This window comes from Quercus lobata, chromosome 10 (assembly GCF_001633185.2).
Source record: "Quercus lobata isolate SW786 chromosome 10, ValleyOak3.0 Primary Assembly, whole genome shotgun sequence".
NCBI lineage: Eukaryota > Viridiplantae > Streptophyta > Magnoliopsida > Fagales > Fagaceae > Quercus > Quercus lobata.
In genome coordinates this window covers 55,097,347-55,169,435 of record NC_044913.1, presented here as the reverse complement: position 1 = coordinate 55,169,435, position 72,089 = coordinate 55,097,347, and the positions used below count along the sequence as shown (strand labels likewise).

The 72,089-nt window shown below is 37.0% G+C and overlaps 3 protein-coding genes across 3 annotated transcripts; 1 reads left to right on the top strand and 2 right to left on the bottom strand.

The window, feature by feature from the left end:
• Nucleotides 1–26,866: 26,866 nt before the first annotated feature.
• On the top strand, nt 26,867–27,877 carry LOC115962873. The gene is made up of 2 exons (XM_031081752.1): nt 26,867–27,214; nt 27,294–27,877. Exons 1-2 carry the CDS (start codon nt 27,119–27,121, stop codon nt 27,513–27,515), a joined length of 318 nt encoding a protein of 105 aa, XP_030937612.1. The 5' UTR covers nt 26,867–27,118; the 3' UTR covers nt 27,516–27,877.
• Nucleotides 27,878–28,968: 1,091 nt separating this feature from the next.
• On the bottom strand, nt 28,969–29,966 carry LOC115965011. Its single transcript, XM_031084224.1, has 2 exons — nt 29,621–29,966; nt 28,969–29,348 (listed from the first exon to the last, which is right to left on the bottom strand). The coding sequence occupies exons 1-2, from the start codon at nt 29,964–29,966 to the stop codon at nt 28,969–28,971; spliced, it is 726 nt and encodes a 241-aa protein (XP_030940084.1).
• A 35,437-nt stretch (nt 29,967–65,403) lies between these two features.
• LOC115965009 (uncharacterized mitochondrial protein AtMg00810-like) lies at nt 65,404–66,447 on the bottom strand. The gene has a single exon (XM_031084223.1). The coding sequence runs from the start codon at nt 66,445–66,447 to the stop codon at nt 65,404–65,406; it is 1,044 nt and encodes a 347-aa protein (XP_030940083.1).
• Nucleotides 66,448–72,089: the final 5,642 nt, after the last annotated feature.

The following is a 72,089-nucleotide window of genomic DNA, read 5'->3' as shown; positions in this document are numbered from 1 at the left end:
TCGCTGACGGGACCGGTAGAGGTCATCACCCCCTTGCCCGCGCCATGGCTAGGCTTAAGAGGGGACTTCTCCTTCAGTGGTTCGTCCCTAGGAGTGACGGCAACCTTCTTTGTGGGACGGCTGTCACCACCATCAGGCTTCCTCTTCGTCACCTTAGCGACGACCTTTGGAGTTGACGAGGCCTCCCCTGTTGCCTCCTTATTTTTTCTCTCCTCCTTCTGACGGGCTGCGGCAGCCCTTATCCTTTGCTTCGCAGAGTCCATTTCTACAACACAAAGAACACCGTTGGGGCAAGTAACGGAGGAATAAACTGACGGGATAAATAAAAGTTTACTCACGTCGGCGTGCAAATTGCTCCAACCTTCGGGCAACCGCTGACGGTTCTGGACCCCCATAATATAAATGAAGGGTGTCGAGGGTGATCAAATCCCTGCACTTACGATCTTCCAAAGGGATTTCCAGAATCCGTTGGATGAACTCCTCTTGCTCGTCAATTACGTGCGGACGGGTATAAGCTGAAAGAAACAAAGTGTTAATGACGTCACCTCATAAAATAAACGGAAAGAACATAGCTGACGGGGTCAACCTGAGTCCTTGACAAAGGCCCAAGTGTTGTCAAAATAGCCGCGAGGCATCGTCGCCCACTCTTCCTGACGGCAAACCCAATCCGTCCCTTCAACAAAAAAGTACCTACTCTTCCAGTTCCTATTTGAATCCGGCATGTCTGATACAAGCCGTAACCCTTTATCCCTGGCGTTGAAATGATATGTCCCCTTGGACGAGGCGATATGATGGGGCCTATAGCAATAAAAGAATTCGTCTAGCGTAAGCTGACGGTGTCCTCCACTAAGGTTGCCCCATAGGATTTCAGCTCCTATGAATGTCCTCCAGGCGTTAGGGGCAATTTGGGTGACGGATATGCCTAGGAAGTCTGCGAGTTGACGGTGTAGGGCCATCAATGGTAACCTAAGTCCCGCAGCAAACATGGTATCATACATGCCAACGTCAGCTGTCCTCCCAGAGTAACACCTCTCGTCCTCTCTAGGGAGACGGATTGGGATGTGGTCTAGGATTTGATAACGAACACGTAACTCCCTGAAAACTTTACCACTCATCCTAGGCGAAAATTTGTTGACGGCCCAATCCTTAGGAAGAATGAAGGGACGGTTATCTCCAGGACCCTCCGAGGTTCCTTCACAGGATCCCTCATCCCCGTCGCTCTCCTCTCTGTCAACATCCATTCCATCCCCTCTCTCCTCTTCCTTATCTCCCTCAGCCAAACTCTCATCAACGTCAGGAGATTGTGCCGACGTCTCTCTCTCTGACGAAAGGGAAAAGTCTGACTCATCTCCAGAACCATAGGTCTCGTCGTAGCCCGCTCCTTCACGGGCTGACGACTCCTCACAAGACGCGTCACTTGACATCTGACTACCTACAAGTGACGAATCCAAGCTAAGTACCTAGACTGACGTTCTCACTAATGAGACAGAAATAAAAAAGAGAGAGAAAGAAGAAAGAAGTGGAGATGAAAACTTACCGGTATGGAGGCCTTCTGGATGACTCTAAAAGACAACGACGGATAAGCCGACGGAAGTGAAGCTGACGAAAGGAGGGCGACGGTCTTTCTCTCCACAAGATCAACAAGGATGAAATAGTGAAAAATGAGGGGAAGTGCTGTTTATATATGGAAAAAATGGTGCGGAAGACGAAGCGACGTCTCGTCAAAAGCAGAGCTAATAGGAACGAGCCACCTGTCCAAGGCATTAAATGCGCAGATCCACGCGAACGATATCCCTGCCTCTTTAGAAAACAAACTCCACAACCCGTCAGTATAGAGTCTGATGGAGGTATGGAGTAGGGGGCAAGTGATGAGGATAAAATTAGGTAGACAAAAGTGACGGCATACGCTTGACAAGGGTGACGAGGTGTTTTTGCCATCAGCATTCCTTCAAGGCTGACGGGGATATGAAGAAAAAGAACTCCGCATATAAAGCTGGACATCCTGATGCTGACGGGGTAAACATAAACTGACGGCGTCAGTCTATGGAATGATTGATCTGTACGTTTACGTGTATAAGTAAATAACTTGCTCCCCACGTTTCATGAAACCTAAGGACTCCTATATGGAAAGAATCCCGTAAAATACGCCCAAGAAGGCTCCTATAAGGAAAAGACTTCTACTCCAAGAAAAAGAGGTCAACCCTCTACTACTATAAAAACCCAACCACCCTCACAAACCAAAGTACGCATAATTTACCCTCTCTAGCACTCTAGAGCAGTGAGAATAGTTCTAACTTGACCTTCGGAGGGTGTTTGGCCGGTACCACACCGGTACTCTCTGCTAGGTTATTCCTTTTCGTTGTGCAGGTGCCATTTGCGATCGTACGAGAAACGTGTGACTCACTGGTGGTATTATTTCCGGCACCATCATAAATAATTATCATAAAAATAATATCATCATCTGAATTACCCAAAAAAGAAATAATTTGCTGTCACCAAAAGAAAGGGGCGAACAAACAAAACAGATTAAAGAGGAGAAGAAAGGGAAGTTGGTGCGCCACATGGGGCCATGACCAAGCAGGTGATACTGACGGTAGCAAACCGAGCTATCTGCCTCTTTTTTTTTTCTTTTTCTTTTTTTCTTTTTTATCGTTTTTTATATGAGAAATGTTAGTGCAACCAAAAGTTTCACAACTCGCTACTGACATATTGTAATAAAAATTGTGAAACTTTTTGAGTCATTAGTATTTCTCCTTTTATGGTATTTTTTTTCCACCGAAATGTCCAATATTCACTGGTATGTTTGGAGTAAGACAAGTGTTTAGTAAACTTCGAAGGGATTTCGATACTCGTTGACCCATCCCATGAGAAATATGGTTGGTACTTTTATAGCACTCTGTTGACGTCTATTTTTGTTTGCATGCCAAAATATAAATAAATTAAGGAAAAAAAAAAAAGGATGTCCTAAAATAAAGGTCAACCATTTCACATAGGATCCTCTCACTCATTTTGACTATGCTGATTTATTGTAAAAGTAATAATAGTGATATTACAAATTTTATTATATAGCTCTTATAAAATAATTTGCCTTCAATCATGAAAAATATTTTAAATATTTATTTATTATCCTATAATGATAACTTTTGCATTTTTTTTCAAACCAAACTAGATCGGTAGGGTTCAATGATTTTTCATTGGTACAAACATAGATGGAATCCCACCTCTCCTTGCATACTACTTTACAAAGAAAAAAAAAAAAAAAAAAAGACTGAATTAGGAGTATTGGATCTTTTTTATTTGTACTGGATCCATCTCATAAAGTCTATTGTCACAACAATTTTCATAATTTTGGTCACAAGTCACCTACATGATGATTTGTAAATGGTGAAAAAAAAATGGTAGTTTCTTGTAAGTTTACAATTTCACCACTCACAAGTCGTCATATAGACAAAGTGTGACAAAATTATGAAAATAGTTACAATACCTAACTAACTTTTAAATTTGATATTGAAACTCTAAAGGTCAGTGACATTATGTACAGTTAGTCAAAAACAGATCCTCCCAAGAAAAAAGGACCCAAACGAGGAAAGAATATTTTGTATCCAATTATACCACGTCAAAATTCAATAAATAAAAAATATGTGTGCAAAAATAATTACCCATTAATATATATATTTTATTTGTTAGTAGGTAATTATTTTTTATAAACATGTCTTTCACTTACTGAATTTTGACACCATTCATATGATATATTTGATACCAAATACCTTTCCGATATGTTCCATCTGCATCCAGATCCATGTTAGTTTAAATTAATAAGCCGAAGAAACTCCAACACTCAGTGATGGCGGTGCCGGAGATAATACTTCAATTCAGGATGACTTGAGTGATATGACAAAGACGACCAATAACGCAAGACAAGCGACACCGGTGATCCAAAGAAGATAGATGGGAACGATCATAGCCACCATTAATATGAATCCTAGAGTAGCAGCAGCAGATCCTATCTTCCCCAAAAGTTTGGCAGTCTCGAGGTGGGTATCGCTTTGCCAGAGAGCAGCTGTGCAACATACGAACCCGAACAAGTTCGTAATCAATGCACAATAAAGAAGGTCCTTAGTACCAGTAGATATGCCAAGGAAATCGACAGCAATGACAGCAGCAGTTGACTGGGCAATGACTATAATGAAAATCTCTACTATTTTCATTGGTCTCGAGTTCTTTCCTGCCATTGCCTTTTCAATGTCACCAACCATGCTTCTGCTTTCTTCAACATCTATGTCTTTGTTTCCGTCTCGATTTCCACCTCCACCTCCTATGCCTCTCTCTCTTCCTTCATCTTGGTCTCCTCCACCACCAGTTATGCCTCCATCACTTCCTTCATCTTGGTCTCCTCCTCCACCAGTTACGCTTCCATCACTTCCTTCATCTTGATCCCCTCCTCCACCACCTATGCCTTCGTCTTTCCCTTCACCTACACTTGCAGCTCCAGTTCCCTCCTTCTGTCCACCTGAATTTTCTTGTTGGCCTCCAACACTGCCATCGGTTTTTGTGAAGCGGAACCCAAGTGTAGAGCGCCAGGAAAACATTTTAAGTTTTAAAGTGTACTAAGTGTTGCAGATGAATCAAGTCTGTAAATAATTTTATAGTAGAAGACTTGAAACGTAATCTAGTTACATTGTTGTTACCAAGAAGTTGAACAGCAAATTCTAGGAAGTTTCAAGCCCAATAACCCTCAATATATAAATTGAACTGTCCAATGTTTCCATGCCATGTTTGCCAAGTTATCACATACATCAAGTTCTCAACACAGTATAGACATAGATAGGTAAATACCGCGTTATAGACTTGACTCATAATCGTCGCTTACAAATTTCAGGGAAAGTTTAGGTTAGACTATGCTGGCCATTCTGGGGTCCATATATACTTTTTGAAATGGATGGATTGCTTGTTAAGCTTTAATACACTTTCAACTTCGGGAATGCCAACGAAAATTCCTAGAATCATCTTGATATATATATATATATATATATATATATATATTTATATATGTCAGATCTTGTTAAATATATCTCAGTAGTAGTCAAGAGGATGAAGCCCGTACCTTTGGGACTTCGCCCTCCAGAAATCCTTCTTCCCCTCTCAAAGATCTTTGGCCTTTCAAAATCCTTCTACTTTTTCCTTATGAAATCAACTGTTAGAATCTCATCCTCTGCAACTACAATTTTTATTTTTCTTCCACATGAAAACGTAGACGGAAATCCAGTTCCGACTCTCTTCAAAGACCTACCACCGGACTATCATATGTTTCTAATACTCAACCTGTTCGCGTTTTTGGGCGCCTTCAGTTCCAAGATGATCCAACATTGTGACATTTAGGGCTTATTTGAGATCCACTTATTTTTGTGAAATTAAAAATTTTTTGCTAAAAATACTATAAATAAAGATAGTAGGGCTCATAAATAATACCAAAAAATACAATGTGACCCATAAATAGTAGCAAAAATAAACTGAATAGTAGAATAAGTTGACAAAATTAATTATATCAAACGGACACTTATTCGGTATTAAATTCAAAGAAATTGGCTAATTCAAAAAAGAATAATGCAAAAGATACAAACTTTTTTACAAAAAAAAAAAAAAAAATTAATGTTGTTAAATAATGTTAAAGATGGGCCTAGATGAAAACCAATAAGAAGCTGATCATATCAACAGTTTGTAAAAATATTGTAAAATAGTTTGTGACTGTAGCGTTACTTTTTAAAGAAAGTATCATACTATATATTCAGAGTCTGATTTATACCATCACTTACCCTTGGCGTGATGGTTACTTCATAAATATTAGTGCTTGTGGGGTGTAGAGGTAAAGGCTGAAGTTCATATCTCCAATAATAAAATTTATACACATATACACTTAAATTGTTCTGGAGTAGAATTTCTATCTTGTAAAAAATAAAAAAATAAAAAGTAATTTATAGTCAATGTCTAATTATAGAAATTACCTCTTGTTTTCCCTTTTTGTAAAAGTAATTTAGAAGTAGATTTAGATCTTTAAAGAAAAAAAAAAAAAGTAAATGAAGATCAGTTTTCTTTTTTGGTGAATAAGAATAATCAACTAATTTTTTTTTTTTAGAAAAAAAAAAAAAATAACCGCTAATATTTCCTATCTAAATAAAATTTCTGGACCCCTCTCAATAAAATGTTAAAATGTAATTTGCAATTGTCAAAGTGGGTCCCTAATAACTATCAACTAGGTGTCAATATTCTAGCAAGTAAACAAAAATAAGAGTAAGCAAAAAGAAATTGAAGATAGACACCTCACATGCTAGGTGTCATTCAAGGAGTAATTTCCATCGATCAAACTCTAGCAGTAAGTTTCGTAGTACTCTAGCAAACTTAATACATCTATAAATAGATGTTATGTAATGAAAGGAATGAAAGAAATGAATAAAAATTACAATGAAATAGTTGTGCAACAATACCATGTTCTTCTATCAATAAAAATATTTCCTAGAAATTTAGTTCCTAGTATACTAGAGAAAATGGGCTTTTGCCCCTTTTTTTAAAAAAAATCCAACATTTTGTCCCATTTTCTAAACTAATTAGGGAAATACCCCTGTTTTGAAACTCGATTTTTGGACAATCGAGTTATAACAAACTCAAAATTAAATAATAATAATAATAATAATAATAATAATTCTGGAACTCGAGCTCCATGAACTCAAGTTCCATGCAATTTTTTTTTTTTTTTGGGTTTGATCGCCCCATACCTTTAGCTGCGTTCAGGGAGCCCTATAGTGGCATTTTAAATGGAACTCGAGCTCCATGAACTCAAGTTCAATGCAAGTTTTTTTTTTTTTTTTTTTTTTTTTTTTTTTTTTTTTTTTTTTTTTTTTAAGTTTGATCGCCCCTTACCTATAGCTGCGTTCAGGGAGCCCTATAGTGGTGTTTTAAATAAAACTCGAGTTCCATGCAAGTTCTTTTTTATTTTTTATTTTATATATATATATATATATATATTTTTAAGTTTGATCGCCCCATACTCGATTTTCTACAAATCGAGTTTTACATTGAAACTCGATTTTGAGAAAACTGAGTTTCAAAATAAGGGCATTTCTCTAATTAGTTTGAGAAAGGGAGAAAATGCTGGATTTTTTGCGCAAAAAGGGGCAAAGGCCAATTTTCTCCCTAGTATACCTGTAACTTCTCTACAAGAGTAAACACTAAATTCTCCTCCTAGCAATATAAATAAGAACTTGCACCCAACATAAAATACATGGTTATGGCGAGCCAATGTATTCCAATCACCTCTGAAACTACTTGAAAAAAAAAAAAGTCTTGTTGACTACAATCTACAAGTGGCAGAGGTATGTATGATCAAAACAAAGAATTTCTTTGAATTTTCCAGTCTGTTGGCTCTCACCGTATAAAAACAGATCATCAAGAAAAAGGAAATGATTTTAAGGTTAAATATAACTCTTTTCGGGGTGTTTTTTTTTTCCTTAATGTAGACCCTAAAGCTTTAAATGGAAAGGACAATTATCAATGTATTCACATTTGTTTAGCCTATAATCTAGTATAAATTAAACTAATAATTTCCAAAAGGTAAAATAGTAGATTGTCAAAATTTTAAAGTTGATAAAATGATTCAAATTTCATGGCCAATTGGGAAATTTAGACCCTGGTTGATAAAATTACAAGTTTTAAACCCAAGTTGTTAATTAAATTTATTATGAATAAACCTTGATAAATCAAACTAACATCAATATCATGTCAATATCATGCACAACGGAAAATTAAATAAGACAAGATATAATGACCTAGGAAAACTAATGAAACAAACTAATTTCACAGTAAAAAAACCTGGGGGGAAACCTTCCCAAAAAGCAATCCATTATAATAAAGAGAAGCTTTAAATCTAGTACAAAATATTTGTCCCTAGACTCTACAATCTCCGTAGATGAACTTACAGCAGAAACCTTCTACTGCTTCAGAACCTCTAAACTCTTCAATATATGAATGCCACCCTTTTTGTATGGATCCCAGTACGTGACTAACCAATATGCACAGCTTCCAGTACGTGACTAACTCACCAAATTGAAGATGATGTTGGCTGCAAAATTCTTCACTTCATCAACAATGAAGATCAAGAAGCACTTGGTTACAAAACTCTAAGACACAAAGACGCAGTAGCTTCTTTTAGAAAGAATAAGGCATCGGTCACCTTTTGCACGTGTTCTTCTTGTATTCTCCTATGTGACAGCCTTTAAAATAAGTCTTGCATATGTCTAGGGTTGTGAGAAAAGAAACCCTATACAAATACATAAGCATGGGCCGAAAATCAGATTTTAAAAAATGATTTTCGTAATTCTCAATAGATACCTATATGTTTGAGCTATTTGCTGCGAGCTATCGAGAGCTATTGAGAAGCTATCAAGCATCCAGAAGGTTTCTCAATAGATTAAAGTAGCTATCGAGAGCTATCGAAAATGTGATAAAAGGCAACTAAAGGGTCTCGATAGATAGCCTAGTTATCAAGAGGTATCAAGAGTTGTTGAGCTTTAATGAATCAACATTTCTTCACTTGTTTCTTGGACAGATTTGCATAGCTTCAATACTAGACTTGAACTCTTGTTCCTTGAAGTACTAAACCTATCCTAGATCTACCCAATTACAAGTAAAGTACGTTTTATCAAAGGATTAGCCAATTACACAAAATATTGACATATGTTCCTAACATTAAATCACATATGTCCTAACATGGCCGAATTGAAAAAAGTGGGTGGATTGCAAAAATGTAATTTGCTTATTTGAGAGAGTGAAGAATTTAAAATTATGAGCAAAAATGTGATTATAATGCCTTTGAAAAATCAATTTTTAGTCTTTCAAATTTTTAAAGAAAGCAACTTCCTCCACCTATTTCTAATTGTATGGAGCCATCATCGCATATAGGATAGCAATGCATGGTGCTTAGGCTTGATAGGGGGGGATCACTAGTCACCACTCCTTATAGTAATAACCAAACACGATGGTATTTTGTAAATAAGTAATTATCTTAAATATATTAACTATTTCTTTATTTTCTAATCGCTTAGAAAGGACAAATGAAACATCTTGTTCTTTCTTTAAGAATTTTCTGATCTCTAGTGAACCTCTCAGTAGGATTCGAACTCGGATGAAGTTCTGACCATCTGTCAGAGAAAAAAGAATGGGTGGATTTTGTAGGATTCCTAAGAAATTCTTCGATTTTTCCTAGAAGCAAATGATTATTCATCTACTTCTCACGTTCTGTGAATAGCTGAGAAGTACCAAAGTAGTTGTAGGAATGATACGCTTTGGTTACATTACCAGTGAACGCTTCAAAAGGCAACCAGCTTTTAATACTAGTTGAATTATGAAAGAGGGATCTTTCCCTTAGATTTAGCCATGCCATTAGATTGACAATTTCAAAAACTTGTTCATATGTTGGGAAAAGCACCCCAGAGGAAATAGCCCTATATTCTATTTTCTTACAAGATTTTAAGGACAAAGAAGAGCACGCTCCTCTTACCTAGCATAGAATTTGGCTTTCGGGGTCAAAGGAGATTTGAAGGCTTGGTAAGGAAGGTGGCAAGGGCCAACGAAGAGGGAAAACAAAAGACATTCAAAAACTAGTGGAATGCTCTCAAAACCAATTCACTTAAGTGAGACAGAGGAGAGTGGAATTTCATGCGTCCTCAAAGTAGTAAGACCATGTATAAGGGCTAACGCCTGACTAGTGTCGAAAGATCAAGGAAGTTGGTGACCTAATGACAAGGAAACCAACAACCAAAGCCCCGATGAATGACGACTGTATAACGGTCCTAAGGTAGTGAAATTCCTTGCACATACTCAACGAAAAAAAGGTGACTACACGAAAAGAACATGGAAATCAAATTTGTTTGGTATGAGACCCCATTTTCCATCAGAGTGTAAGAAACAGAAGATTCTAATGACCTAGATTTTACTAAAAAATATTGGCATTTGTGAGTCCAATATAAAAATTGTTATTTTACCCACTCCAGCTCCCTTGAATAGTCCTATTTTTCCTCCACGTCAATAAAGGGCTAAAAGATCTACTACTTTAATTCTTGTTTCTAAAATAGATAATTTTGTATCTAACTGTATAAAAGTAGACACAGATCTCTGAATAGGAGATGTTGTGAGAATCTCTATCCCAGTAGGAAGGGTAGAGCAAGCAAAGATAGAAAAGAATGTATTAAATATAGCACTGTTAGCTAGGGGAATGTAGTGAAGATTCATAGGGTCTTTTTGCCCAGGTGCAAGTAGTCTACATCTTCACAAACATGTCTATTTCACCGAGTCTCTCTCTGAGACAATGCCCAGATCGTTACGCCTTTCGTGCGGATCAAAACTTACTCGACAAGGAATTTCACTACCTTAGGACCGTTATGGCAAATCATTTATGATGAAGAGGATGAGCTTCAAGAGAATTATTTGGAGTTCTTGCAAAGTGGAACTGTACAGTACCAAACAAGGGATAGATCTTCCAAAGAACAAGGCTTTTTTTTCTTTCTAATAAGCCAATTCAAGTGATAGACAATAACACCCACCCCCTCACCCCCCCCCCCCCCTTCCCGCGAACACAGCTTGCAACATTCATCGTATTGTGCTCTCCAAAGAGCAACTGTTCTCAAAATCTCAAAAAGGATGCCGAGTTGGTAGGTCTTGGTGGGGAAGTTATAGATACCTTTCCATACTTTGTATCTAGAGTACTTCACTTAATTTCCTCTACAGTATTGGGCTTTGACGGTATCTAATTAATATAAAAAGAAAATGATGGATGTAAGAATCCACAGACGACCATAGTTATTATAACAAACTTATAAAGGTAATGCAAATATACACTAACTAATGTGGAACATTTTTAGGCAAAAAAGTATAAATTTTACACATTTTTGTGTTATACATTCACTAATGTGAGTACTTTTATATAGTCACACATAAATAAATTTTGAGTTTGATTGGCTGAAGTGTGGTGCTTTTTGTGTGAGTGCTCATCACTGATCATCTTATTTTTATTTTTATTTTTTTCTCTTTCGATCCCCTTCTTAATTTCCTTGTGTGCAAACTTATTAATAGTATTGCTTGACGCGTAAAGAACTCCAATGTTTTCACATTTCGTCAAAATAGAAAGTCCTCGAATGTAATTTCTAGCCAATTACCTCGCACTTGATTTTAAATGTGTTGAGAACTCCACACTTGTAAAATGGTGGGACTATTTGCTCAGCCTTTTGCTTAACACGCCGGCGGATGTCAAGAAAATTGCTAGGATAATATATATTGTCAAATATAACAGAGACTAACAAACCTTGTTGCACAGACCATGGCGATCTTTCGGTAAGTCAGCTACTAATTGTTAAGTTAGAAAAGAAGTCTTTATCTTCGGCACCATTGCTTCAAGAAGGACTACTTCCCGGTTAAAAAGGAATTGGGCTTTTAAATTTGATTAACATATATCTCATCAAATCAATCGTTTGCATCTCCTCCAATCTTATTCAGTGACCAACCGTCGCCCTATCAAATATTTTTAATCTCTACCCTATTCTCATTTTTGGGATACGAGAAAGGGTTTTCCATTTTGTTTGATACAAACAACAAATCATTTTAATCTCAATAACATGATAGGTAGCTGTTCTCTTAAGGCCGTTTGGATGGAGGGGAAAAGGAAGGAGAGTGAAGAGACAGTAGAGTAGAGTTGGTTAAAAATAGACGTAAATATACTTTTGGTCCCTATATTTTGGGTCATTTCTCGATTTGGTCTCTAAACTGATTTTGTTCCTATGTCAGTTCCTAAAATCAGAAAATCGATTCTATTTTGGTCCTTGCCGTCAATCCACTAACAGAAAATACATACGTGGTAGACAGAATACAATGTTTGCTGACGTGGCTAATAAAATAATAATAATAAAATATATTTTGCATTTTCTAATTGCCACATCACATTTAAATTAATAAAAAAAAGCCAGCTTAGAAAAATTAAACAAAAAAAAAATCTAATTTAAAGTACAATCATTTCTTAAAAAAAAAAAAAAAAAAGGAAAATCACTATCTTAGTCTTTTTCTTTTTCTTCTTATTTCTTTAACCTCATCAACGTTTACTAATGTCAAATTCTCTCTTTCTAAAATTCTTTTTCTTTTTCTTCTTATTTCTTTAACCAAGTCTATTTCTTTTTCTAATCTCAAATATTCTCTCTCTTCACCGCCCATGGACGGAATCTCTCTCCATTGTAACTCCATGGTCGAAGCTCACAAGCTTGATGTGGAGAAAACGATCTGCCATGGACGGTATCTTGATGCTGTCTTGGGTCTTGGTTTGGCGGAGTTTCCCTTGAGGGTTTTCATGTGGGAGGCTCATTGGTGGTCCGATTTTCCTCTCCTTTTTTGTTGGGTAAAAGCAATTTTAGCTCAGCTAGAAAGAGAAGGAAGTACCTAGGAGTAAGATTTGGGAGTTGAGGTCGGTGATTTGGTGATTGAGAGCAGAGAAATCGTGAAGAATATCTGATGACTAACTGATGGCTTTGATTGAATCGTGCTCGATGACGATCCCACCATTGTGAAAGACTCGGCTTTGAGGATCCATGGTGACGATCACAGCGTTGTGGAGTATAATTCATGAGTTGCCCTTCGCTTCCTCCATTATCAATCTCTCCTTTTTCAATTGCAAAACTTTGTTCCTCTTGTTCTGGACTTTTTTTTGTTTTCTTTTTTGTTGGAGAGAATGTGGAGTTGTTTGATTTTATGGGTTTTTTGTGTGTTTGTTTCCCAAGAAAATTTCTAGGTTTATGGGTTGCTGGAGATTAGGTTGGTTACTGTGTTAATGGGTTTATTTCTCGGGTTTATTTATGGTTCAGTTTCTTGGATTTATTTTTTGTTTTTCTGGATTTGATGGAGATTGGATTTGGTTTCTGGATTTGGATTTCGGGTTTGCTAGAGATTGGTTTGGTTGCTTCTTGGACTTGGGAAGAACATGAAGAATACTTCCTGTTAGTATTTAATTTAATTTTTTCTTCTTTTCATTTGTGTTCTTCTGATATGGGTTTAAATTCTTGGTAGCTGGTTTGTGTTATTGTGATTTGAGTTCTTGGTTTTGCTAGGTTCATGTTCTTGTGATAGGTGAGTTCCTGGTTTGTGTTCTTGTAATTTGAGTTCTTGGTTGCTGGGCTTATGTTCTTGCTATTGGTTTGAGTTCTTGGTTGCTGGGTTTGGTTTGTGAAGAACAAGCTGAAGAACATGAAGAACATTATGAAAAAAAAATTAATTAAATTTGTTAATTAAATTAAATTTAAGGTTTTTCTTTAAATTTTTTTTAAAATTTTCTAAGGTGGCTTTTTAAAAAAATTAAAATGCTGATGTGGCATTTAAAAAAGGCCAAATAAAATATTTTATTATTATTTTAGAAGCCATGTTATCATTTAATGTGCCAACGAGGCACTCCGTTTGCCACATCAGATTTTTCTGTTAGTGGATTGATGGCAAGGACCAAAGCAGAATTGATTTTCTAATTTCAGGAACTGACCTAAGAGCAAAATCAGTTTAGAGACCAAATCAAAAAATGGTCCAAAATTTAGGAACCAAAAGTGCATTTACGCATTAAAAATATGCTACTTTTAGACTAATTCTACTCTACTCTATTCTTACTCTCTCCTCTTTAATCCAAACAGACCATTAATATTGCCCTCCTAGTGTTGTTACTTGTTAGTGTTTTTCAGTTGAGAAGGATGCTGCCCTCGATCATGCTTATTGTAATCTTTTTCTTCTTTTCTTTAATAAAAGCTTTCAGTTTATCAACCAAAAAAAAAACTATTGTTTGGCTAAGTGCTTCAAATTAATTCTTTATGATGTTGTTCGGCTGTAGCAAGGAGAGTGAGATCGGGATCCATGGTGCCAGCTCTAGTACTTGGGCAAGCAGTCGTTTAAGACCCCCACGTAGGGCAAACCCTAAACTTAGACCAATAAGAATATTTCTTTAGCTATAGAAGCATTAATTAAGGCTAAATAAAAAAGGCAATACATAAAAGATATGTTTTATATTAGAGAAAAAACCAGAAAAGAAAAAAGGAAAAACTTTTTGTATCATGAGCCAAACCCAAAAAGGTCCAAAGTATGAAAAACTGAACTTTCCAGAAAGACAGTTGGGGATTTTTTTTCCTTTCCATTTGATAATGTAAATAAACATATTGATCTCTTCATAATATAACTCAGAACTCTATGACACATTTACAAACAATACAAACTACAAATCATGTGTCTCAATTGGCACCTAACAATCCCTAAGCTAACAAACCTCAAGAGCCCAACCTCCAATAAGATTAACCATAGCCTCATTAAATTTAGCTAGTTGAGTCACCATCAATTTATGGCGCTAATCTCCCACTTCAATCACCACCGATAAAGAAGGCTCCATGCTCAACGTATAACTAACTAATCTAAAAAACTATTAAAAAATGAGATAAGCCAAAGCCCAATAAGTAGCATAATTAATGAGGGTGGAGGAAATGCAAGCTTCATGATAATGTGGGGAAAATGTAAGTTTCATGATAATGAGTATTTTACAAAATATGCTATAATTGGAAAATCCTAACTGGAATACTATAAAATCATTTTCCAGTAATAAGATGACAAGAATGATTATACAAGGTAGCACCAAGCTTATAAAAATAATTTCCATGAAACTACATACCATGTATTGTGAGCTATAACACCTTTCCAAAATCAAGAAATCCAAAACAAGGCAAAATGTCAAAAAGACACCATACTACCACATAGATAGGTCAGGGGATCCACCCACTCACACTTGGCATGATATTGTCCTGTTTGTTATGTAGTCTCTTAGCGTAGCAAACCCACCCATACTCTCAAGGTTTTTTCTCTTCTCCCATAGGTAGTAAAGGGAACTCGTTATATATATAGGACCTCTTTTGCATGCTGTCTCTTGGCCCTATCAGCAGTAACCTCACCCACACACATAATCAATGATACCTGTTCCCCCCATAGACAACAAGGAAGAACGTGCCATTTTAAGTAAAAGGGTACTAACTTGGATCTGATACCATTTTCACAAAAACTACAAAAATCAAATTAAGTGATCACCAAGCAATCACACATGGATAAAGTTAAAACAACATAAAGCTTACAAGTTACATGTATTTTGAAATACATAGTTCATATCCAAGTAGTTTCATAAAAACTTTAAATAATCAAAAATCCACAAAGGTTCTAAGGTTTTCAAATTCATTCTTTGTCAATAAGATTTTTTATGAATTTCCCAAATAATATAGGTTAAGGCAAACATATTTAGTATTTCCAAATAATACCATAAATCTATGAAATCCACTATCAAAGGAATTCAAAAATGCTTATCTTTTCCATGCCAAATATTCATGCATTTCTTCGTATACAATATTAAACATGATGCCCATTTTCAAATATAATCATATATAGTAGGGTACACGACACTTTTTAGGAAAATAGTGCCACAAATAATTTTCCAAAATGTGTTTAACCTAAAAACAATGTTTTATGCAATATGATTTTTTTTTTAAATCTCATTAAGAAGCCACTTACCTCGAAAGACCAACTAATTTACCTCAATCAGGCACCACATGATCAACCAATCCAACCACTAGGCCCATCACCATGAATTTCAAAATCTAGAAACACAAGGATCAAACCTATCAATAACAAGGTCTATCGCAAAATTTACTATCACAATTGTCTCCAAAATAAAAAAGATCCCCTAAAATTGAACCAAAGGCCCTAACGCCCTAGAAAGCACGAACACGACAATTTGCCTATCTTGCCTATGTTGGACGTGTACACGACAAGGCTGCAAGCATGCGCTTCCCTTCTTTTCTTTTCTTTCTTTCTTTTTTTTTTTAAAAAAATTAAAAAATAAATTAAAAAAAAAAAAAAAAAAAGACTGACTAACCTAGATCTTCTTTATCACAAATCTTCTTCTTCTTCTCGCCCAGGAAGCACCAATGGACCAGATCTAAATTCATTAGGTGATTTTCCCTTTTGCCTTTTTGTTTTGTACGTGTGTGCTTAGGTTAGGCCAACTTATTTTTAAAATTTTCTTTTAAAATTTTTTATTATTTAGGTAGACAATATATATATATATATATATATATATACATGTATCCCGCCGTGTCCATATCCTAATTTTTCAAAAATTATTGTGTCACTGTACTATATTCGTACCCATACTCATATCTGTGTATGTGCTTCCTAGCTAAAGCCTAACATGACTATCCCAAGGCACCTATCCCCAAAGGATATCAAATAAGCATACAAATGATCCAAAAGGCTTTAACACAACTAAGTATTTTAATTCCCTGCTACAAATAATGTATATTTAACAACTTGATATAAAACATGACACTACCAAACCCTAATAAAATTAGCCAAAGTAAAACACTTGTCAAAAAAAGCACATATGAAAAGCTAAACCATTCAACAAAAGCTTGGAATGAATTCCTCAAAGTCTCAGCTTTCTAATCGTACTTTTAGATTAAATTTGCAATGAATCAACCTCCCTTTTTATAAAATCTATTTGGTCCACTTGAAGTTACCCATATAGCTTCAAATTAAAGATCTATTTAGATACCATTTATTTTACTAAAAACTGAAAACTGAAAACACTATAGCAAATAATTTTAAATACCAGCTTATTTTTGGGGTTGAAAATATTGTAATGCGTTTTTTGTTTTTAATTTTTTATTCCACTCATTTCCCAATAGCCACATAAAAATTTGAACCAAAAAAAAATCATTAGTTTTTTCGGCATTGAGAAGTGAAATGTCATCTAGGTCTTGGAGGCCCAGCGTGAAGGAGTTCCCAGCACTAATTGAAAGTAGAGATGGGGAGCATGGTCTCTCTACCTAAACCACTCTCTCTCTCTCCCTCTCTTCAATATGGACGAGGTGGAGCTTCCTCTCTCTTTCTCTCATGAAGTTTGGTCTTATGAAGAACTAATGTTTTAATTTCTTGATTTGGGAACTCGGTGGTGGTGGATGGGTTGATCGGCAGTGGGTTTGATATGGGAAGTCGGTGGTGCTGGGTGAGGTTGAGATTGGTGATGGGTTTGATTGGTGTTTGCTGGGTAGATCCGTTTGATGGGTTTGATTTGGTTTTGGTTTCATATGGATTTGATGGGTTTGATTTGGTTTTGGTTTCATATGTGGTTGATGGGTTGATCGGTTTTGCTATTTTTCCATATGGGTTTGATCGGTTTAATCTCAAATTGGTGGCTTCTATCTTAGTTTTGGTTTCACTGTTTTGATCTTCTGCTTTGATGGGTTTGCTAGGTTTCAAGAACATGAATAGTCATGTTTTGGGAAGCACATGAAGAACACGAAGAACAAGTTCTTCTGAAAAAAAAATAATGAAAAGAAAAGGAACAACACATGCCCAGTTTTATTGAAACAGTATAAGCATGCAATGTTTTATTGAAACTGTGTGTTCAAGTTCTTGTTTTTATGCGTTTCAGCTGAAGTTGTTGCGTTTATTTCGAGGGCATTGTAGCCATGGGTCCCACTGTGTAGAACGCAGATACACCGTGTTTCAGCAACATCCAAACAGATACTAAATAAGAAAGCTCCGTTTGTCTAGTACATACCACCAAAAATTCAGCTCAAAATAAATTTTCTATAATTTATTAAAAATTATTTAGTGCAACTAACTCAATCTTTCCTTGACAGATTTGAAGTCCCAAAAGAAAATTATTTTAATTTTAATACTATGCCAAATAAGTCCTCCCAACCAAAACCCGTACAAAGCCGTTAGTCATAAAGAACTATAAGAAACGTTTCATACAACCCATGTTTTAAACTTTGCATTACCCATTTTAAAACAAGAATGGGTCCGAGAGATATCACCTTAACACCTCCATTTCAGCAAATTTATGGGAATACTTGCTGCCTCCGATAATTGACATGGTGCTGTGGTCTAGGTTGCTTTTGGTGATGACAATAGGTGGTGGTGAAAAAATGGGGCCTTCAATTGGTCGGCCATGTGGTGGAGGAAACAAGAAGAAGAAAATGAGAAAGAGAGAGGAAATGGAGTGGAGAGAACGTGTAAACCAGGGGGTGTTGGAGCAATATGGGCCACTTGGTAGAAATATCTTGAAGATGAGATCACAAAAATACCCTCGGTTAAAATTATAACGTCATAGCCCTTAATTTTTTCTTTTGTGTTTCGTTTTGGGGTGATACATTTTTTGCTTGTAAAAAATAAAAATAAAATAAAATAAAACTTCATTGGTGAGATTTTTTCGATACCTCATCTTGACTGTTCGTTCGTTCTCTGTGTGACTGTGTGAGATTTTTTTTTTTTTTTATATGACAAATCTATGTGAGAATTTAAGGGTTCACAACTCATGTTCTCCCTCATAAATGGAAAAATCTCTATCTCTCTCTCTCAATAAAACAGAATTGAAAACCAAATGCAAAAGAATATCTCAAACCTCAGATTTTTGTACTCGCCGATGGGAGACATTGCCATTCTCACTGTTCAAAGCATGAAGAGATTTTTTTTTAATCTTCCTTTGGAGCTGCTTTAAATTCGTTGTGCTACATACCATTCTTTTTGGTTTATTCATTCTAAAAAAATTGTAGATCTATGTTATGCCTCTCTCCTCTATTTCTTTTTTTCTATGTAAGCTAAGAAAACATTGCTTTCTCCGATTTATCTGATTGGTAGTGGTTGGAGATAGAAACAATGCTACATATTGGAATATTATTTTATCTGTGTAAACTTTGAATTAGAATGTGGACAGTAAATTACCAATTATCCTAAAATTTTAAGCTATTAGGACGTGGTAGATTTAATTATTTAATTTTAACAATCATCCTCACGTGTGGGTTCAAACTACCTAAATTAGAGTATGGACTGTTAAATAACCAAAATTAGAGTGTAGACAATTAAATTATCAATTTTTCAAAAGTTTAAACTAGTAGGAGATGATGGATTTAATCATTTAATTCAACACTCACCAACACATGTGAGCTCAAACTACATTTTAATAGATGGGCTTCACATATGGGCTCCAACTAGGGGTGTCCACGGGTTGGGCCGAGTCGAGTTTGTGCCCAACTCGAACTTGACATGACTATCTTCGAGTGGGGAAGAAAGGAGCCCACCATCGACCCACCAGGCACGTTAGATTAAGCCTCATTGTGTGGTGGTCGAGTGTTGGGTTCGTCAGGTTTGTGATAAAGGGGGGTGATTTCATCGGATTTGGCCATGATCTCCTTACATTGGTGGAGAGAGAGAAAAATATTGTCGAAATGAGACGAAGCCACTGATATCTGACCAGAATATTGATGCAGATGTCAAAGGAACCTTCAAATGGTCAGAGAACTTGTCAAAAAAATGGTGGAAGAGAAGGTTTTTAGACGGGTTAGGTTTGTTGAGTTTCAAGCTCTCTCACCCATCACTCGAATCGACTTCATCAGGTCTACAACTTTCAGAATTGCCGCCAACTGGTAGCTTCATCAGTCAAATAGCGGCAAGCCAATCGGTCTTAAATAGGCCTAGGCTCAAACTACATTTTAATAGGTGAAGTCTAACACGTGAGATTTTAAATGGAAGATTGAGTAGAAAAGACAGTGATCGAACTCAAGACCTTCTACTTTAATACCATGTTAAATTACCAATTTTCCTAAAATTTTAAGTTATTAGGAGATGGTGGATTTAATCATTTAAATCTAACTTGTTAGAAGTATATGATTAAATAATATTATATTCAAATAGTTTAAGTTTTTGGGAGAATTAGTAATTTAACATAGTATTAAAGTAAAAGTTCCTTAAGTTCGATCCTTTTATATATATATATATATATATATATATATATATACATACGTTTGAATTGTATTATCTTTTTTACATAGATTTTCCACCACCACACAGCCCCACCAATTTGGCCACCAATCCAAACCCATAACCACTAATTCAAACCCACAACCACCAATTCAAAACCACAAATAGAAGCGACAAAGAAGAGAGAGAGTGAGAAAAGACAAAACCCATGCCACCACCAAATGTTGATCTGCCAAAAGATCCATGACCCACGATGGTTAACCCACACTAGTGGCAAGGTCTGAGGTGGGAGCGGAACGAGAGAGAGGAGGGTTAGAAATAAGATAGAGAGAGAAGAGGAGATAGAGAAGGAATGTCATAAATAAATAAAGAGAGAGAAGAGAGAGCCAATAAAATAATGTATATTATTTTATGGGTCATGCTAACGAGTGCCCTTAGGGCACTGGTTAAGAATCCATTTTAAGAAAGTTTTAACATCACTTTTATGAGAAATGAAAAAAACTGCCAAACATTAATTGTTTTTTTTCTTTTCCTATAAAAAACTGAATTCTTAACCAGTGCCTTAAAGGCACTCGTTAGCATTTCCCTTATTTTATAACCACAACTACGGTAATTCCTAAAAATACCATCTCATTATTCACAATTGCTAAAAATCTTTAGCATTATCAACCCGAATAAAGTTGTATTTGAGAGTATTTGATTGTAAAATAGTAATTTGGGGATTTACAAATGCTCTTATTTAAGAGAGTGAAGAGTTTAAAATCATGGGGAAAACATGTGATTAACATGACTTGGAAAAGTTAAAGGTCACTTTGTTAGCTTTCAAAATTTTAAAGAAAGCACGGTTCCTCTCCATTTCCGCCCAGTGGATTGCAAAAAGTGGGTCAAGGAGAAGTTATACTTATTTTTATGCATTTCTTTCATGCATTTCTTTCCTCCCTTATCAACCAAAAAAAAGTTAACCCCCACTATTTAACCCAGTGGCGGAGTTAGGAATTTACTCCAGAAAAAAAAAGGTAAACACAATAAAATTCTTAAGTATTAAAAAAATGATTTACAATATTTTTTATTTACCAAGATAAACACAACAAAATTCTTAAGTATTAACAAAAATAATGATTGAAAACATTCTTTATTTGACAAATTAACTATAACTTAATAAAGATGTGTCATCTTTCATGACATTAAAATCATTTATAATTGATTTTGAACTAAATTCTTTAGAAATCACTCACTCAAAAACTCATTGTCCGTCTTGTTACGAAAGCTTCATTATAACAAGTCTATAAACAATAATTTAATTTAATTATCCAAGCCATTCCTATTAATTAAACAAATAATTTAAAAAATTACTTCTACCAAATTATAATAAATTCAATTTAAGTGTTAACGAGGTTGCAGTACAAAACAATCTATGGTTGCTTTAGGTTTTTTATTATTTAATTTTTGGTTTCAATTAGATTGTTGCTTAGCTTAGATTCTTGCTTAGCTGGAAACCATTAAGTGTTATTATGTTGTGCAATGAAGTGTCATCGGTGGTGGTGTCTTGCCTCTTCAAACTTAAAAGTACAAATACTTTTTATTGTATTGTAGTGTGTATCAAGTCCAAAATAGTGAAAAAACTACTTTACTCTGTCTTCTTCTTAGTCTAAAAACAATACAGTTAAAGTTGCAGACAACAGAACATAGATAGAGAGAGTAAGAAACTCATACCAGACCAAAGATTACTGCAGAGGCGGCGCTGTGGAGGTGGCGTAAATGTTGAGTGGGGCTAATTTGTTGATGGCTGTCATGGCCACTTGCTCGGTTGCAGTTGGCGGCGTAAAAGTGATTTTTTTTTTTTTAATACAAACGGTAATGAGCCTCCTTTTTTTTTTCTTTTTTCTTTTTTTTTTTTTCTTTTTTCTTCGGTAGTGAGCCTCCTGAAGTTTGGATCTTTGAGGTTAGGAATTTTGGGTTGTGCTTTTGTGTATTTATTCGGAATTTGGAGTCCTAATTTACGAGGGATTTGAGATTTTTTTTCAAATTTTTATGGTCAAAGAATGGGCTCAGTTTTTTAGAACTAAAATTGCCCTAAGTAAGTTTTTCCTAATTTTTAAGGTTTTTATTTTTTTTTTACTACTATTGGAGGAAACCTATGGGCAAAATTTATTAATAGTATTTCTTGACGCGTAAAGACCTCGAAAGGTTCACATTTCATCAAAAAATAAAGTCCCCAAATGTATTTTCGTGGAAGTTTCTAGCCGATTACCTCGCAATTGATTTGAAGTGTGTTGTTATATTGTTTGGTCAGTTCATTTTGGGGTCCACAAAGGTAAAAACAATTAGACTATTTGCTCAGCCTTTTGCTTTCTGCTGTCGGAAAGCAACAAAATTCCTAAAATAATCATATTGTTAAATATATATATCAGAGACTCACAAAAGGACTGCAATTCTTTAGCCCAAAAGTTTAGTTGCACAGACTATAGCGATCCTTCGATTAGTCGGCAACTAATTGGTAAGTTAGAAAAAGCATGAAGTCTTCGGCACCATCGCTTCAAGACAGACTTGTTCCCAGTTCAAAAAGATTTGTGCCTTCAAATTTGATTACCATATGCCCCATGAAATCAATCGTTTGCATCTCCTCCACCGCAGCTTCAATTTCTATGGTTCTTCCCCAGGTAAACGTGGACGGTAAGCCTGTTCCAGTCTTCTTCAGTGACCAACCATCGCTCTATCATATATTTATAATCTGTACCCTGTTCGCATTTTTGGGCGCCTTCAGTTCCCTGATGATCCAACACAAGCCAAGGATTGAAAGGTTTTGCAAGATTTATGCAATGGCTTTCATTTTGTCGGCACTAGCAATAGTCCTCTACGCCGCAGCTCTTTCTGCTTTCACCTAATTACTATGAAGATGAAGAAGATTTAGTAGAGTGAGAATATGGCGAACCCCAGTTTGTTCCAACCGCCTCTTAAGGTCAAACTATAGGTGGCAGACGTATGTGTCTCTGGTTTTTTCAGCCCCGCTCGTCAAAAGCAAATCAAATCCAACACCGCATCTGGGCTAGTTTAAAAGAATTGTAGTCAATTCTTAAAAAAAATTTGCTCAATTACTCTGAGCCATGTTTGTTTTTTTTGGTTTTCTAACTCGCCTTTTTCTTCTAGTTTTTTGCTCGAGTGTTGGAACTTGGCAACACTCTGTTTGATGTGAAACTATATGTTTGAATGATTATTAATAATTTTGGGCAGATTTTCACTGTACCTTGTGTAAGCCTAACCAATTTGGTGCCTCCGAATTAGACCTTTAAGAGGGTAATACCTTCAAGATGAGACGAATGGCCATCTGTACGGATGGCATGTGGCAGCAACGACAAGTCATGTGAGGGCAGTGTCCAAAACAGTTGAGTTGATGGGGAAGCTCGGACGAAGCACGAATGGACGAGTCATTTTGGCAGATTATTGTTTACGGGTAAGTATATATATAATTTCTGATAAGTTATTTGGCTAAATACGGCCATTGTAACACAAGATTGTGTTCGTAGGAGACTCTAAATTAACTATTAGGTCCCTAACAGTGGGAGACTCTCCCCTCTCTCTCATTGGTAACCTTGTTAAAGACTTTAAGTCTATTGCGGGTTTGCTAAATATCTACTTTATCTCTCACACTAGGAGGTAGGTAATTTTGTAGCCCATATCTTAGCAAGAAGAGTTTGATTATCTTTCCATTCTTCAGTCTCGATGGAGGACATTCTTCTAGACATTTTAGCTTTTGTTGTAAATGATTTCCCTTCTTAGCAAATAATATCAGTGATACTATTCTATAATAAAAAAAAGTTTTTCTAGAATTCAATCTTCCGCTGCCAATATATAGAGCATTCGTATCATATTATGCAAATAGTCTATTTTAGCATTTTTTTTTTTTTTTTTGTTAACCATTTTGCAAAACAAACACACATTTAATTGTCTATTCTACACTCTATTATATTAAATTATTATTTTTTCAGTCAACTTAAATTTCGGTCAAACCATACGTGGGTATGTTGTAATTTATTATTTTTTATATAAACTTGATGAAAAATATCCGGGAATTAGCCTCTAAAATAAATTGGGAGTATGGCCACCTGCAATGACATCTTCTAGATCTTGCAAAAGTGGGAGTTTTGTACACTAGATATAAGTTGATTAAGAATAAATTTATATAGACTTGAAATTAAATTGTTTAAGTTTCTAAATAGTTTCATATGATATTAATTTATTATTTGTAATTTATTGATAATATAGATAGTCCATTCATTGTTAGAAAAAAAATTCATAGATTGTGAAAGGATAAAATACTTTAGTAATTGGTTTACTATATATAGGAAAAGAATAAATTAATCAAATAGCTTGTGAACAATCTCACTCTTTCTTGACAAGAAAATAAACCAAACTTGAACATGTTTAGTGATCAAATTTTGCCTGTGTTCAAAATAGATTTAAATGAAGAAGTCAAAAATTATAGTACTTAGCTCGTTTAAAAGCAAATCACCAAGCAACAACACCAGACTCACCTACAACACTAGCAACAACCACGAGACTCACCTATAACACTAGCAACAACCACAAGACTGTATTGCCATTAACAAAGCCAACCACAACATGTTGAAAGAAAGAACAACATTGGAGTCATTGCGACTTACAGGTTTAGCAAGGGCGAGACCATCACCACTTCTACTTCGAATTAGGATAAGGATGGTGAGGTATCACCCTTTTTCACTACTGTGATGATGTCTTTGATAAATGGCATCAATGGTGATGATGCGTAAGATCGTCAGTCTTGTTGGTTCGTCCAAATGGAAACGAATCCCCATCACTACTCCTGCAAACCTAGGACAAAGTCTCTCCTAAGGTGGTCACCGATGTGGTGCCTGCCACAACGTCTCCGATGCCAAAGTCAGTATATGGAAGTTCTTTGGGAATAATAAGAAAGTTCTGAATATCAAAGTACTTTTTGGGTGAATCTTATGTACCTTGTTTGTCTTTGATTAGTGTGTATATATAGCTTCATAGTTTCTAGCCGTTGGGGCCTTAATTGTGGCTTTAATGCTCCTTCTGTAACGCCCCTGGGTTCATGAATGTGGGTTTTGATGAGGCTCCAACGGCCTGACAACTGTTTGGTAACTGCTCGTGGTATTGAATTCTCTCATTAATGACTTGCCTGTCTCCGTCTATGTTATGTCAAGGTGGACAAATATACTCGATCAGGTCGTCCAGAAAAAAGGGAGTTCATCGGTCCCATCAGCTGCCCCCCAAGTTCTGTGGTCGTCATGGCGCGTCGTGGCGCGTCATGATGATCATCAAAAGATGAAAAGTTTCCTACCAAGACATGGCTCTTAGGGTAACGTTCCATATTTAATGCGTAGTGGCGGCGCCACGCGCATTGTGGCCATGTGGCATGTTCTGATCAGTGGAGTTAATGCTCCGGTTGTGTGGCTTTTGGGTTTCCCGCTGAATTTCAGTTTTTGGGCCTAGTTTTTAAACTTCCTTTCTCTCTTTGCCCTTTCACTTTTTCCAATTCTTTCACAATCATTGCTTTATGCTTCTTCTTCTACGATCTATTCCACCTTGCGATTTTCTTTGAGTTGCGTCCTGTGGTTGCTTCCTTTGAGGTATGTTTCTTGTTTTCTCTTTCCTTTTGCTTTTTATGGCATAGATTGCTTTGTATGGTATAGATACATTGTGCTGGCCTTTGATTTTTTTTTTCTTTTTCTTTTTTCTTTGGGGCATTTAGGATTTTTTGGGTTTCCATGGTTAGTAGCTCTGAAGCTAGGATAGCTTGTCCCTCTACCTCGTTCCTTTTTATGTGTTTGGGCGCTTCCTTAGGTGTTTCTCACTCCTTTTCTCCTTTGATTGAGGGTTTTGTTTTTAAGGGTAATAGTCTTAATGTGGTGTTGGTTGAGTTGCTTCCCTTGCTGCGTTAGTCAGTTAATTGGTTCGAGGGTTTGGTAACTGAACGAAGAGGGATGTCAGAAGTGAGATCTAGCGAGCTTGAGTCGGGGCTGTCGTCTAGCGACAACCCTGTGGGTGTGGAGGTAGACATTGCGGTTTCCAGCCCAAAGGGAGGTTAGGGTTTTTTCTACCCTTGGGGAAGAGTGTGGCTTAGACATCAAGACCCTTTCTAGGTTTAGCCAGTCAATTTCCCGAGAGAGTTAGGGTTCATCTCCCTTGTGTTGAGGAACGAGCTTGTCACTTCTCACCCGAGAAGGTGTGCTTCTATGAGGTCGCTTTCTTGTGTGGGTTGAGATTCCCCATCCACCCCTTCATCATGGAGCTTTTAAACCACTTCATTATTGCTCCTGGACAACTTATGCCAAACTCATGAAGGATGGTGGTTAGTTGTATGGAAATATGGCTGGCTACTACCAAGGGAGATATGATCAGGGCGGACGAGTTCATCCATTTGTATCGTTTGAAGGAATCAAAAAAATATGGGTATTATGAGCTCATGCCCTGGGTCAGGGATGCTAGGATCGTCAAGGGCTTACCCTCGTTGTTTCGATATTAGAAGTCTCGGTTCTTCTTTGTCTCCGAGGATGACTGGGAAACCAATTCTGATGAAATTTGGGGGGAAATCCCTAGGTTGCTCCGTTAGTGGAGAAACCCGAGTCTAGGTGCGTCATTCCATGCTAGTCCTTTTGTCCTTTATTCTTTTCATGTGTGTCGTCTCTACTAACCCTCTTACTTGTTGTCTTGTGCGCAGTCAAGCAACAGCCAAGGCTTAAGAGCAGATACAAGTAGCATGTTGAAGTAGCTATCGAGTACGCGAGGACGATTGAAGACTTCGACGATCTGGTTGACTCACGAACTCTAACTCTTCACTGCCTTGGGCCAAAGCCTTCTACTTTCATTCTGCGAACCATTGAAATTGAAGAAAAAAGGTGTCAAATTCGTCATTGCTACTCCTTTTCTCTCCCTCTTTTTTTTTTTTTTTTTTTTTGACAGGTGTTTTGTTGCAAGGATGACGACCAAATTTAACAAGGGGATGTATGCGAAGATGAGGGGTAAGAAGAACAAGCCCCTCTCCAGCATCGGGAAGAGGACAGTACGGGTTGTGGAGAAATGTGTCTCCGCTACTCCTCCTTCCCCGGTCACTGAGCCCTCGAGGATGGCCTCCCCGACTACCTCGATGGAAGAAATCACTCCTCTTTGGAAAAGGCCCTAGGTGGAGGATAAGGGAAAGGACAAAGCCAATTCTCGGTCGTCTTCTGTTTTTGACGATGCTGGCCTTGGATTGTCGATGGCACAGGAGTCTTTCTCTATTGAGGAGCTAAAGGTCTTCTTGAGGGTGCCCTCTCATGAGATTGTGGGTCATCACATCCATAAACTCGTTCAGGTATTGTACTTATGCAATTTTTCCCTTTTCTTTTTCTTTCTCCTTTTGCGTCATCTTGAGTGTTGGATCCAATTCTCAGGTGCTAGGGGAGAGTCTTCACATCACTTCTGAATACCTTACTCACGAAGCCAAAATTGCTTCGGCAGTGTCCAGGGTGGAGGCTCTGGAGGCAGAAAATTCTAAGTTGAAGAAAGATATAATTGTTGTTATGGACGAAGCCAACACCATCAAGGAGAAGGTCAAGGCTTTAGGGGACGACTCCAGAGCGGAGAGACAGGTCACACAGGAGAAGGATGAGTAACTCCAGGCTGCTAAGGAGAAGCTGAAGACCATTGCCGCCAAGGCCGTCGTGGCTTTCCAACAAAATGAGAAGTACAAAACTGTACTCTTCAGCTGGTACTACAAGGGCTTTGAGCTCCTTTGTCGGTACCTGGTCAAACATCCTTCTGGAGTAGACCTCAAGAACTTGGACATGGAGGTAGTTGACCAGGAGATGGCAGCGAATGAGGCCTCCCAATCCACGACTCCTGCTAAAGATGCTCCTAGAGACGTTCATTTGCCCCCTCCTGATGGTGATGATGTAGCTACTGCCTAAACCTGCTTTGTGTTCATCTACATATATATATTGTTGCCTAGTGTGTTTTAGGCCTTTTTTCATTCTACTTTCAGAACAATGTTATTATTTCAAGTTGAGAACAATGTTTCTACCCAATGTTTATGGGCTTTTAATTATAATATTGAAACAATGCTGGTTGCCCGTTGTTTTTGGGCCTTTATTTTTATCAGGAATTCTATACTTGTTTTCGTTCTTGCCTTGCATGATACTTTGTGATTGCATGTGATCTGTCTGCTTCACTCTTTTAGTTATTTTTTCTGTGTCAGTAGCTTGCATTGATATTTTCATTAATGGGGCCTTGATTTGTCAGTAACTTATATCCGTCGAGGCAGAATTTTGTTACTTAACCAAATTTTCTGACTTATACCCGTTGAATGAATTTTGTTATTCTTAAGCTTCATTAGTAACTTACATCCGTCTATGGGAATCTTGTTACTTAGCCAATTTTATGGTTAATTTACATCCATTTTAAGGGATCTCGTCATTTTTGGCTTCGTCAGTAACTTACATCCGTCTAAGCGGAATCTTGTTACTTAGCCAATTTTTGTGACTTACGCCCATTTAAGGGGTCTTGTCATTTTTGGCTTCGTCAGTAACTTACATCTGTCTAGGCAGAATTTTATTACTTAGCCAATTTTTGTGACTTACACCCATTTAAGGGATCTTGTCATTTTTGGCTTCGTCAGTAACTTACATCCGTCTAGGCAGAGTCTTGTTACTCAGCTAATTTTTGGCTTTTAAGCTGTTAGGTTTGCTTGCATTAGGTCATTGGCTGAATAGTTCTTTTATTGCTTTCAAAAATGAATACAATTATCTGTTACATCTATTGGTGGTACTTCTTCAAGTGCTCAATGTTCCATGGTCGTGGCAGTTTCTGCCTGTCTAAGGTCTCTATGTGATAACTACCTTATTTAGAGTAATGGACAACCTGGTAGGGACCTTCCTAGGTTGGGCTGAGTTTCCCTTGGGCTGGGTCTTTGGTTGCTAGGGTGACTTTGCGCAGGACAAGGTCCCCTATGTCAAGTCGTTTGAGCTTCACTCTCTTGTTGTAGTACTCGGCCATATTCTGCTGATACTTCATCATTCTGTTGGAAGCTCCATCTCTGACCTCGTCCAAGTAATCCAGGTTGACCTTTAGTTAATCGTCATTGCTTTCTTCATGGAACGTCTCTCGCCTGATGCTGGTTATTCCCATCTCGACCGGGATTACTGCCTCGGTGCCATAAGTGAGTCTGAAGGGGGTTTCTCCTGTCGGGGTTCTTGTTGTAGTCCTGTAAGCCCATAAGACATTGGGCAATTCCTCCAGCCAGGCTCCGTTAGCGTCATCCAACCTAGCTTTAATGATCTTGAGTAGTGTTCGATTAGTCACATCCTCCGTTTGTCCATTCGCTTGTGGGTTTCTTGGGGATGAGAACTGGTTCTTGATCCCTAGACTTGAGCAAAAATCCTTGAAACCTTGACTGTCGAACTGTCGCCCATTATCTGATATGATCATCCGTGGAATCCTTGATAATGCCTCTGCTTCAACCCATTTTGTGAAGTAGTCAATAGTGACTATTAGAAACTTTACCTGTCTCTTACCTCAGGGCAATAGGCCGACGATGTCAATTCCCCATTGTGCAAATGGCCATGGGGAGGCTATCGTTGCCAGTCTCTCTGCTAGAAGGCGCTAGACATTCCCAAACCTCTGGCACTTGTTGCATTTCTTGATGAGCTCCTTCGCGTCCACCTGCAAGGTAGGCCAGAAGTAACCTATTCTGATAACTTTTCTTACCAAGGATCTAGGCTACCATGGTCTCCACAAACCCCTTCATGAATCTCTTCCTTAATATATTTGGCTTCTTTTTTGTCAACGCACTTCAAGTAGGGCATGGAGAAGCCTCTCTTGTATAGGGTACCGTTCAAAATCGTGAACCTTGCTGCCATCTTCCTTACCTTTGTTGCTTCTTCGACGTCCTGTGGGAGCCGTCCGTCTTGGAGGAAGGATAGAATTGGGGTCATCCAGCTGCTTCCACTCTGGACGATGAAGGTATGGACTTCTTCAACACCGGGGCGTCTTTGGACTTCAACCTTCAGGTCTATACTTGTCAGTTCTGCTTCTGACGATGAATGTTTCTCCAACTCATCTACCCCCATATTTTGGCTTCTAGGGATCTGTGTAAATTCTACCTGATCAAATTCTTGTGTAAAGAGCCTTGTCAACCTTAAGTACTTTTGCATCCTCTCCTCCTTTGCTTCAAACTCCCCCTTTATCTAGCCTATGATGAGCTTTGAGTCGCTTTAGAGGAGCAAGCTTTTTACTCCTAGTGCTTTTCCAACCCTTAACCTCGTCAGTACCCCTTCGTATTCAACTTCATTGTTTGTCGTCGAGAATGCTAGCTGAACTTCGTATTTTAGCGTCTCTCCTTCGGGGGTAATGATGATGACCCCTACTCCGCCCCTATTTTGGATGGAAGAACTGTCAATCTAAATCATCCATCTTTCCACCTCGCCTGTATCCCTTTCCCCGTCGGGGATTGTAAATTCAGTGATAAAATCTACTAGTGCCTGTGCCTTAATAGTGGTCTTGGGGTGGTATTCTATGTCGAATTGGCTAAGCTCTATGGCCCACTAGACCATCCTCCTGGTAGCTTCGGGCTTGTTCATGGCCTTCTTTATAGGTTGGTCTGTCATTACCATGATAGGGTTTGCCTGAAAATAAGGGCGCAGCTTGCGTGAAGCAACGATTAAAGCAAATGCGATCTTCTCTATCCGTGGGTATTTAGCTTCTGCCCCCTGGAAGGCCTGGCTAACATAGTAGACTAGAAGCCGCTTTCTGTCCTCTTCTCGAATTAAGGCAGCACTCACAGCTGTAGCTAACACTGCCAAGTGTAAATACAGGTTCTCTCCCTCTTTGGACGAACTCAAGAGGGGTGGATTGCTTAGGTATTGCTTGAGTTCCTGGAAGGCCTTCTCACATTCATTAGTCCAAGCGAAAGCTTGCTTTAATGTCTTAAAGAAGGGTAAGCACTTGTCTGTCACCTTAGAGACAAACTTGTTAAGTGCTGCCATTCTTCCTATAAGCTTCTAGACTTCTTTAATAGTCTTGGGTGACGTCATCTCAAGTATGGCTCGTACCTTCTCTGGGTTTGCTTCTATCCCTCTTTAGGATACCATGAACCCCAATAACTTCCCTGAGGCTACTCTAAAGGCACACTTACTGGGGTTCAACTTCATCTAGTACTATCTGAGTGTGGCGAACGTCTCTCTAAGGTTGTCCAGGTGAGTAAGCTCTTCTTTACTCTTGACGAGCATGTCATCCACATATACTTCCATGTTTCTCTCGATCTACTTGCTAAACACTTTATTCACTAACCTCTGGTAGATTGCTCCTGCATTTTTCAGCCTAAAAGGCATTACCTTATAGCAATAGAGCCCTTAGCTCGTGATGAAAGCAGTTTTCTCCTGGTCTTCTTCAGCCATCTTGATCTGATTGTACCCCGAGAATGCATCCATGAATGTTAGTAGTTTATGCCTTGCTATGGAATCCACCAACTGATTTATCCTTGGTAGAGAAAAACTGTCATTTGGACAAGCTTTGTTTAGGTCCGTGAAGTCCACGCACATTCTCCACTTTCCGTTCATCTTTTTCACTAGGACGACATTGGCGAGCCAATCTAGGTAATAGACTTCTCGAATAAAGCCTGCTGATAACAGCTTGTTGACCTCGTTTGTAATTGCTTGATTTCATTATAGAGCGAAGACTCATCATCTCCACTGAACAGGCTTCTTCTCGGGGTCCACGTTTAGCCTATGCTGAATGACTTTTGGGGATATGCCTAGCATGTCTTTGTGAATCCATACAAAGATGTCCAGGTTTTCTTTGAGGAACTGGACGAGCTTCTTCTTCATGTCTGCACTCATGGTCGTCCCTACCTTGGTGGTCTTCATTGGCTCCCTATCTACCAGCTTTACAGTTTCCAAAGCTTCCACCTTCTCCTCTTCTTTTTCCTTGATCATCCACGTATGATTTTCCTTGGTTGCAAACACTGCTTGGTAACATTCCCTAGCCAGTACTTGATCTCCTTTTACTTCGTCTACCCCATTTTCCGTTAGGAATTTCACCTTCAGGCAATAGGTGGACGTGGCTGCCTTCCAGCGGTTGAGTGTGGGTTTCCTAATGATCACATTGTATGATGAGGGACAATCTACCATCAGGAAATCTAACTGATGGGTCAGTTGTCGCGGATAAGACCTTACTGTGACTGTTAACGTCACTATGCCTTTAGGATACACTCTGTCCCCACTAAAGCTAACGAAGGAGGACTCAAAAGGGCGCAACCTTCCTGGGTTTAGCTTCAACTGTTGAAAAGCAAAGAGGTATATGATGTCCGCGGAGCTACCATTATCCACGAGGATTCTCCTGGTATTGAATCCTTCTATTGTGAGCATAATGACCAAGAGGTCGTCATGAGACTGCTTCACTTCTCTAGCATCTTCTTCCAAGAAAAACATGTCCCTATCCGTTTGTCTCTACTTCGTACGGGGGTATTCTGTGGACGCTGTTTACTTGCCTCTGATATGATTTTTTAAGGGATTTGAACAACCCGTCTGTCGACGGCCCACCTGTGATCGTCTTTATCTCCCCAATCACACTTTGCAATCGTTGGGATGTGTGGTCCTCATCCCTTGGTGAGGCTTCGTGCTTGTCCTTGTTGTCATCCCTGGACCTACTAGGTTCTCCCTTCTTCACAAACCTCTGCAATTTCCCTTTTCGTATAAGTTCCTCTATCTGCTCCATCAGGTCCCTATAATCCTCTGTGTAGTAGCCGTGATCCTTATGGAATCGGCAATACTTTTTTTTGTCAAGTATGTGGGGCGACGAATGTAATGGCCTTGGCCATTTGAGGTAGTTCTCATCTTTAATCTACACCAAAATTTTGTCAACAGGCATAATTAAAGGAGTGAATTTTACCGTCCAAGGAGTTTTTTCGTCTTTCCTTTTACCCCCGTCAATAGTCTGACGATTTGGGTGCTCCCTTTTTCGTCTTCTCCGGTCGTCTTCCTTCCTTCCTTTTTCGTTGGTCTTTTCTTCGTCTCTTATCGTGGCTAAGGCATCTTCAACGTTCATATATTTATGTGTCTTCAGGAGCATTTATGCCATCGTCTTTGGAGGATTCTTCAATCTAGCTTTAAAGGTTGTCAGCTACACCTTGTCATCAGCTTCGTCTCCCTCTAAAGCTTCTCAAGTCAAATGCTTCATGTACAACCTCAAGGTCTCCTTCTCTCCTTGTCTGATGGTGAGTAAGTGGTCTGCTAGCCTCCTCGGGCGTTGTCCTTCAACAAAATGGCGTAGAAAAGAATTGCTCAACTACTCGAAGTTGTCGATGGACGATGTTGGTAACTTCATGAACCACTCCCTTGCAACTTCTTTGAGAGTGGTGGGCAAAGAACGGCACAATATTTTGTCAGGGGGCTATTGGAGACCTAGTGTCATCTTGAAAGTATTAAGGTGGTCCAAGGGGTCCTTAAGCCCGTCAAACGGTTCTAGCTAAGGCAAGCGAAACTTTGACAGCACTGGGCACTTTAGAACTACCACCGTAAAGGGTGAATCTGTTGTCCTAACCATTCTATCCGGGTTTCGATTTATTTTTCCTTTGATGATGTTCTTTAGCTCGTCCATCTCTTTTCTCATTTCCCAAAGAAGATCTGAGCTCGGTCCGTCTGGAGTGGCTGGCCTTCGATGGTCACTCCTCCTTTAACTATCACCCTCGTCTTCCTTATTGGTCTTGGACCAGTTCTCCTCTTGTTGAAGTCGCTACCTCATCTTCTGGTTTTGTTTGGTGAGCTCTTCCACGCTAGCTATAAGTGCTTGGATTTGTAGGGCTAGTGCTACAGAATCTTAATTGGGCTCCATCTGGATTTACAGATTGAGTGGAACTACACTTTCGAACCTAGGTGTGATGCGAAAATGTCGTCCCCACAGACGGCGCCAAACTGATGATGCGTAAGATTGTCAGTCTTGTTGGTTCGTCCAAATGGAAACGGATCCCCATCACTACTCCTGCAAACCTAGGACAAAGTCTCTCCTAAGGTGGTCACCGATGTGGTGCCTACCACAATGTCTCCGATACCAAAGTCAATATATGGAAGTTCTTTGGGAATAATAAGAAAGCTCTAAATATCAAAGTACTTTTTGGGTGAATCTTATGTACCTTGTTTGTCTTTGATCAATGTGTATATATAGCTTCATAGTTTCTAGTCGTTGGGGCCTTAATTGTGGCTTCAATGCTCCTTTTGTAACGCCCCTGGGTTCATGAATGTGGGTTTTGATAAGACTCCAATGGTCTGACAACTGTTTGGTAATTGCCCGAGGTATTGAATTCTCTCTTTAATGACTTGCCTGTCTCCATCTGTGTCGTGTCAAGGTGGATGAATATACTCGATCAAGTCGTCCCGAAAAAAAGGAGTTCGTCGGTCCCATCAAATGGTTCTAGCAAATTTAAATGGGTTTGATGAATTTGGGATATAGGTTTAAGATTTGGGTTTTTGCCAGTAATTTGATCTTCAACATTGGAAATGATGATCTCTAGAGGCTGCTATGTCCTACCTGCCAAAGAAATTTTTCAACAATGATTTCGATTCAGCAATGTTTTTGGGATGAGAGAGAGAGAAAAAAAAAATCTGACGAGGTGAGAAAACGAATGAATAAAAAAAAATTATTTGCATAAGCTATAGTGACTCCTAAATTTGGACTAGAATTGTAGTAAAATCTCATTTTGCCTCATGAGTTCATTATTTGACGTGGGTGATTTTTTAGTTTCACTAGCTAAATTTCAATTTTATGTTATTTTGAACTGGCTAATGTGAATGCTCTAATGTTATTTAGTGGAAGGAGGGGACAAAAGGAATTAAATAAAAATAATACTAAGTGGATGAGTAATTTTGGAATTTTAAAAACCGAAATGAGTGAGAACTTCTAAGTTTAGTTCGGTATTGACTACTGGGAATAACACAATGGTACCATTTTAAGTTAGCATTCCTAACCTATAATAAAGATGCAATGATTTTCTTATAACTCAACTAGTTGACATATTCTGGCATTTCTAAAACATCTTGGGGTTCAAATTTCTTATCACTTGTTATAACTATCGAATTAAAAAAAAAAAAAAAAAAAAAAAAAAAGGGTAGGCATCTATATTGTACAAATGTGATTATAATGATGTCAAGTATTACAAAACAATGAGTCCTTTATTATTGTGAAACTATGGAACTTATAGTTCCAAAGAGAAGTTCCTAGTTGTTAGAGGCTACTTGCCCTATGTAGATGCAAATAAATCTACATTTTTTTATACTAATATATGAAATGATGGAAAAATAATTAAAAGTTGGCAACAATTTAGCCAGCCATTATTTTCGATTAGTGGATAGGATTTAGTGAAAATAAATTTTGTTATATAGTAACCACCAAGGTCAGGAGTGATACAAATTATTTTATTGGGTATATGTGTTGTTTTGAGATAGTGGATAATTTATTGTGAATTTTGAAATATAAAATATGTTTTTGTTAAATCCATCAAAATGAGCCTATGAAAAAAAGGTTGGTCGTTCAAAAATGTTAGGTTCATAGAATTGTATTGGCAAACCACCAACAATTGTAACACTTAGAATCTTATTTGGTCTTGTTTTAGTATTGAAAATATATCAAAGAACTAGACAGTTGAAGATTCAAGTTGTGCAAGACTTAAGAAAAATACATCTAGATTGTCACTGTGCTAGAATTCTACACAACCTCGGTCGATTGAGATTCATGTAGAATAAATTCTAAAGGATTTTCTATGAGCTATTTAATTTGGGGTTACTTGCATTTTGTTGAGGTGCAATTTTTTCACTCATGCCACGTGCCTCAATCCTATTTAATCACATTTATTTATTCATCAAAAAATACCAAAATATTACCCATAAATTATTTTGGGCCTCCATGAATATTTCTCATCGCATTGGTCTACAAATATTTCATATTTAATTATTTAAATTAGGTCATGATATAAACTATTACAAAAAGCCCAAAAAACTCATATTTTATCAAATTTTATTATCACTATTTAGCTAAACCCAAAACCGGCCCTATGAGCCCAATGCACACATCCCATTCTATTTAAAACCCAAAAATACTTATACTTAGCAATATTTGAAAAAACCCATGATTCAAGTCCATGACAAAACAATTTTATCAATAGAATTCAAATCCATAATTAAAACCCATGGCAATTTTATCAATGGAATTCAAATCCCATAAGCAAAGCCCATGGTTCAAGCTCATGACAATTTATTTATCAAAAGTCCAATTCACATTGGCAATATCAAAAGCCCAATTCTCATTGGCAATATTAAAAACTCAATTCTCAGTAGCAATATATCAAAAGCCCAATTCTCATTGGCAATATCAAAAACTTAATTTACATTGGTAATATATCAAAAACCCAATTCTCATTGGCAATATCAAAACCCAATTCTCATTGGAAATATCAAAAACTCAATTCTCATTGGAAATATATCAAAAACCCAATTCTCATTGGCAATATTAAAAGCTCAATTCTCATTGGAAATATTAAAGGCAATATATCAAAATCCCAATTCTCATTAGCAATATCGAAAGCTCAATTCACATTGGTAATATATCAAAAACCCAATTCTCATTGGCAATATCAAAAACCCAATTCTCATTAAAAATATATCAAAAATGTAATTCTCATTGACAATATTATAAGCCCAATTCACATTGGCAATATCAGAAGCCCAATTCACATTGGCACTGTTAAAAGCCTAAGCTAGTTACTTGGCACTATTTAGTGAAAACCCCAAGGTTATCAATACTTGACAAAATATTATATCATAAGTATTTCACTTAAAATCCAATGATGAACAATGTTTTAAGTTCTTAAATCTATTACTATAATATTACAAACTCATGGAATCTATGACAATTATCTATTCTCAAAACCCATGGCAATCATCTTATAAAAGCCCATGGAAAGTTATGATTATTTATATTAAAACCATGAAATATATTTATTTCATACCATATTATAAACTCATGGTAACTATTTATGTTACGTAACACTATTCATTTTTCCAAAACCCATGGCAAACGTATATCAAGCACAAGGAGAATTATGAATTTGTGTTGCTAATAAAAAAGCCCATGGAGAATTATAATTATTTATCTTAAGCCCATGACATTTATTACATACCATATTATAAACCCATGGAATTTATATAAGAACTCATGGTCACTATTTATCTTATATTACAAAATTTATGATATTTATTTCCAAAACTCATGATAATTATTTATCCTACAAGCCTATTATGATTATCTATAGAAATAATTAAACTTATATCAAATATTAAACTACACAAATTTTTATTTAAAACTCATGGAAATTAATATCCAAAACCTATCATAAATACTTATTAAATCTCATGAATACACTTCATTTTTACTAACAACTAAAGCCATGAGGAATAAAAATCCATGGCAATATATGGTAACTTTGTCAATTTTGTAGGGCTTTCAATGAGAAAGCAAAAGATAGGCCTAAGTGGAGAGAACTCAGCCCTCATGGCCAAACCCAAATTGAAATCTCAACCAAAACAGCCCATGTGTGCAAACTGGCCCAACAGGAGCACTCCCTTCAGTTTTGCCTTCAACTAGAGAGCACCTCAAGAAGCAACTAAGCTCCCAAAACAAATTAGGAGCTGGCCACCTATCCCATCAACCTCTCTACCACTACCAATTTTGACGTGAATAGTACCAAAGGCTGGGCCAACACCTAAAAAACTAATGGGCAATAAATACTCTTCTTCTCCAAGTTTTGGTCACAACTCAAGGAAGCCATAACCAAGACCTCCAAGCTCATGAAATTCTCAACTAAATAGTTTATTTTATTACTAGAAATGTATGTAATTGATTCATGAACCAAACCCATGAATTCCTGAAGGGGAAATTTAGGGAAATGTGGTTTGGAGGGCATAAAAAGATCTCCAGCAGAGCTCCCTAAAGTAGGCTAAAAGATTGACACCTGGCTTAGGGTGATAGCTCCTACTCTTTGAAGCTAAAATCTTATTTGCTGCAACCAAGTTCTAGCCCCATGTTTGTCTTGATCTTATTGGCTGAGATCAATCTCTAAATCCTAACACTTAATGGCATTACCCAAAGAAGATAAAATACCCAAAAGCAAATCACACCATTTTTTACCAAATCCTAAGTTAGATGCTCTGAATTTCAGCTCCATCTGACATTACCCAAAGGAGATAAACATTCAAAAAGGAGCTCACATCATTTTTGGCCAAATCTCATGATGGATCTCTTACTGATCAGACCCAAAGTTTTTGGATTTTGATAATTGCTCCCTAAGCTTAACTATAAAAGGAAAGAACCATTACTCATCAATGGGGACAAAATCCTCTCAAAGTCTTCATCAATCTTGCTATTTTTAGCCCTTAATTCAGAAATAAGTTCCTTTTTAGTTCACAAAGGCCCATACCCATCAAGTCACAAACATTCCTTTTATTTTCTAACAAAACCCGGCACCATAAAAGTCTCATGATTAGCCACAATCAATCTCTCTTCACCATAGCCAAAAATAGCCAAGTACCTTTGCCATTTTATTCCCACATCACCATATATTTGCTCACCCACTCATATAAGAGTAGTTTCCATCATTTACCATACATCCTTCCATATATTCCATTATGGGCATAAGAACCTTAGTTAATATTTGCTGCGCGAAACTGGGGGTCTTTCTCTTCCTTCATTCCATCCTAATTTTTCCTCTTTTACTTGTAATTATGAAGCCTTTAATTTTTGTTTATTGCTATTATAATGAAGGTCATAATGTCTTGGATACTATGGAATTTTTCCCTCATGTTGACCTAATAATAATCAGGAAAATATATGATTTTTATCATGTAAACACATTTATTAACTTATCAAATGTTACTACTGAAGGTCTGTCATATTCACTGCTGGACAATTTTCCTCATGTACTTGTTATAATGGGCCCACTTTTATATTAACCAACTATGGAGGAAATGCAAAAATTTTACTATGCAAATACATTTATTAATTTTCTAGAAATCTACCATTGGACAGTTCTCTTGTTTACCACTGGACTATTATTTAAGCACTTATTGTGGTGGGCAATCATTTGTGCTAGCTCATCTTTGCAGGAGATACTTTTAAGGCCTTAGCATGATCTTTGTTGAATGCAATCCAGAACTTGAGCAAAAATGGGCCTTTCACACTTCACCGATAGCATTTGGGCCATATTCCAAGCCCAAAGTCAAGTCTTGGTCTTGGCTTCCCAAATATCATATTGGCAATGAAAAAACTACCCCCAGCACATTTCAAGTATACTATATAAGTAAACCTAGAGCATGTTTTTAAGTCTATGGGAGAGTACTGTTTTGTACATAGTATTTTTCCAAGCTCTCTTGAAGCATCAATAGGAGACCTAAGCTCATACAAAAGATTTGGTGATCAAGTAATGTTGTTGTATCCAATTTACTAGTCCAAATATTTGAAAGGTGTTTTTGGAATTGTGAGAGGACATTCATGTGAAACAAATCCAAAATAGAAGAGTCTGTGGATTTGAAGCTATATGTTGTCACGTTAGTAAGTACTACAAGAGGTAGATTTAGGATTAAGTTTGTTGTATAAAATTTCATTCTATTTTAGTGAATTTGTCTACCTTGAGGATTGTAAGTTAAATCCCCTCAAAGGTCTTTATTGTGAAATGATTTGTTGGTTTTCCGAGTTCACCATTTTGGCTGTCTCTTTGTGATCCATGTTCATGTGATGTTCATCAATTCAGATATGAAACATAATTATCTAATTAATTGCTTGGCTAAGAATTGATTAACTTTGTCAACTGGGGCCCGACCAAAACCCTAACAAAAAATTATACAAAATGTTTTAGCACATGATTTGATAATACCATCATTGTCTATACTTTTTGCCTTAGTGTGCATGAGGAAAAGGAATCTATAAATATTAAATACAGTCAAATGGTCTAGTAAACATTGGTGGAGATATGGTTGATAGTCCAAATAAGATCATGAACCACATATGAGGTGACCCAAACTAGGGACTAGAGGTCCTGAGAACTAAGTTCAATGGGAAGAACAAATCATAGGGTGGTGGTAGGAAATGCACTCCAAATTTTTAATTTATTTATCGGGCCTATCCCCATGGTATCAATGCATCTATCTTGTAATGTGTGGATGGTTGAGTTTTTCAAAAACTCTTAATGAAATTTGTAGCTCTTGTGAGTGCGGTAGTTATTATGTGGTAATTATTGGCTGAAATAACTACCACCTATTGCTTACTAATGAAAATTTGAAGTCTACAACCAAAATTTCTCTGACACATCATCCAACAATGTGATCCTCTATTCAAGGGAGACCAATCCATGCTCATAGGGATGGAGATTCTCCTTCACATGACTATCTAGGAGTAGGCATTCAGAAAACAATGGCAATAACGGCAAAAAACCACTTTTGTGATATATTCTGCAAATGTTGTTTTGCAGTTCTGTTTTTAAATGGCCAAATCGGTTGAATGTCAGAAAATTCCGCCACATCCTATAATCTGGTCTAGACCAAAATTGGCCTTAGAATTGAGACTAAGTGTGTGTTTGGTAAAAATTATTTTTGCCAATTTATTTTACTATTCAGCTTATTTTTGCTATAATTCATGAGTCCCACTACACTTTTTGGTACTATTCATGGGTCCTATTGCATTATTTCAACTAAGGGTCTATTTGAGATCCGCTTATTTTGCTGAAACTGAAAACTTTTTTGCTGAAAGTACTATAGATAAAGATAAAAGTTAACTGAAATAATACCGTAGGGCCCATGAATAGTACCTAAAAGTGTAGTGAGACCCATAAATAGTAGCAAAAATAAGCTGAATAATAAAATAAGTTGGAAAATTAATCATATCAAACGGACACTAAACGGATCAATGTGCGTTTATGTAAAATTGAAGTAATATATCTTCTATTTATTATAGTTATTTCTAGTAACCAGAGGGAAAATAATGCACCCTTGATCATTTTTGTATGTAGCATTAGCAATTTAACACCCGGTGTCATTAGCAAATATACATATTTAGAAATTTTCCTTCCTACAAGACAAGCCACGGGTTGATTGCAGCAGTAAAGGAAAGTCTAAGAGGAGACTTCATAACTTCATCAAATAAAGAATAGGGTTGACGAGAATTTGACAGTTTCAATGCCAGCATGGAAATTCTCTTTTCTGTTGTCCCATCGCATGAGTAACAAAACCATTATTTGTGCGAGGAAAAGATTTCTCAATGCCTCAACGCCAAAGAAGAAATAAGGGATGTGTTTTTTATGCAAAAAATTCGTTTGAGCCATAGCCCAAACTGATGTAGAACAGACAGCAAAAGTCTCCCAAAAGCAACAACAGCGCCGAAAGTCACAGCGCAAAATCAAGACAGGTGCCAGTAAGGCCATCAAGGCAACGATGTCCGGATTGCATGAAATTTGGCAGGTTAAAGGTAAATGGCATTCTGATCCAGACTTGAGTTTTTTCGAGTGTTACTTAAATTTAGGCAAATTCCTTCGTTAAGGTCTCAAAAACAGTGTTTTTGCTATTTATAGTAATATTTATTTTTCCTTAATAACTTTTGGTTTAAAAATCAAAATAAGATCCCGTCTATTTTAGAACGTCTCTTAGAGAAAGTATTTTCAATTTTCGTAATTATTTCAATTTTGCAATTTTTGGCAAAAATTACTATTTTGCCACCTAATTACATGATTAGTGCGAATCAGGGTTTCTGGGCATTTTCCTAGCCGTCCTAGGGTTTCTTTTTACTATTTCTCTCTGATGGATTCCAAAACCCTATCACCTTGTGGATTGAAGAGACCCTCATGGATTCAAGGTTTTCATTTACAAGCTAATGTGTATAGTTTCTTTTTCCATTCAGAAATCAATGTGTTTGTTTTCTTGTAGCTTCTACGACATCACAAACTCACACCAATGCACTTTGTACCCCAAAATTCTCTTCGCACAAGGTTCACCTCAAGTACGAATTACAACTATAAACTACAAAAAATTCTACAAGTTTGCACACAAAGTTCATTTTGATTGTGAACTGAAAAATTTGAGCTCGCACGCAAAGTTATCTTTTAATACAAACTGCGATCATGAACTACAAAAGCTCAGCAAGCGCACAAAGTTTGTTTTGATTGTAAACCAAAAATCTCATTAGCAAGCGTAGTTTGGTAAGTTTCTTATGTGAAAATAAAATAGTAGTCATAGTTATTTCTTACGGATAAATCACTCTTCCTTGATTTGAGGGTACTTATTGGCTAAAACTACCACCTATTCTCCCCCGCATGACTATCTCAGAGCAGGGGGAGTAGACAAGTAATTTGTAGACTTTCTTGTAATTATACTATTGGGCTTTGTCAATTTCAGTTTATTACTTATTCCTTTTTTTCCTATTTTCTATGGTAATCAAGTGATATTGTACTTGTGCTATTATATTGTCAAGTAAGTCATGTATTTCTTTTTTTTCTTTTTTTTTTTGTTTGATCATTTGTGCACTTGATTTGACTTTATTTTTTCACTCTCATTGGTAATTTGTACATGTTTAAAGTACAATTAAGTTAGGTAATTACCAAACCCAACCCTTTTTAAGTGAAATCTTGCCTCAAATTAAGCTTCGTCATTGAGAGAAATGTAAAAATTGGTTTGTACTCCAAACATAAGCAATGCAAAACAAAATATTCCCTAGCCCCGGAAGAAAGGCTAAGGAAATCAAGAGCAATGATCATAATAAATATCTCTACCATTGTGGAAGGTATCGAGTTTCTTGCTCCCCTTCCATTTTCCCTGTGTTTGCCTTCATAGCCACCTCAGTCTCTCTTTCTCTCTACATGTCCATCTCGACCTCTTATATCTCTGCCTATCCCTTCAACTACACTTGCAACTTCAGTTCTCACATCCTGTCCTACCAAACTTTCATGTTATACTAGTAGTCTAGGGTTTAGTAGCATATATATACTCATGTTAGGGTTCATTGTAATACAATTTACTGTACTACACTTTTACGTAATAAAGATGTAGCCCTTAAGGGATTTCTCTGTGGATGTAGGCAGACAAGGCTGAACCATGTAACCCTCATGTTTTCGGTGTTCCTATTCTATGTTTCCTCTTTTGTATCCACTCTAGCATATACAACATGCTATAACACATCATGTTGCTAATATAATATATTTAACATCGTATCAGAGCCAAACTTTGTTCTTGACATCAAACAAAAATCTTTACACAGCAAAGAAATTTCCCAGGTGCACACAGATCAATCCTCCATACCAGCCACTTGCCTTGCTGCCTCTCAGATCTAGACCTCAAGGAATTACGCAGCCACCGTCACTCACACCCATGTCTAAGATCCATAAACCAAGCAATTCATGCCTCCTCTTTCAGATCTATACAAATCAAGCCTTCACCTAATGAAACCAACCACATAGATGTGCTACTCGACCTTTCACAAGAAAAACCTAGAAGTTTAGCCACCATCGGCAGCCGCATGCGCCTCCACATGTAGACAAAGCCCCAGCTCTTTCTCCCATGCGCCGCCACAATTTCCTCATGTGCAGCTCATCCATTGGTCACACACGCCGTCCTATCAGCCATGTCGACCGCCCATTTGCCTATGGAAGAAATCTGGCAGTCATCTACTAGAGCACGTGCCTTCATGCGCTGACTGATTTCTGGCCTCTCCTCCACACGCCAGTAGACACCTCACGCTCTAGCCACGTGCCGAAGAACCCTTGCTGATGTCATCTGACGCCATCCAATGATGTCATCACTCTACGTCAGTAGCCACACAAGCACGTCCACGTTAGCCCTAGTCCATGTCACTAACACATCATCGTATGACATCAGCGACTCTACAGCCAGATCATTGACCCAACCCAGACAGTGTAGCCCGTTGACTGACCTTGACCGTTGACCTTTTCCATCGATTGACTTTGATTTTTTGCATTAACCATTGACCAAAAGTCAAAATATCCAAAAGGGACTATCTTGCTTAGTTTTTTGGCGTAGATTCTGAATTTGAACTCTGTTTCTTCATTTGAAACTCCAAAATTGGTCAATTGGCACATTCTTCATCGTGGTTTCTTTAAAGGCATCTTCAAGGGATCTTCTTATGCTTATCTAACCTCAAGCCTTTATCGAGCTTCCACCTTGAGTTTGAGGGAGGGTGTTAGAGATATATTAGACATATTAGCCCAATGTAATAGGCCCAATCCCACTCTTGCTTGTACTAGTAGTCTAGGGTTTAGTCGCCTATATATACTCATATTAGGGTTCATTGTAACACGCACAGGTTATTGTACTACACTGTTACATAATAAAGATGTAGCCCTTAAGAGATTCCTCTGTGGATGTAGGTCGACAAGGCTAAACCACATAACCTTCATATTTTCGGTGTTCCTATTCTGTGCTTCCTCTTCCACATCCCTCTAACATATACAACATGGTATATGTCCTATTCTATCCCTTTTGCCAAGTTGCCTGAAGAATAATTACAATAACCTCTAGATGATAACAAATAATAATAATAATAAAGCACAAATCTGGTCTAAAGAAACCCAATTGCCCAAAAAATAATATGAATTAAAACCCAATTGCCCCAAAAGTAACATGAATTACCTGCAGACAAACTAATATTGACATTAAAGGTAAAGCATAAATCTAGCACTATATCAAATCGTATGATTTTCAGTTCACTCAATGTTAACTGTGATGTGTTTGATGCTTTTTTTTTAAGTTACTTTTGAAAAAGTTTTTAGTTGTGTTTGCTGTAATAATAATGTTAATTTTTTTAATTAAAAAAATGTTATAATGAGTTTGCTGTAATAAATTGTTTGGTAGTGTAACTTTTTAAGAAATAAGAGAAATTTGTCAATCTTATGTCAAAATATTATTTAAATGGTTAGGTAGATGTAGGATAAATTCCTTATAATTAATTATTGTTGCCTTTTTTTAAGATCATGGAAAAATAATGTTCAATTTTGATTTTTTTTTATTAAGAAAAATTCAAAATAATTTAGAAGCTCATATTGAAAATGCAGTATTGTCAACATCTAGTTTGATGTCCCAATTTCTAAAATCATCAAATAAATTTTTGAAAAATCACCATATATAAAATTGATAATAGTTCATTACAGAATAATCTAGAATTCTCAAAAAAAAAATAAAAAAAATAATCTAGAAGTACCACGAATATAATTATGATGTTAATTAACACAATGCAATTGAACAAGCTTATGTTAATTTTTTTAATTAAAAAAAAATTTATAATGACTTTGCTGTAATAAATTGTTTGGTAGTGCAATTTTTTAAGAAATAAGAGAAATTTGTCAATCTTATGTCAAAATATTATTTAAATGGTTAGGTAGATGTAGGATAAATTCCTTATAATTAATTATTGTTGCCTTTTTTTTAAGATCCTGGAAAAATAATGTTCAATTTTGATTTTTTTTATTAAGAAAAATTCAAAATAATTTAGAAGCTCATATTAAAAATGCAGTATTGTCAACATCTAGTTTGATGTCCCAATTTCTAAAATCATCAAATAAATTTTTGAAAAATCACCATATATAAAATTGATAATAGTTCATTACAGAATAATCTAGAATTCTCAAAAAAAGAAAAAAAGAATAATCTAGAATTACCACGAATATAATTATGATGTTAATTAACACAATGCAATTGAACAAGCTTATGTTAAGTTTGGTCTATACCAATTTTTCATTCGGAACCCTGATTCCATCCCTACATTGTGTTGCTAATATATTTAACAACCTTTAAGAGGACAGTGTCTAGAGGGAAGCTGAACCCAACTGCAGACCCGCAGGATAGCATTTTAAGTTTTCAACTGCCGCAATTGAGTGTAGTATGTGTATATACTAGTATCGCAATAATGTAGTGGTGTGATTTCAAAACGTATTTAGAAAAAGCAATGCAAATTATTGTACGTATTTGTTTAGTCGAGAACAAGAAGTCAAAAAAAGAAAATTCACGGAATTTTCAAACCCATTAACCCTCATTATACAAATTTTCTTGATTTCTTTTACCAGTGAAAATGAAAATTTTTGGTGGCATGTTTCTCCAGTTATCACATATTTCAACGCGGTGTAGACTTTTTGACTCATGATTGCCGCAAAGAAAATTTAGGATGACTAATTTAGTACCATAATTTTGACACAATTTTAATTTAGTAGATTATAAGTGGTGAAGGAAAAAAAAAAAAAAAAAAAAGGTAATGAATTCAAATGATAAGCTGATTTAGGATTACAAATTTTTGTACCATAATTTTTTTTTTTTTATGTGATAAATTGTTAATAGAAAAAAAAAAATTTTGGACATTTCACTTTCATATAAATTTACAATTTATTTTTTCTACCCCTCACTGTTTATCCCGGTAAAATTGTAATAAAGTTATTATAGCACAGAAAAATTGTCATCCTAAAATCGGTCAAGCCGCGTTATAGCTAGACTTGACTCGGAATTTTCGCGGATAAATTTCAAGGAAAGTTTCGGTCCGTCAATGCTGGCCTTGCGGGGTCCATACTTTTGAAAGGTTACTTGTTCATTCATTGAAAAAAAAATGGTTACTTGTTCAGTTTCAACATACTTTCAACTACAGCAAAAGAAATTTCCGCAGTTTCAGTACTTCCCATTCAAGAAAGCCTTCTTCCCCTTTCAATGAACGTCATGGTTCACAAATCCTTGAACTTGTGCCCGATGAAATCTATATTGTACATATCCTCCACTGCAGCTACGATTTCTATAGTTCTTCCACATGAAAACGTAGACGGAAGTCCAGTTCCGGCTCTCTTCAAAGACCGACCGCCAGACTATCATATGTTTCTAATGTTCATCCTGTTCGCGTTTTTGGGCGCATTTAGTGCCTTGGTGCTCCAACACAAACCAAGGTTTGGAAAAATTTTCAGGATATCTGCCGTTGCTTCCATGTTGTCAGCACTTGCAATTGTCCTTAATGCCGTAGCTCTCTGGTTTGCAGGCCCTCTCCTTAAGCACATCAATTAATTACAATGAGTATGAATAAGATTTACTTATTATGTATTAAAACAGTGTTATAAATAATATTGTTATGTCTTGTTGTTTGGTTAGTTAGTACGAAGTTGTCTCTTTATTTATTGATATATATATATATATTTTTTTTTTTTAAATTCAATAGGGTATGGATAGTAGATTTGAACCCTAAATATTTTTTCCATGCAAACAGTAGTTAGTTTGTCTATAAAATTCTTGAAAATTTTAAACAAAATAGTGTTTCAGTCTTTGGTTAGATTATTTCACTCACTATCCATAAGACATCTCGAAAACTCCATATACGAATAGCATGATAAATTAAACTAGAGAACTTGGTTTATGTTATGCCATATACCAATGGTCTCACCAACTAGGTAACCTAGTAGGGATGAATTTTCCCATCTATTTAAAAGGATTAGGATCCTCTTTCTTTTAAGTTCAGTTTATTTTGTCCATTACAGTTTAAATTAAATTTTACAACTCTAAAAATGTAATGTTAGAATTTTAGGCCTGCAAGAAGGCCGAAGATGCTCTTGTGGGTAACCCATCAGTTAAAAAAGTGTAGTATTTCCAAAGACATACATATAAGATTTATAGAATGAGTCGGAATTTGGTAAGGAAGTAGTGTAAACCCCATAGTTTACCCCTCCAAGTATAGTGTGCCACATCAATATCACACACAATCACTACTCATCCAAATCCAAAAACACATATGCTCTCTCACCAAACAGCCAACATGGGCCAATCTTCTCTAGATCCACCTTTCACCAGTTACCACCACAGTCATCCATGGTCATGACTCCAATCAAATCACCTCCCACAAACAAAACCCAAAAACCAAACAGCCACCATAGCTCCATATCTCACCGATTATCCAAACCCACCATTTCAAACTGATCCAAAAATCAAACCCAACTTCAACCACCTTCTCAAAGTCAAAATTAGTGGCAGAGAAAACCAACTTTTGTGGTGTTCAAGGTGAAGGAACTAAGATTCACCACCAATTGTGGCAGTGGCAGGATATCTTCTATCAAGTACTATGTGAATGGGCTTCTCTAGTCTTCGCTGGCGAACACAGCGTAACTTTCCTCTCTATCTGCTGCAAGCTAGTAGGTCCCGCACTTGGTTTGGACTCAGTTTGCGTCTTTACCCATGCTTAGCCAATAGAAGCCTGCCCTTTAAAGTCTGCGGTAAAGGCTGACCTCCCCGCAAGATCCGCAAGTCTTGTCATGTATTTCTTTCAACTTTCTCTGGGCCTCCTTCTGCCCCACACATCTGGACAAGACCCCACTTGGCATCCTACAATACAATTACCCTTTTACCACGACATAGTCCTTCAAGATCTTCATTTTTACGATGTCTTCTTCCTCCGTCAAGGCCTCCGCCAATCCCCTTCACACTATTCCTCCTAGAACGTTTCCTTCAATGTCTCAATAATAGACTTTTTCCTCTTGCCAACTTCTATCCTAGTGCTATTCCCTTCAAAAATTATTTGTGAGCCTAGTGCGGCTAGTGCATCGGCAAACCGATTTTCATTTCTTGGAGCATGTTCTATCTCGAAGGTTGAAAACTTTTCCTCCATCTTTTAGGCCATTGCTCTGTACGGGGCTAGGCTGGGTTCTTTTAGGGAGAAGCTCCCCTTGGCCTGGTAGACCACCAGGTTTGAATCACCCATTACCCTTAAATGTTTGACTCTCATTTCGAGAGACGTCGCTAGCCCGGTTAGATAGGCTTTGTATTCTGCCGTGTTGTTCGAACAGGGGAATTCCAGTTTGAATGATAGCACCACTGTCTCATTTTCTTCATGGCACCAAACTACTCCCACTCCTCCTGATTGGGCGGTAGAAGACCCATCAAACTTCATTACCCATTGTTCTTTGACTTCTTCAACCATGGCTACTTCCCCTGGAACTTCATCATCCAGCGGGAATTCTTCCTCTCCTGAAAACTGTGCCAACAAGTCTGCTATAGCCTGACTTTTTATCGCCTTAGGCGTTCCTACTTTCAAGTCGTATTGTGACAATTGTAACAACCACTAGGATATTCTGCCAGAGAGGATTGGTTGCCGCAACAAAACTTTGACAACATGGGACTTGGTCATCAGCCATACTTCGTAAGCCAAGAAATAATGGTGTAACCTCTGCGAAGTATGGCTGATGAAGTATGGCTGATGACCAAGTCCTTTCTGCCCTTGGGTAATGAGTTTCTGCATCTTTTAAGGCACGGCTGATGTAGTACACTGGTTGCTCAATGCCACCTCTATCCTCTTGGGCGATCAATGCACCAATGGCATACGAGTTAGTGGCCAGGTAGAGTAGTAATGGCTTTTTGTGGATTGGGGCTTGCACAATAGGGAGGTTCATCATGATCTGTTGCAGCCTTTTGAAGGTCATCTGTTGCGCTTCTCCCCATTCAAAGCTTTGCCATTTCCTGAGTAATTTGGTGAAAGCAGAAGTAATTGATGCCAGCCTAGGGATGAATCTTCGGATATATGAGACCTTCCCTAAAAAGATTTTTTACTCCTTTACCATGGCTGGAGGTCTCATAGTTGCTATGGCCATAGCCTTGGCCGGGTCCACATCTATTGCTCTGCTGTGAATCAAGAAGCCCAAGAATTTCCAAAAGGACACTCCAAATGCGCGCTTGAGAGGGTTCATTCTTAGGTTGAAAGCTCTACACCTTTCGAATACCTTTCTCAACACGTGAAAGTGTTCCTCTCTCCTCCTTGATTTCACCACTATGTCATCCACATAGTCGTCCAACTCCTGATGCATCATGTCGTGAAATATGGACATCATTGCTCGTTGATAAGTTGCACTTGCGTTTTTTAAATCGAAAGGCATCACAGTGTAGTAAAAGTTGTCCATGGGTGTTCTGAAAGCAGTTTTCTCTGCATCCCTTGGTGCCATTCTGATCTGATTGTACCCACTGAATCCGTCCATGAATGAGAACATGGCGCTTCCTACCGCAGAATCTATTAACAAATCCATGTTTGGTAATGGGAACTCGTCCTTCGAACAGACATTGTTGAGATTTTTGAAATCTACATAACATCTTATCTGCCCGTTCTTCTTCTTCTTCACTGGTACTATGTTAGATAGCCAGCACGAGTGTTGAATAGGCTTAATGAATCCTGCGACCAGCCATTTCTGCACCTCCTTGACTATTTGCCCTTATATCTCAATATGGAATATCCTGGCAGGCTTGGCCTCTGGGTCCACATTCAACATATGCGCCACTAGCCCGGGATCTAGCTCTGGCATTTCACTGTAATCTCATGCGAAGACGTCTTTGAACTCTTTCAACAGTAATATCAGTTCTAATTTTTCCTTTTCTGTCAAACTTGCACTAATTGAAATAGGTCTTGGTTCTTGTGAGCCAGACCCTAGGTCAACTTCTTCCAACTCTTCTTCTGCCACTACTTGTACATCCTTTTCTGCCACAACTTCTTCATCTTTCTCTTTGTTTCCCTCTTCCTCCTAACTTTTTTGGGCCACATAACACACCAACTCTTGTGCTGCCACTCTTAGGTGGGGCCCACTTGTATCCCACAGGTGGGCCCCACGTGCATTTATAATTTGTACACAATCCTACTATCAAGGCCTTGGACCCTGACACATTACGATTTTTCGTCTGATTCTGCAGCAGGTGCTTCCTTCCTTTTCTTTTCTCGTGCTAGCATCTCCCTTAGATCAAGTTCCGGATCACTTTGGATGTCTTCCCACTTGGGTACGAAGGTGCCTCGTGGCTTTGATACTGAGCTTTCCCCAGATGGAGCTCACTGGTCGCAGAACATAGTTTCTACTAAATGAGCCTCCGCCTACTCGAATGGCAAGGGATTTTTTGCTATGCGTATCATTTTGTCATTCATCCTTCCCTTCACACACTAGTGATAGGTGGACGAGACCAATCGATGTTTGTGCAACCATGGTCTCCCCAAAAGCACATGATATGACACCTCCGTCTTCACCACGTGGAACTAGGCTAAGGAAGCTATGGGGCCCACCTTTAACCACAGCTAGATGTGGCCTGCAGTGTATTCATCCCTTCCGCCAAACCTTGCCACTTCCATTGGGCATCCCTGAATCTTTCTTTCTGAAATTCCTGATGCTTGTAAAATGCTCAATGGAATGAGATTTACAGAAGTGCCTGTATCTACCAAGGCTCTCTTGATGGGGATTTGATTTATGAACGCTGCTAAGTAAAGGGGCCTCCTATGGCTTGGGTACCCCATCTCCATATCCTCATTACTAAAAGTGATTTCAGTTGATTCCTATAAGAAAGCTTTGTCATCTATGACTTCCACTGATAAACATTCTAGTCCTACCCTGGAGGCAATGCTCACCAAAGCCTCTGTGGCTATCTTTCTCTCCTTTTTTGTAAGTCCCAACTGGTCAAACAAATTTTTGAATTTGGAGCTTTGCTGTAAGGTGGTAATTGTTGCAGCAAGCAGGGCTGGATTCTCCTCTTCGTCCTCCCCTAGATTTGCGCAAATTACTACCACTGCTACACCCTTCCCTTTGTGGTTTGGGAGTGGGTTTCTTTGAACTTCTTGCTGAGATAGTTCTAGAGTCCCTTCTTTGATCCTGCGATGCACCAGCCTATGGAGCGCCCAACATTCTATGATAGGATGTTGCACGTAGTTATGCAAATGACAGAAGCATGGGTCCCTCTGCTCCTCTTCTGTGGGCTCTCTAGAAACTTGATTAGGCTTAAAAACTCCGTCTGCTATCCACTTGTCTAGCAGCACATCCAACTCCTTTGGGGTACATGGTATTGATGGGGGAGTATAATATTCCCTTCCATCAGCTTCCTTCTCCACTCACCAGTGGATACTGCCATAGCCTGCGGAGCATTCCTCTTGTCGAAACTTGGTTTCACTGACTAGGTAGTTTTTCTGGCCTTTTGCAACAACTGTGCAAATTAGGAGATTTCTAAGTTTTCCAAGACTGCCCTGTACTCCCTGATCATGTTTGTCATACACATTTCCACCAATGTTCTTTCTTCACAATGATCGTAGCATTCATGTTATGTCCCTAAACCTTTTGATGTATTCCATTAAATCCTCACCACTTCTTTGCTTGGTTGCTTGCAGGGTTGCAAGCATTACTGTTTCTTCCTCGTGGAAGTATTTAGTACAAAATACGTCCACCATGTCATCCCAAGTTGGGATTGATCTTGGTTTTAGGCCGATGTAACAAGTGTACGCTCAGTCACATAATGATTTGGAAAACTCTCGAAGATAAAAGTCTTTGTCTGCGGCATAAGGGCCAAGAGTATCAATAAACTTGCTCACATGCTCCACGACACTTCCTTTCCTACCATCGTACTACGCAAAGGCCCGTAGCTCATACCTTTCAGGGTATGGTTTGCTGAGTACCCTTAGTGGATATGGAGGTCTTCATGCGTAGAACCTCTCCTTATGTGCTCTGGCCTTCTCCTATTCCAGGAGGGCCGCTACCTCGGCCATAGTGATAAAACGTTGATCCGTATTCTGCGGGACACCTCCTGCTGGTGTCTCCTCTTTGTTTGTCGCATGCTCTAGGACATGCTGGCTCCCTTTCTCTGTTGTCTTGTTTGTTTTCAACTGACGAATTTCTTCCATCATTTGCTACTGCGAGTGCTGCAATGATTGTAACACTTCTATGAAGACGTTGGCATTGTCTATGGGGATTCTTAGCTGTGGTTGGGGTTCAGCCCCTATTCTGTTGGCACCTTTCGTCTGGTTGGGCTACTGTTGGTGTGGCGTTGTTGGCTTGGATTCTACTTGTAAGGGCACGACGCTCATGTTTCGTGTCATCCTGGATTTTAAAGGTATTGCTTGTAAGGGCTTCTATGTTCTGTCCTTGTCTGTTTCCCAACTCCCCAGTGGAGTCACCAATTTAATGTAGTGGGCCTTTTTTTACAATGTTAGGCTGGACTGCTTCCTACGGTATTAGGCCCAAATGTTCTGAGTAAGGGAGTCGGGATCGGTCCAACCGCAACTCACTTTGGTCCGACTTGCGCACAAACTATGCCCCATTTGCCAAGCTTTGATCACAGGCCCATGGTAGGTAGAGCTGCTGCGGGTAAGTTATGGCAAGCAAATATGATAAAGACAATACAAGAAATGGTAGATAAAATGAATAAAAGAGAGCGACAAGAGGCAACCCATAGGCCAAAAATAAAGAAATAAATGAGAAATAATAATAATGGGGTTATTGAATTAAAGAGGGGAAAATCAGTCTACCATGCCAAATAATGCTATGGAGCTAGAACCAAGAAGGTAAACCACTTCCTCAATGCGACTAATCTCCTAGGGGAAAGAAATTAATTGCTTTGAGGAAATGGGCCTGAATGATTTATGTTTAATGGGGACCCTCTGTCTTTTTTTATAAAGAGTAGGGCTTTAGAGGGAGAGAGGAAATCAACCTATTGGTGCATGTCTGTCATTCTATATTCTCTATCCTTCCTAGTTTTTCCTTTCTTTCTTGTTTTCCTTCATTTTCTTTCTCTATGTTTTCTTTTTTTTTTTTAATACTCCCCTAGAGGTTGCTATTACAGTGTTTTTGTGATTGTGATCCTTGACTGTCCTCCCCCTACTGTGCAATGCAAAGCCCCTTTTTATAGTGCTTGCTGTGATCGAATTTTACTATTTTAGCCTTTAACAACCTTTGTCTGGTCTGGGTGTCCTTACCGACCACTTACTGGTTTGTCAGCCACCACCACTTACTTGTCCTGGCCGTGACACCAGACAAAGAATGCTATTTTGTTTGTTTACCTGTCGTGTTACAATGTGAGTGCTCTCTCTCTCTCTCTCTCTCTTCCTATCCCTCATGGCATGCACCTAGTGGTCCCAGCTCATCCATGCTTCCTTTAGGTGGTATGTCATCCCAGTAGGACATATCCCCCAAAAAAGCCTGAAAAGGAACCCCAGAATAGGTTTTCCCCTCTCCCCACCGCCAGACCATGCCATCTTACCTCTGACCCATGACCTCACCACCTCCTGTATTGGCTGGGTACAGGCTAGTGATGTCTAGGCCTTGCGCGTGCTTCACTTCCATGTATATCCGAAATCTGCATGTTGCTCACGCGTCTGCCGTGGTCTGGAGACATATCTGCACATCTTGCCACCCATCCTTGGCTTCTTATGGCGTGAACCATTTTCTAGCTTCTCATTCTTTAAAGCCTACTCCTTTCGGGGCTGGGCTTTTGCTTGGTCGTGGGCTTTTCCTTCTTCGGGCCACTTCTCTTATTCTTTTTTGCAGTCTTTGTGTGTCCTGCAGTACTGCTCTGCCATTCCTGCCGTGATGTTATTTGACCCAAGCCTGCTGGGCCTCTTTGAGCTTGTTCCTTATTCTTCCCTCAATGACTCAATATAGTCATTTGAGCCTTTTTGGTTACGTTGGGCATCCTTGGCCCATTTACTTTCCTTGGGCCCTTTTGGCCATTTTCCTAACTCTGCATTCTCATGAGCTTTTACTAACTCCTTTGGGTTTCCTTGGCCCAATTTCCTTATTCTTCATCCTTGGGATTCATGGACTTTCCATCAACCCTTTACTTTCTTTACATTCATTATTTCGGGCCTGCTGTGGCCTATTCTCACTTTTCTACATCACATACTGTCCATGAGTTTGCTTCTTCTCTCTTTCCAGGCTCCTTTAGGCCCGTCTACTTCTTCAAGGCCCATTTGTTTATTTTATGGGCCTGCAATCCATTATTCCTCTTATTTAGGCTTAATGGTTTTTCCTATCCACTTACTAACTCTTTTTTGCCCATGTTGCTAGACTTCTTCTTTCTATTGGGCTTCCAAAAATGATCATCAACAAAAGTTTAAGATGAAAAGAAAAAACTAAAATAATTTCTTAAAAACTTTATAGGTTCCTCTTTGATTTTTTGGGTTTGAGGGTACTTATTTTAGCATTTGTTCTTAAGAAAAATAAAAGGAAAATGAATTTCTTTTAAAGGGATTATTTTAGTTTTATTTTTTTTATTAACATGCTAACATGGAATTTTTTTAAATGCCAAAAATAATTTTTTAATATTATTTTAATAGTTATATCAGCATTTAGTGAGTCAGCAGTTCACTCTCCATGCCACATAGGCTATTCTCATTAGTGAGATGACAGTAATGACTAAATTGAAAATGTTTTCGAATTTTACAGACCAAAATAAGAGCCCAAAAAATATGGGAACTAAAGTGGAAATGGCCCAAAATAGAGGGACCAAAAATTTATTTTCTCCTTTCTTATAATTTTTTTAAAAAAAAAGTTCAATTTCAAGAGATTTTATTAGCTTTTTTTTTTTAGTTTAATTGTGTATCTCAATATATATATATATATATATATATGTGTGTGTGTGTGTGTGTGTGAGATTTGATGAACATTTTAGTTTATTTAAGGTGAAAATACACTTCTAGTCTCTACATTTTGGGCAAATTCTCGTTTTGGTCCCTAAATTGATTTTGCACCTAGGTCACTCCCTGAAATTAGAAAGTCGATTTTATTTTAGTCCCTACTATCAACCCAATAACAGAAAATGCATATGTGGCAAACGGAGTGCATTGTTGGCATGTTATATGCTGACGTGGCTAATAAAATAATAATAAAAAATTATATTTAGCATTTTTAAATGTCACATCAGCATTTAAATTAATTAAAAAAAAAAAAAGCCAGCTCAGGAAATTTAAATTAAAAAATAAAATAAATTTAAAAAAACCTTAAATCTAATTATTATTATCACTACTACTACTTTCATTATTTTTTCCGCAAGAACAAGTTCTTCCCAAATCTAAGAAATAAACCAGCAACCAAACCAATCTCTGGCAAAGCCCAAATCCAAATCCAGCAACCAAATCTAGAAAAACAAATAAATAAATAAAATATACCAACAGTGCAGGTCGAACCCAGAACAAGAGCAAGTTGATTAAGAGCAACCAAGAAAACTTCACGTTCTCATGATCAAACCCACCACCACCATCGATTAAGAGCAAGTCAAACCCAAACAAATAAACCCAGAACAAGAGCAAACGATCAAACCACCAATTACCATCATTGCCATCGATCAAACCATCTCATTCTCTAAATCCAGATCAAAGCCAGATCCTATAGAGAAAGCTGAAAGAGAGAGATCTTGATTCGAGAAAACGAAGATCGGTCAGACCGTTTGGATCTCTGGATGTGGGAACCATGATATGAGAAACATACCCACTTCAGCACCTTTCACAACAACACAAACTGATAAATCAACCCCTTTTTCAATGCATATTTGCTTCAACCTTATCGTCGCCAATAACCCTGTCGGTCCTGCCCCAACAATAACAACATCATACTCCATGGATCCCTGTCTGATTCACAACTGAAACTCCTTAATCCACTCACAAAGCCCTGAACCCTTAAAACCCCACTTCCATTTCTTTCACAAGTCCTTAAATTTGCACAATTTAGGGTCTATTAAGGATCCACTTATTCTGCTGAAACTGAAAACTTTTTGTTAGAAGTACTGTAAATAAAGGTAAAAATTAGCTAAAATAGTACTGTGAGACCCATGAATAGTATCAAAAAGTGCAGTGGGGCCCATAAATAGTAGAAAAATAAGTTAAATAATAAAATAAGTTGGCAAAAATAATTTTTGCCAAACACACACTTAGCCAATACCCAGATGAAGAAACCTTACAAAAACCAATCTTGGAGCTAAAAGAACTGAAATTTTGATCAAAATGGTGAGAAAACGAATACCCATCTGGAGTTTTCTTATAGAATTGAATTGGTTTAGAGGAGACCCAAATGGGTTTGCAGAGATAGGAGAGCTTGTGGGATTACAGAGATGGGTTTCTAAGTGAGTAAATGAATAGGGTGATATAGAGATTTTCTGAGAGAATTGGATATGGATTTGAAGGAGATAGAGAGAAGCTTGAGCGTGGTTGAGACTAAGAGACAATGTAATAAAGACTTTGTCACTGATCAGTGATGAGCTTTGTTGGATTATGCAGATTAGCATAATATTTAACGTTTTTTTAAAAATTTAATTTAAATTTTTTTTAAAAAGAGTAAAATTAGATTTAAGGATTGTATTTTATTTTATTTTTTAGTTTAAATTTTTTGAGCTGGCTTTTTTTATCAATTTAAATGCTGACGTGGTATTTAAAAATGCTAAATATAATTTATTATTATTTTATTAGTCACATCAGCATTTAACATGCCAACAATACACTCCGTTTGCCATGTATGCATTTTCTGTTACTGGGTTGATGGAAAATAGAATTGATTTTCCTATTTCAAGAACTGACCTAGTGGCAAAACAATTTAATGACCAAAACAAGAATTAGCTCAAAATGTAGGAACCCAAAATGTATTTTCGCCTTTATTTAATTACGTAAGTGATTTTCATGAGCCTTTGATTTGTTTAATTATGTATGATATATTTATAATCCTTTGTATTATTTTCTTAATGTTATATTTTTTATGGATTTATGTTGGTTAATAAGATAGTAATCCTGTTCATCAAAAATAAGATAGTAATCCTAAAATGGTAACAAATAGATACCGATACTGAATTATTCTTCCAGTAATTCAGAACAGTTTTCAAAACGGAATTCAAAGCTTTCACTACTCCTTCCATCATGATTTCCTCCCTTTAACCTTCTTACAATATGAGAGCACTTGCAATGCTGAATGCTGAGAAACTAATCAATGCATTTATACATTTTATGACCTTTGTAAAATAAGCTTGTGTGAGAGAGAATAAAAATTGGTGATGAGGACTCTGGTCAGATGCACAAGTAGAGAAGAGTAAGAATGAAAATTATATAAACCCAGAACTTTGTATTGGATGGTTGGGACAACGTAATAGTCAAATCTACAAGCATTTTTACATTCAAACATTTTAAATCTTTTGAAAGCCCCCAAAACACAAATAATCTAGGACATAAATTAAGCATATCATATTAAAGAGAAACCCATGATCAACCCAAGGAAAATACTAAAGATATCAACATAGAACTAAACTCAATATAAGCCCCTCTAAAAGGAATAATTCATAGCTAAATCAATCGATTTCCAAGGCACATGCCATTGAATCATCCTTACCTGATAGGGGTAATTACAGTAAGTTTATATGTGCTTTGGCTTGAATAGACATTGTCTGCTAGTAGTTTGAGATTTTTCACTTTACTTACTAGATTTGCTTAATTTGTTTCCAATAACCCACCTTTGTTAAAAAGGATGGTAAATATGTATTTTTACCCTATTTTTATGTCTCTCTCTCAAAAAAAAAACACCAAAAAAACAAGAGAAAATAAGATCTAAAGTTGGGTTTTGTAAAAAATTAAAACTTAAGAATAAAAATAATCTAAATCCCATTTCGATCTTCTCCACCACAACCCATTTCAGCTTTTTATATCCAAACGGCTTTCATTGATAAGCTGATCATGTGGATTGCAATGGTACTGCTTATAACACAGCTGGAGGAAGCAATGAGAGGAGGAGGAAGGCCTTCAGTCTTCAGAGTTGAAGAAATGTGGTAGTAACCCTTTGTCTCCGCTCATAAAAAATTACCCTTCTCCTCAATCAGGTAGAGAAGGCCACCTGCTTCCATCATTTCCCTTCAATCAGCAACTTTATCGAACAAATTGGAGACCAAATACAACAACAAATCGAAGAATCATAAAGAACAACGTTAAAAATCAAGATGTGTCTTTTAAACATTAAAACCAAGAAAAGACTTATAAAGACCAAAAGTAGGAAGATTCATAAGACCCAGATGGTTCTCAAATGATACATTGAAGCCAAGAAGAGTAACAGAGCAGTAGCTCATACATTGCAAACAACATTGAGCTGAGGGCACGATGAGGAGCTCAATAGAAACAGCCAAACAGAAATTGTGTGTGGATGGAGGGGCTCTTAATCAACAACCACAAATACCGATCATCTTTAGGTTACACATTAATAAGATAACAAACTCTGTTAATTGTTAAATGTAAGTTCTGCCTCTAGTTGTCAACTGTACAGAATCAGCACCAGACATTAAAGAAAAAGTCCATCCATACATATATAAATATATATATATATATATATATATTTATATATATATATCATACAGAGCTAAAGCAGAACGTGATAACAAACATTCTTTTAAATGTAAGTACTGTTACAGTTGTTCTGTTCAGAATAAGCACCAGACATTTAAGGAAAAGCAAATGCTCATGCCCTGAATATGCCTTGATATATATGCTGCCTGCCTTTATCTTCATCCATGATCTTTGTATTTGAAAAAATGAGGGGGGTTGGAATGGAACACTTCGCTCAAGAAGAACAAGTAAACTCTTGTTTTATTAAAACAAACAAATCCAAGTGCATGGGAAATAGAACAGAGAAGGGGAGAGAACAAGTAGCTTGATGATGCAGAGTCCAATAAGTGTGCAGAAATAAAGCTTAAAAAAAATAATAATAATAATAAAAATCAACCAGCCATACGGTTTCCCTAAGTTGAGTATATATATATTTTTTTTTCTTTTTCATAACTACTAAAATATTTTATCAAGAAGTGGAAGAATCTCCTATTCGCACAGCACATTCAAGAGTTTCTCCTTCAGATTACAACCTAAAATTCAATAGATCTAGAATCCCTAGGCTATGGTTACATAAATCGACTATCAAATCATCCACAGAATCTAGAGCACTACTATAGCAGATAAATAGTCAAATAGAACACAATATCATGTTTGAGCTTGGTTTGTATAATAGTACTCTGATGGAAACAAAGATGGAATTGATAAATGACTTCCTTTGGGTGGAAGACAAACCACAAGACAATTCTAAATTCATCAATGATCAGCCTGCTGCCTACATCGTTTATTTAAATAGTCAACTACTTCAACATTCAAACTAAGGATAAGATAAATTAAAGATAAAGATAAGAAGCAATTTGAATTCAAACTCCTAAGATTTCTGTTACAGCTCCTCCTGCACAGCAGCAGGACTCTTATTATTCTTATCTCCAAGAATAGCCAGGTATTTAGGATTAGGTTGAGGCTTTCTAGGACTCTTGCGTGGCTTTCCATCATACACATACATAGCCTTGTTGATTTACAGCCTGCAGTAAGGAAGAAATGACTGCTGTTTGCATCATTTGAGATATTAGGCAAAAAGAGTCATATTTTATTTGAGTAGAACATTCGAGGCAAAGACATGTTTTCCAAATTACAATGTACATTCCTGCTCAAAAATGCAGAAAGAAAATTTTTAATGTTGTAATTTGTAAACAATGGCAAAGCTTAAAAGTTTGGGTTCTACAAAGAAATCTTAAAACTTAAGAATGGCAAATAATTGCTGCAACATGCACCAATAATTAATTATTTTTTCCCATCATAACATAAATCCTGAAGCAAAAATGTATGATTAGACTTTCGCTCCACTCTACACCTAACCTCGTGCAACAGTTGAAAGGAACCATGAATTGTTAGTATTGAGCTCCTAATAACTTTAATGGTCTAAGAGCATTCACATCAATCTCACCAGTTTAATATTTCAGCAAAAATTATCTAAACTCGAGCGAAACAAGCGTGCATCAGCCTCACGAAATTAACTAAAGTTTTTAAAGATGATAGTCTTATAACTACATGTAGTGAGCCTCTATCCTCATTACATTAAATTTCAATGTTGATAAAGTATTGAGGCTTGAAAGTTCAATTAGTGTGTAGAACACTAATGAATGTTTAGACCCCCAATTTTAACAATACCAACACAAGCTTATACACAAACAATATATGTGCGGAATAATGTATATAAGCAATAACCAAATAGGTAAAACTCTCTAAACCATAATTAATCACAAATACAGCAGCAATTAAAAGGTAAAGAATAAAGGAAGAGAGATGCAAACAAAAAGATAACACCGACACATGTTATTGAAGAGGAAACCGAAGAACTCGGCGAAAAACCTCTTCGCCGCCCTCCAAACGATCAAATGATCCACTAAATAATACAGTTGGAATACATGAATAGCAAAAGACCCTTCAAGCCTAATCTACCCAATGCACCTAAGCCCTCCAAGCTTCTTGCTCCAACAGGGTTATGTCGAACCTTGTCTTCTTTAGCTTCCCGGATCCCGCAATAAGCCCATTGCATCAACCAAGTAAATTGGTCATCTCTAAATTGCTTCCCAAGCACCAAAATACCTCCTCACAGATATGGGTATTGTGAGATAAGGATCTGGAAAAATGTATCTCTCAAGGATATGTCAATGGAAAGGGTGAGAGTAGAGGAATTTCGAGAATCAAATGATGAAAATTGTGGATGAGTCAATCTTGTTTTTCTCTAGGGTTTCTCTCTCAAAATTCTCTCTGGAAGTTCTCTACATTTCGTGGGTATAAAGGTATTTATAGTAGTAGATGTGAGGAATGTGAAAATTCAGGTTTCATCCAAACAGGGCATTTTGGCGACTCAACCTTGCGACTGGAACGAGTTGCGAGTTTGAGTCGCGAGCTAACTGCTTGGCCAGATTGTATATTTTTGTCCTGTATTGCTCCAGCTGTCATGACCATTCAATTCCCCTTCAATTCCCTGCATGCTTCACATGTGTGCCACTTTAGCAACTTGCCAGTCATAAGTCAGTCACAAGATCCAGTCACGAGACTCCTTTGATTGCACACATCTTGAGTTTTCTTCACACTCTCTCACACACAACCCTTACATAATTCTCACCTAAATACAGGATATCTAATTGCTAAAATACAAGTAAATTTGGCACGGAATAAAGCCAATACATAATTGAATAAATTCAGCCTTACAAGGCTGATGTATGTGTATGAAAATAATAGATAGCTAAACTAACAAAAGTAGAGTTTTTTGGATTAATTTAGCTAAATGTTTGAGGAGACTAATGTGAATGCTCTAATGGCACCACTCTTTGTACTAAGTACCTAGGGGCGAGCGAGGTCTTGGATTTAAGATTGGGGTGGGCAGGGGTGTGGGGGTAGATTTGAGAATTTCTAACAATATAAAAAAATTAATTAACTAATTAACTTTTTTTTTTTTTTTAAAGAAGCTCTGTTTTTTGTGATGCCCAAACATGGACTAACAAACAATGATAATTATGTTCAAAATATTATAAATTGAAAAGAAAAAAATAGTCTTTGAGTAGCCTGAGTACCAAACTGGTGTAATGAAAAGATCCACAGTATTTGATTTTGATGGCTTCCTTTCATATGCGAGCTACTGTTGATTGAATATGAAATTAATGCCCATATAAACTCACAAACAAAGAAGCTTAGGTCCAATCAAGTTTTATACCTTGGGCTTATTTGGTTTAGCAAAAACAATTTGGGAAAGTTTACTTTTGCTCAATGAACTTGCATGACCATTTACTGAATCTAGTATCCCCCACGTCTATTGCATCATCATCATCAAAATCATCATACGTCCCGAGTTGTCTGTTTCATTTCAGCTTCAATGAATTATTACTCAAAATTTCAGAAAGAAAAACCAGAAACAGTACACATTAACTTACTTAAGCTATTTATGGGCTTTTGTTGGACCAAATAATAATTTTTTGTGAGTATTGGGCTGAGCCTTTGGAATTATGATTGAAGGCCCAAGGAATAAAACCCAGAAGTGCAAACCTGAACTTGCAGTTATAAGCTAGCACGTGAAAGGCACGTTACAAAATCAGGCTCCTGTGACGTCATGTACAGTTATTACAACGGTTACATATTAATAGCCGTTATTAAAAAACGTGGAAGATTATTAGGGCTACTAAGCAATAACCAGCATGGGAAACATGGCACAATGATGAAGCTGCAATGTACATGTGGCGTTAAGAGACATTATAATAGGCATGTCCTCAATGTATAAATAGAGGCCTCAATTAATAAAGAAAAGAACAGCAAGCCAAACGAACAAACCAGAGAATTTGTTCAAAGCACATAACAACGACCATAGAATATGAACTAGTCTTTTAGGCATGTAAGGAGATCTTCATCGTATGCTTGTAAGTTTATGTCTAGGTAATTGTATTTATGAATATTAATTTTAAAGTTTATTGCAATTTATATATGTTTGGGGTAATTTGATCTATATGAATGCCCATTTCAATTCAATTTAGTGCCATTATGATTGAATCAACTGAATTTTTGTGATTTCCCTTTAATCGAGATGATTTGCTTTAGTACAATTCCAATCGAGAAGACTTATTTCGAGCTCTTTGATTTTGAAATGATGCAACTTGTCTTAGTCAACTAGACATTTAATTTTGCCTAGTCATTTTAGAACTTAGTCACTTTAGCATTTCTCATTCCCTTTAATTGTTAACTTGTGCATTAAAAAGTCTTATTAATTAGTTAGTTGTTTCCGGACTCCAGACCCTAGTCTTTGAGGTCAAATAGTACTTCAAGCTAGTAACAATGTCTTGAGAACCATCTCAAGGTAGCATCAGTTGTGTAAGCTTCATCTCAAATAACCTGCAAGCAACTGTAAACACTAAAATTAATTTATTTGTTCAAACATCTTTATCAGGCTTTGGAGCTTTGGAACGAAGGATACCCTCTTGTTTCAATCTTTCTTCAAGGGCAACTCTTACTTTTAACATTTCCATGCTTTGTACACCTGTACACCAACTTGATCACTCTTACCATATTTTAACTGTTGCACATCAGCCAAATTGCAGCAACTAAAATTTTGTGTTAATTGACAAGGTGAATGGGGAGATAGCCTAGACAAGGCAAAGTAGCATAAAAAGATTTATATGTAGAAGACTCCAATTATTTAGGATTGCAGCTTAGGGGTTTTTTTTTTTTTTTAAATTGAGTTAAAAACAAAAATGTCAAAGGGAACAGGTGGATTTTTAGTTGTTTTTTTAACAGTTTTAATGGGAAAGTAGGATCAGCAACAGCATGCTTTAGAAGTGTTAAGCTGTTACAAAATGGAATGTTTGGTATCAACGAAATACTTGTTCATGTTGGTATTCTCTTTAATCTTTGTGAGAATTTGAGAACGAAAATTATGTATTGCATTAATCAGAAAAGAATATACAAGAGCCTATTTATATAAGAATTGATACAAGAGCTAAAAAATATCTGATCCTAACTAACTCTGCTTTATACGGATCTAGCCCTTACAACCAATCAAAACATTACACATGTGTATGTATAAATAGCTACTTAACTACTGAGGTAACTAATTCAAAAACTGCAAGTCGTATTAGCTGTTCTAGAGTGTCGTATAAGTGTTACTGCTGCAAGTCTTCCAGTGCTCTATTTTGAAGCCCTGCCTCTCTGCCTGAAGGTTTGCTTCTCTGCAATGAATGCTTGCTTCAGCCTTGCTTCAATCCTAGTTCATCCTCAGGCTTATCCTTTTGATCAAGGAAATCAATACCGTACTGGAAGCTGTACCGATTTGGCCAGCGGTACGATATATTTCGGATACCGGTGTACCGTTTCGGATTTACCGCTATTTTATATAATACTTTCATGTAAATAGGTCATTCAAGATAATATATAAAAAATATCTTAAGTTCACAACTCATTAGATATAAGATCTTAGTGAGCAATGAGCACGTCACTAATCACTAGCCCTTCAGGTCAAGTCTTAGACCTGGCTTCTTTAGTTTAAAAATAATTTAAATAAATGATGAGAAAAGACTTGCCTTTTAAATTTGAAAATAATTAAAACAAATAAAGAGACAACTCATTCCCATTGTCACATTTCCCTAGCAATCTAAATCTGATAAGTGATAATTTCTTCTAGTCTTTAATTAGCTTTTCTTCTTCCCAACATATGCTTCTCTGTCTTCAACTCATTCTTCTCACTTTTCAGTCTCAACGTATGCTTCTCAGTCTCCATCTCCTTTTTCTCACTTTTCAGTCTCTACTACACTTCGTCTTCCCCAGTTTTTCAAACATAGAGTAAAGCAACAAATTATTTCTCTCTCACAGCTTCAGCCTTCACTTGCTCTACCTCTTTCTCTCCCTTTCTCACTTTTTCTCATCTTCTTCTTCCTTTTCTTTTTCTTTTTTCTTCTTGTTTGTATCGGTCCGAAACATCTTTACCTGCCGAAACAGCCGAATTTCGCTGGTACGGTCGGTACGAGGCCGGTAAGGCCGGTATTTTTTCCGATACAAAACAAAGGGTGTACCTGTACCGATGCACTGGCCGATACAGTATATACAGGCCATACCGGCCGGTATAGTACGGAATTGACTTCCTTGCTTTTGATACTCCCCCTCAAGAGGAACAAGGGCATGAATATTGAGCATCTTCATCGTGGATAGAAGGTGAGAGAATTGTTGTGAATTCAATGCCTTTGTTAAGAGATCCCCAACCTGTGACTTAGTTCTAATGTGCAATAGTTTGATCACCTTTTCCAAGGCTTTATCTCTATCAACATGGTAGTCTATCTCAATATGTTTTGTTCTTTCATGAAATACAGGATTAGCTGCAATGTGAAGAGCAGCTCAACTATCACTGAAGAGTAAGGCTGCCCTTGAATGAGGAACTTGAATGTCCTTAAGAAAGCTGATCAACCATACAACTTCACACACTGCAACAACCATTGCCCTATATTTTGACTCTGCTGAAGAACGTGAGACTGTTTGCTGCTTCTTAGACTTCCAAGAGACCAAAGATTCTCCAATAAAAACACAATAACCAGTAGTAAAGCTCCTGGTATCTAGACAGGCAGCCCAATCCGCATCTGCAAAAGCCTTAATATGTAATTCAGACTTGCTAGAAAACAACAGACCTTGCCCAGGACTGCCTTTCATGTATTGCAAAACCTTATTAGCTGCTTGAAGATGTGGCAACCTTGGTTTAGCCATGAATTGGCTAAGTTTGTGAACTGCAAAGGTAATATTAGGCCTTGTGATGGTTAGATAGAGTAACCTCCCAATCAATCTCCTATACATGCGGGGATCCTTTAACTCTTGCCCTTCATACTTGCTTAACTTCAAAGCTGGCTCCATGGGAACCTTTGCTAGTCTACAACCTAACAACCCTGCATCTTCCAACAACTCCAAGGCATATTTTCTTTGGCAAAGGCTAATGCCTTCCTTGGACCTAGCCATTTCCAAACCTAGGAAAAATTTCAAGTCCCCCAAGTCTTTAAGCTTGAATTGCTTATCCAGCAGCACCTTAAGGTCTGCTACTGCTTGAACATTATCACTGGCAATGAGAACATCATCCACATACACCAATAAGGCAACAAAGGAACCAAAACTGCTTCTAGTGAACAAAGAGTAATCAGCTTTAGATTGATGAAAGCCTAACTGGATCAAAACATGAGAGAACTTGGAAAACCATTGCCTAAAGGCCTGCTTGAGGCCATACAAGGATTTGTTGAGCTTACAAACAACCTCTCCCTTGTTGTGAAAGCCTGGGAACAAGACCATATAAACCTCTTCATTAAGATCACCATGCAAAAATGCATTGTTGACATCAAGTTGGGATAAATGCCACCCTTTCACAACAGCCACTGCAAGCAAAGCTTTAATAGAAACCATTTTGGCCACTAGGGAGAAAGTTTTTGTATAGTCCAGCCCCTCCCTTTGTGTAAAACCTTTGGCAACCAACCTTGCTTTGTATCTCTCAATAGTACCATCAGCCTTATACTTGACCTTGTAGACCCATTTACAACCTATAGGCTGCTTCTGAGGAGGCAAAGAAGTGAGGGACCAAGTCTAGTTAGCCTCAAGAGCAGCAATCTCAGCTGCCATGGCTTCTCTCCATTTTAGGTCCTTAACAGCTTGGGCATAAGTACTAGGTTCCACAATTGAAGAGATTGTAATAAGAATGCAAAATGTCATATTTTTTTCCCTTAATGTTTAGTCTTTTATATTTATTTGGTGCCTAAATGTACCCATTATTCTTATATTTTGATTTAGGATGCAAATGGAGGCATTAAGTGCAAAATGTAGCTAATTGGGCGATTCTGGACAGCTTTGACATCGCTTTGTAATTTGGGAATAACTCTCTCATCCAAGCTCCGATTGAGATGATTCAAGATGCTATGGAACGCCAAGACAAATCTCTACAACTTTCATGTTTTTAGTTTTGAGAGATACGGGCTGCATCAAGGTCGAAATCGGGCTTGAAGTTGCTGCACCTGCACTGCTGACGTTCTGGAATGTTCCTTTGCCTGAAATTCTAATACACGTATCTGATGTGGTTTATTTTTGGAAGCCTCCAGATCTGGTGCACGGAATTTCCAGCTGAAAAACACCACTTTCCTAGTTGTATTAGGACTGTGTTTTATTTTTAATATTTTTCCATCATTAGTTAGATTTGGATATTATTATTGAGAATATTTTTAGGAAACACAACATCCCTAGACACAAACACCTGTTTAGAAGCAAGGTTCAAGAGTTTGTAACCTTTAATAGCAGGTGGATAACCTAGAAGACACTACAAAAAAACGGGGCTATCCCAGCGTTTTGAAAAGCGCTGGGATAGCCCCAAAAAGCGCTGGGATAGGGTCAAAATTCCTATCCCGGCACTTCAGACCGCCGCTTTTTGAATGTGGGGATAGGGTCGTGCGGACCTGTACCAGCGCTTTTCAAAAGCGCTGGGATAGGTCCTAGCGCTTTCAAACCCTATTCCGGCGTTTTTAAAAGCGCTGGGACAATCTTTATGAAAATGTGAATATAACCTATACCAGCGCTTTTGGAAGGCCTATGCCAGCGCTTTTGGAAGCGCTGGCATAGGTTTTACCTATTCCAGCGCTTTTGGAAGCGCTGGCATAGGTTTTACCTATTCCAGCGCTTTCAAAAACGCTGGTATAGGTCTTGAATCAGTATAATTTAAAAGGACCTATGCCAGCGCTTTTGAAAGCGCTGGTATAGGTCTTGAATCAGTAAAATTTAAAAGGACCTATGCCAGCGCTTTCAAAAGCGCTGGTATAGGTCCTTTTTTTTTAAAAAAAAAAAAAAAATTTTATAGACCTGAAATATACCTACAATACATATTTTCCAATACATATTTTATAACACCTGTAATGAACCACAATTCATATTTTTACAAATAATAATGCAAAAACCAAAAACATAGATTAAAAGAATTTTATTCACAGATTTTTTACAATAATAATGCTAAGACCAAGTGTGTAAGTTAAAAGAATTTGATTCACAAAAGCCTAAGTCATAAGCCAATCAACAGGACAAACCAATGAACCTGAAAGAACTCACCTAGGCAACCATAAGATTACATCAATCTACCCTGCACCAGACCAATAAAGAGAAATAACCACATTCAAAAGCGATGACCCTTGCAAACATAAAAATGGCCCCCCAAATTGAAACCACTTCAGCAACAATTGATCTCTACAAGAAGTTTGGGTGCACACAAGGACAACGATTCCTTTTGAGGGAACAATATATTAAACAATGTATGCGCAAAAAGTGAAATCTACAGAACTAGAAAAAAGTCATAAATTTTAGACCAATAATTACCGGCCATCCAACAATAAGGGAAAGGAAACTTCATGTATTATGCTCCAATAGAAGAAACATATTGATCTACAGAATTGTAGCAAAAAAAAAATTGATCTACAAAAGCTTGCTACAACAAACACCTTTAAAAAAAAATAAATAAACCATGCACCCAAATCTATTAAATAAATGGAATGAAGTCATACCTGGACCATATCTTAATTCATACCTGTCCTCAACAAATGCCTTAAAAAGAAACCAATGCACACAACATTCCTAAGAAAGCTAAACAGTGTAATAGGATGAAGCAAAAAAAACTGTATTATTTTCACCTGGCAACACTATTAAGGTCAAAAAACTTTAGTTAAAATCTACAGAACTAGAAAAAAGTCATAAATTTTAGACCCATAATTACCGGCCATCCAACAATAAGGGAAAGGAAACTTCATGTATTATGCTCCAATAGAAGAAACATATTGATCTACAGAATTGTAGCAAAAAAAAAAATTGATCTACAAAAGCTTGCTACAACAAACACCTTTAAAAAAAAATAAATAAACCATGCACCCAAATCTATTAAATAAATGGAATGAAGTCATACCTGGACCATTCTTAATCTACCTGTCCCTCAACAAATGCCTTAAAAAGAAACCATGCACCAAGTCATTCCTAGAAAGCCTAACTAGTGTTATAGGATGAAGCAAAAAAGCTGTATTATTTTCCCTGGCAACCATATTAAGGTCAAAAACTTTAGTGAAATCTACAGAACTAGAAAAAAGTCATAAATTTTAGACCCATAATTACCAGCCATCCAACAATAAGGGAAAGGAAACTTCATGTATTATGCTCCAATAGAAGAAACATATTGATCTACAGAATTGTAGCAAAAAAAAAAATTGATCTACAAAAGCTTGCTACAACAAACACCTTTAAAAAAAAATAAATAAACCATGCACCCAAATCTATTAAATAAATGGAATGAAGTCATACCTGGACCATTCTTAATCTACCTGTCCCTCAACAAATGCCTTAAAAAGAAACCATGCACCAAGTCATTCCTAGAAAGCCTAACTAGTGTTATAGGATGAAGCAAAAAAGCTGTATTATTTTCCCTGGCAACCATATTAAGGTCAAAAACTTTGTTAATCTACCAGTCCCTCAACATCAACAGGCATTACCACATTCAAACTAAATGACCAAAATTTAAACAAGAGAAGACATAGAAACAAGAAGAATTGCAAGGGAAATTTCAAGCCCTCCCTAGGTGAGACATGAATTTATGGATGTGAAGGAAACCAAAGCCTAAGAAAAGAATTTACAGGCACAAGTATCAAAAAGAATTAAAACAATACAAGAAATTTATAATTCTTATGATTGCAAGAGAGAATAATGAAAGCAGGCAGAAAATAAAGCTTATCACCAAATGAAAAGTTCAGTTTATTAAAGCTGCTAAGCACAAACACAAAAAAATTAAAAAAAAACTAGTTCCTGTAGACAAACAAAGAATAGATTTTTAACATGTGAATTGCAGAAGTTGCAAAACAACAAATGAAAGAACTATATATTTCAAATGAAATTAAACAAGCAAAAAGTTTTTTAAGTTCTCATGATTGCAAAAGAGAATGATGAAAGCAGGAGAAAAAGAGAATTTATCAACCTAATCAAACTTGGCTGCTTAAACTGCCAAGTACAGCAGAAGAAAAAAAAAACAGTTCTATATACATATAAGTAATAGAATTTTAACATGCACAGAGAATCACAGGAGTTGCAAAACAACAAATGAAAAAACAACTATATTTCAAAGAATGCAAAAATATAAAGATAAATCCTTTCTAACTTAGAAAGCCAAGCTCTTCTCTGTTGCTAGATATTGGGGGACAAGGAAATCAAGTAGCAACAATCCAAGTTAACAAATTACGATGCATACCAATGTAACTCCCAGAAAGCCCACAAATGCCAGGAGAAGAGAAAGCAAAAGCGTTCCCTCAAGACACACTATGATTAAAATTGTGGACTACAACAATACTAAGCACTGCCAGATTAAGCTGTGAATTCATTATTGAAGTTGCCAACACATAATGACCAAAAATAAAATAAGACAGCAAGACAAAGGAAGAAAAATTGCAATAGAAATTTCAAACCCTCACTTTGCAAGACTTGGAATTATAATTCTTCTCGAAAATGAAACCTAGGAAATTCAGTCACAAACCCAAGTATTAGACAAAATTAAAACAACAAAAATGTATCCTTCAAATTATTGTGCTTGAAGGAGAGAAAAACAAAGGGGAAGAAAAAGGGAGTTTATCGCCAAACTCAGCTGCTTAAGTTGTGAAGCACCCAAACAAAAACATCTTGCTTCCTGCATACAAAATGTGACAATCCAAACTAGAAAAAGAGCTGCTAGCACAACATAACCAGGTTCCACTATAAGCAAGAAAACATCAATAGAAACAAGACAAGAAGACAAATGTACAAGTGCTATGTGAAAGATGACCACACGAGCAAACTGAAAAACAGAATTCCAGCTACATAGTTTGGAATAATTATAAATTATAAGATTTTACTTCTAAAGGAAAATATAAAAAATTTATAAAGAGCAAGACTACTCAAAAGCATGTTTCATCAAGAAGCAACCAAACAAAATCAACCTAGCTTAAGTACCACAAATGCATCACCACTTAAATTAAAAAAACCGACAAAGTAGACAAGCAAGATATCCAATCTCCAATAATAAAAATGTAGATTAAAATAATTAGTCATTATTATCATTATATATATAACAGAAAACCAAAAACCTCTTAAGGGTCAAGCAAGAAGTTAAGGGAGTATTAGGATCAAAAGCAAAAACTAAAACACAGCTGCAATAGAAGCCTGTTCTCAACCCAATGTCAGTCCAACAAATTGTTTTTCTAACTCATGTGTATCTTACTCCAATACTTAAAACTTCAAATTAAGAAAAATAATAATGAAATCAAGACATAAAGAGAGCTTATTACCTGAGGTCCCCCATCAAACTTTGCCACCCAAGTAGATATACAACATGAAAATTTTTAAACACAAGAATTGGGGCAACAAAGCCATAAGCCCCAAAATATCACCCCCACACAATCCAACTATACAAACCACATCCAATATATCACTTGTTTTGACTTTTTAGTTTTTTTTTTTCGAATTAGGTTAGAACTTAGAAACTATACAAATAATCCACACACCTATAAGTGCTGAAGTGCATGAAAAGGTACCATCTGGACCAACTTGATTGACTTTGACAACAAGAATCGGTGCAGCGGCAAATTAAAATAACACCGGACATTATCCACACAATTAAAAAATAAAATAAAATAAAATACACTAACTACTTACCCAGTACTTTTTTTGGAGAGATAACCAGTACCTAATTAAACAATGATGCAATCCACACAACGAGAAGGAAAAAAAAAAATTTAAAAGAGAATAAAGTCAAACATAATTTTCTTTGCAAACAAACAGTAAAATACATACATATATTATTAATTATTAATTCATAACTTGGTGAATGAAGGTGATTGAGTTTCGTTGGAGTCAATTAACGTAAAGTCTTTTGATTTGTATTTGATAGCCACAGAGTGTTTAAACCTTAAATATACACAAAATATTTAACAACAACCAACATAATCCAACAGTTACACAAAAATATACACATAATCCAAACCAAACTTCAACCAAAATCAAAAATAAAA

Bases quoted from the DNA above. Each gene is read 5' to 3' on its own strand.
- LOC115962873 (XM_031081752.1), top strand. From the start codon at position 27,119: ATGGCACAGGAGTCTTTCTCTATTGAGGAGCTAAAGGTCTTCTTGAGG. The intron at 27,215-27,293 runs GTATTGTACTTA...TCCAATTCTCAG, and splicing joins ACATCCATAAACTCGTTCAG to GTGCTAGGGGAGAGTCTTCA.
- LOC115965011 (XM_031084224.1), bottom strand. From the start codon at position 29,966: ATGGGGGTAGATGAGTTGGAGAAACATTCATCGTCAGAAGCAGAACTG. The intron at 29,349-29,620 runs GTAGCCTAGATC...GGGTTGAAGCAG, and splicing joins AGGGGTTTGTGGAGACCATG to AGGCATTATCAAGGATTCCA.
- LOC115965009 (XM_031084223.1), bottom strand. From the start codon at position 66,447: ATGGTTTCTATTAAAGCTTTGCTTGCAGTGGCTGTTGTGAAAGGGTGG.